The sequence below is a fragment of the Schistocerca cancellata genome, chromosome 9, assembly GCF_023864275.1.
Source record: "Schistocerca cancellata isolate TAMUIC-IGC-003103 chromosome 9, iqSchCanc2.1, whole genome shotgun sequence".
NCBI lineage: Eukaryota > Metazoa > Arthropoda > Insecta > Orthoptera > Acrididae > Schistocerca > Schistocerca cancellata.
Window position 1 is genome coordinate 255317395 of NC_064634.1, and position 69546 is coordinate 255386940.

General features: G+C 41.5%; 1 protein-coding gene across 1 annotated transcript; it reads left to right on the forward strand.

The window, feature by feature from the left end:
• Positions 1-19207: 19207 nt before the first annotated feature.
• Positions 19208-56027, forward strand: LOC126101056 (odorant receptor Or2-like). Its single transcript, XM_049911722.1, has 5 exons — positions 19208-20125; positions 23713-23812; positions 33354-33455; positions 48769-48924; positions 55847-56027. The coding sequence occupies exons 1-5, from the start codon at positions 19338-19340 to the stop codon at positions 55901-55903; spliced, it is 1203 nt and encodes a 400-aa protein (XP_049767679.1). The 5' UTR covers positions 19208-19337; the 3' UTR covers positions 55904-56027.
• The last annotated feature ends 13519 nt before the right edge of the window (positions 56028-69546 follow it).

A 69546-nucleotide genomic window follows, 5' to 3' on the forward strand; every position in this document is an offset into this window, starting at 1 on the left:
TTGTGGAAAGGGGCCAAAATGAGTGGCTGTCAGATGCACTCGAACATACTACTTTATTCATTTGACAAACATTACAAGAGTAAAGAAAATATTAAAAACAGAGCAAGCCAAACATTAAGTTTAGAACTTAATTTTTGACTAAATGTGCCATTCAATCTCAGGCCTCAAGGGCAAAACAACTTTAATTTAATACCAACTGAAGGTCAATCACTTAAGACCCAAAACAAGAATTTGAATTTTAAAAGGCACAAGGCCTCATCTTAAAACATTTCTCTAAATTTGGCTGAAGGCCCAAACAATCTCACCCCTCAACGGCAAACAACTTTAATTTAAAATTGGCTAGAATCCATACATAAACAAACAACAAGGACAAACAAGACAAGGCAGCACATCAAACGGCGCACAGAAGTTGCCAATGGTCGCCCTGGAATTCAAACATTAACACTCGCTTAGGTGAGACAGGCAGTAAGCCAACAACTCTCAATCTGACGGCAACCCAATGGACAGACAGTCAGTGGACCAAGCGACAGGATAAATTCCACTCCACCCGATTACCAAACAACAGGGAGTTCAATGGAACAACACAGAAGGTATCGACACCCAAAACGAATTACACATTCGGCTCTCAAACTACCCGCCATGATGGACAGTCACAACACGATGAGGAAAATGCACTGCCTGAATTAACATCAATGGCCAGGGCAGGTTCCCAGAAAGTTAACGGCCACAAGGCAGAAGATTCCTCTGCTGCACTTTTTCGCGTAAAACTCTCTCGCGAATTGTTAAATTGTTGCTCTTTGGTTTATTTATTCTCTTTGTAACAACACATTTACGAAAAGAGTTACGTGAAATACTTTTAGCAATGCTGTGCTTTGCTTTTCTTTATCATCATTACCTTTTAGCGGAATAAAATGTATATAGGGAAGTCTTATTGTTCTGTATCTGGCCTACAATTTAAGGAACGATTTTTCGTAACTGCAACTCATGCTAAGAATCAATATATCTTCCCTACTTCATAGTGATTAAAAGTTGAAATTACTTTGTTCTGAACACTGATGTTACAGTTAGCATGATCGTTCGAAAACACAAGTTCGCAGTGGATTTTATTTCTCGTTAAAATGCTATTTCATACCACGACTAGCCCAAGAACATGAGACTCTCATTAAAAAATACGTTGTCACTATAAAGTTTGCCAGATCAGAACGGAGCACAGCAAGATTCCTATCAGATTCTGAAGGTACACTAAATTATTTGCACTGTAAATTATATCCTATCAGCAGCCCGCGTCAATCTGCAACACATTATAAAATCTGCTGATCTTCACTGCCAGTCTGGGAGCTAAAAGAAATAATATTGTTTTACTATTATTTTACCGCTTCCTTGCGGTATGCTCGACTATATTGTAAGTCGTTTAAATACGCCGCGGCAGCGGCTCTTCGTTCTCCACGCAGCTCAGCACCACAGATAATATTTATATAACTGAAAAATGTCTCAACAGGATGGGATAATATGCAAGCAAGCTTAACAATAAATAATTTTTTAATACCTTTTAACTGTTCTTCGCATACTCACTCTAATCTACATGGCGTCTATTTGTTTTTACCTTATCACAACACACTTTTCATATTGTTACTAGGCGTATATAGCCCTTTTGTAAAATTTTTTAATTTTCTTATCAGTGTAGCTTGCCTGGTTATCACCCATCTATCAAACAGATTTTACCATGTGCATGACAGCTTGACTTGGGCATATTGCTCAATAAATACTTCATTTAGCACTAGCATTATTTTTAATGATTTTTCCTATATGACTACAGTGTAGGTTCCACATTGGTTGACTTAATTAGCGTATCGCGTAATGAATATTCAAGGGCGTGTACCAAGTACACAGGCTTCAATTGAAGCATTGTTATATACAAAGCGGAGTTTCCACGGAACCGGCTTGTTTTTTGATTAGCTTATGCTCCAGTGTCGTTCTCAAATCACTACTGGCAGCAAACATCACATAATTGTTGCATATTACAAAGTCCATGTTTGGCTAGTCAAGACTCTCTCTCTCAGGGTTCCTTATTCTAATACAATTACAGTTACCTTACTATATTAGATTGCGTCATTAATTGCACTTACACACTACACATAGAAAATGGTTCAAGAAATTAATCCTTTGTATAATGATTCAAGAAATTAATCCTCACTTTATCAACAAGAAGATTGTTCGTTGCTTATGAGCATATAATATTTTAAATGGCTCTAATTGTCTGTAAACAAAATCTTTCCTGTGTAAGCTATTGCCTACTTTCTGAATCCACTTCCTCCAAGTTTCATTACACACAAATTTCTTTCTTAATACTAACATACTTATATTCTAAAACCCAATTAAAATCTTCTTACAACTATTACTCTTTATATGTGATATGTCACTGAATAAATAACTTCACATCTTTACGTGGATACAATCCTTTGATCTTCCCCGTATGGGGATGTGCTAACAAATAGCTACATTCGTGTGGCACGTTTATTACTTCAAAGGGCCCTGAATATAGCAATTGCCACTTACTATTCTGTTTTAAGGTGGCTGAGGATTTAGGGTGGTTACGAATAAGTACTAGATCTCCTACATTATATTTCTGTTCGTTAGTTACACCTCGGTCGTACTTCCTTTTCCTCTTTGCCGCACAGCTGGTTAGTCTGTCCCATATCTTTTTCGTTTTTTCCTCCCTTGTTTCTGCCTTGACTGGTAGTCTCGGCAAAGGCGTGAGCCATTCATTCGGTGTCTCATTAAATCCATTCAATATCTCTACCGGTGGATAGCCTGTACTTGAATGGGGTGTTAAATTGTGTATTTCTACAAATTTCGGTACTAGCCCTGGCCATTTTGTATGTCGGTTCCCTATGTAGATTCTAAGGAACTTATTCAATTCTCTGAATATTCTTTCAACTAGGCTTGCTTCGGGATGGAACCTGGATACCAGAATATGCTGTATATTTTGTTCCCGTAGGTAATTTTTCCAAGTTCGACCCGTGAAATAAGAAGCATTATCAGTCGTTATGGCTTCGGGTTTTCCCACTTGAGGCAAGTATTCTTGATTGATCCGCCTGACCATGGTTTTGGCAGTAGCTGATTTTATGCAATAAATTGCCAAGTATTTGGAAAAAATATCGTACATGGCCAGTATATATTTCATACCTCCTCTGGCCATGGGATAGGGACCGGCTACATCCACAGATACTATTTGAAGCGGCCTGAGTGGAATTATGGGATGTAGTTCAAACTTAGTGGATCTATTATAATGTTTTGCTTTTTTACATATCACGCAAGTTCTAACTGTTGCCTGAATCTGGTGTTTCATACTGGGATAGTAGCAGTATCTCGCCATGATCTCTGCACACTTTCCAATCCCTGCATGGCCCCATGCCAAGTGCGTGTGCCATATCGTAACTTTTACCGACTGGTTAGGTATACATACTGCCCAGCAGTCTTCTTTCGTACTAAGTTTATGATACAAAATATGGTTCACTATTTTAAAACCTTGCTCATCTCTATTGTTAATACCCTCTTCAATATTATTAATGATTTTTTTCCACATCGGATCTGCCCTTTGTAATTCGAACATGTTTTCACATATATATAAAAAATCTTTCATGTAAGTATTGTCACGCACTAACAGCACTTTATACTCCGCGGATTGCTCTAACATTTCTGCTAAATCCGGTGATCCTACCGGCAGTCGCGACAGAGCATCCGCTATTACGTTATCTTGGCCTTTTATGTACATAATCTTTATCCGGTATTCTTGTAAGACAAGCATCCATCTCCTCAGTCTGGTATGGAATAGTTTGCATGACATCAAAAAACTTAACGCCTGGTGGTCACTATACACTCTAATCTCCTTCCCTTGTAGATAATAATTAAACTTTTTTACAGCCCAGACTACTGCAAGTGCTTCCAGTTCGGTTGCCGAGTAGGCTCTCTCGCAGCTAGTTAAAGTCCTACTGGCGAAGCCGATAATCTTTATTGTTGTCGGGTCGTTTCCTTCCCCCCACTGAAATAAGCACGCTCCCAGGCCATAAGAACATGAATCCGTCGCAAGACAAAAATCTTTTGACAGATCTGGGTGCTGCAAAATATTTGCATTCAGTAGGGCGGTTTTAATCGCTTCGAAAGCTTGTTGACATTTGTCAGTCCAAACCCACTGCACATTTTTTCGTAGTAGATTTAGTAGTGACGCGTCATTTAACAACTGATTGGGCACGAACCTTCTGAAAAAAGACGTGAGCCCAAGGAACGCTTTCAATTGTCTCTTAGTGCGGGGGCTTGGAAATTCTCGGATCGCCTCTAGTTTTTTGTTGTCTGGGCGGATACCAAGTGGTGTAATAAGATGGCCTAAAAATTTAATTTTGTTTTGTCCAAATTTTGACTTTTCGAGGTTTGCTGTCACCCCTGCTTGCCTAAATCTCTCTAGTACTCTACGCAACAATTCCATATGTTCGTCCCAAGCAGCAGTAGCGATTACCAGATCATCAACATATACAGTGATTTTTTCTAATAAGTCTGGACCCAATACCGTGTCTAATGCAGTAAAGCTTAACAATAAATAATACAAGTTTTCATTTAAACAACTCTATTAAAACCTTTAAATATCTCAGTGATTACAGACCTTTGTGAATTCACACGTAATGGCGTACATTGCTTAGTCTCGACAAAAGAGTGCTACATTCGCGTTCTCTACGACAACAACAGGAGATCTTACTCGCACAACTTCCAAATCAAGAAGACAAAGACATTAATCTACATCACGCATTATATACTAGTTCCTTTTTTAATCTCTGTTTAACATTTATCTTCTGTGTCGGTTTTATTACTCGCCGACGCAGACGTTTTCAAAAATAAATAATAAAAAAAATACATAATTTTATGCAATGACACAATATGATACATCTAATTCTCTAATTACTACATAATATATTGTTTTTGTTTCTCTAGACGTTACAACTTCAATTCCAAAATAATCAGGTTAAGTGAGTGGCAGGAATTTCGTCGACTTCAAAACACACGTTGTTGCTCGCGGGAATGTCCCAACAGCCCACAACGAAATTCAAACGATACATTATGAACAGTTTGAGCTGGTTGGTAGATTAAGTAGAGACTCAACTTTCGTGTCCGGGATCGGTGAGCCACAGACCTCGTAGCAGTGGGAACAGCCCCTCACACTCTGACCGCTCATGGACACCGCCAGTGGGCCCAGCCAGACACGCGCCACGAAGACTTCATCGCTGCTCTACGCTAACCAACCAACTCCCAGGCCCAGAAACGGTGAAAGGACCAAATATTCGTCGGCTAATGAGACGAACAATTGAACGACCAACCAACGGTAGTCCCACTCCAATCTCCCTCCGTGGGACAGTTCAGCGAGCAGTCGGCGAGCACTGGCTGTCCGCATCTGACCGGCGCTCCGTCCCTGACTTCACTGCTATTATGTCCCGGCTGCACTACTGGTACGTCTCCAATTGACTGTCAGACACATGACGATACGGAAATTCTACTGGTCGCTCCACGAAGGTGCAATTATCAATACGCGCTGCTGCTGCCGCTTACGGGCAAGTAAGGCAGGAAGTTAGTGAAGCCAGTAAATGGAATAAGAAAACGAGACTGCAGAAGATGACAAACAATAAATGGCATGAACACGAGCCGTGCACGGCTCAACAGCAGCCAATAACTTTCATGGTTACTAGTGCGGGCTCTAGAAGGTTAAACCTACATAGAAAGACAAATGTTGGGATTCATACCACAAATAATTAAGAAAAATGGAAGTGCTACTCCGAGCCGAGGAGGATGGTAGCATAACTACAGTATGGAATTGGAATCGACAGCTTGGGGAGCTCCCAAGAGTCTACAAACGACGTGGATGGATGATAGTCTGCACTGACTACCTCAGCCGCTATGCTCTCACTAGCGCTGCAGCGTGTGCCGAAATTCCGGCAGTTGCAGTGTTCGTTGTAGAACACGTCATTCTGAAGCACGACCCACCCCTGTGATGACCTCTGAGAGAATAAAATTTTTTCGGTCGAGAATAATGTAATACGTAATTCCAGGTTTCTGCGTCACTTACATGATGGCAACGTCCTATCGTAAGTACACTAAATGCATCACAGAAAGCTTAAATACGGCTTTGGCATATTTACTCTCAATTTACGTTAAGTCAGGCATACAGACTGAGATACATTACTGCCTGTCGTAACATTCGCATAGATCACAATGAAACAAGACACTGCAAGCTTCACACGGTTTTTTTCTGCTCCACGGTCACCATGATAAAATAACAATGATCCCATTTCAGCCTGATGATGTGCAGGATGACCAGGTGACACAGCACATCACCAGGATAGAAGAGGCAAGGCAGTTGGCTCGCATTTGGACCCTGGACGCCCAGGAGACAGACCAAGAACGCTAGCGAAGCACCAGCGGGTGAGATACAGACCGGGAGAGTATAGCCTTTATACCATTGTGGAAAGTGAAACTGTCGGAAAAGTTACTAAAGCGCAACTTTTGGTGATATAGTAGCTTTCGTCGTTTCTGGGACGTCTCTTACGAATTAGAGGATTATGATCCTTCATCAAGGACACAACAGCTCAGAGACATCGTCGACTTGCTACTAATGAAGCAGTATTACAGTCCAGAGGTGCAGGTCGGAGATGGGAGATTCGAGAAAGCTAAAGGCACATTCGACGATAGGGACACTTGGACAGGAGAGGCTACCTTCAACGCTCATCGTACTGAAGAGGATGTAACAGCACAACCAGGCGAGAGAATTACGCGCACATACAAGAGCACTGTTTGCGTGTCAAATTTTTTACCCTCCCTGAGTTCAGAGCTCGTATTTTAAAGCTGTGGCTACTTAAATGTATGTCTGTTGTGTTATTAAACAGGTCAACTGAAAATCTTAAAGTATATCTGAGCAGCAGCTAAAGTGGTGTTGTATACCCTTAAAAAGTATTAGCTGGTGTAGTACATAATGCTCACTATGCATTATTTTGCAAATAATTGAAACTATGAACGCTGTTACAAAACTGTTTCATCTTTAAAACGAAAGGGAGCAATTCCATTTGTAAATGGGGGTTGGTGGAGGAGGGTCTGCAATAGTGTAGTATAGCCCCCCTCCCAACACACACACACATGCACACACACACATAGAGAGAGAGAGAGAGAGAGAGAGAGAGAGAGAGAGAAAGGAGTTCTCAAAATCCTTATATCAGAACAGATTATTGTTAGAGTCGAAATGTGTCTCGGCTTTGCTCGCTCCTACTCGGATGTACCTGGAACAGAGCAACATTTCACTTTCCATAGCGGTGCGACGTTTTGCGGTCTACATCTACATCTACATTTATACTCCGCAAGCCACCCAACGGTATGTGGCGGAGGGCACTTTACGTGTCACTGTCATTACCTCCCTTTCCTGTTCCGGTCGCGTATGGTTCGCGGGAAGAACGACAGTCTGAAAGCCTCCGCGCGCGCTCTAATCTCTCTAATTTTACATTCGTGATCTCCTCGGGAGGTATATGTAGGGGGAAGCAATATATTCGATACCTCATCCAGAAACGCACCCTCTCGAAACCTGGCGAGCAAGCTACACCGCGATGCAGAGCGCCTCTCTTACAGAGTCTGCCACTTGAGTTTGTTAAACATCTCCGTAACGCTATCACGGTTACAAAATAACCCTGTGACGAAACGCGCCGCTCTTCTTTGGATCTTCTCTATCTCCTCTGTCAACCCGATCTGGTATGGATCCCACACTGATGAGCAATACTCAAGTATAGGTCGAACGAGTTTTTTGTAAGCCACCTCCTTTGTTGATGGATTACATTTTGTAAGGACTCTCCCAATAAATTTCAACCTAGTACCAACAATTAATTTTATATGATCATTCCACTTCAAATCGTTCCGCACGCATACTCCCAGATATTTTACAGAAGTGTAAGTAGGCTGTTTATGTTTTCTTTATGTAAGTAGGCTGTTTATGTTTTCTTATTGGCAAAGTTACGTAGCGCTCTATACGAAAATCACTGGCTGTGCTGTGTGCAGTCTGTGGCTAGTTTGCATTGTTGTCTGCCATTGTAGTGTTTGGCAGCGGCAGCTGGATGTGAACAGCGCGTAGCGTTGCGCAGTTAGAGGTAAGCCGCCAGCAGTGGTGGATGTGGGGAGAGAGATGGCGGAAGTTTTGAAATTGAACTGCTATATATATTATGATTATTAAGGTAAATACAGTGTTTGTTCTCTATTAAAATCTTTCATTTGCTAACTATCCCTATCAGTAGTTAGTGACTTTCGTAGTTTGAATCTTTTATTTAGCTGGCAGTAGTGGCGCTCGCTGTATTGCAGTAGTTCAAGTAATGAAGATTTTTGTGAGGTAAGTTATTTGTGAAAGGTATAGTTTAATGTTACTCAGGGCCATTCTTTTGCAGGGATCTTTGATAGTCAGATTGCGTTGCGCTAAAAATATTGTGTGTCAGTTTAAGCACAGTCGTGTATAAATGGTTCTAAGGGGACGTTTCAGAAGTAACTGCTACCAGTGTTTGTTCCGCTATCATATAATCATACAATAAAGGATCTTTCTTTCTATGTATTCGCAATACATTACATTTGTCTATGTTAAGGTTCAGTTGCCACTCCCTGCACCAAGTGCCTATCCGCTGCAGATCTTCCTGCATTTCGCTACAATTTTCTAATGCTGCAACTTCTCTGTATACTACAGCATCATCCGCGAAAAGCCGCATGGAACTTCCGACACTATCTACTAGGTCATTTATATATATTGTGAAAAGCAATGGTCCCATAACACTCCCCTGTGGCACGCCAGAGTTTACTTTAACGTCTGTAGACGTCTCTCCATTGATAACAACATGCTGTATTCTGTTTGCTAAAAACTCTTCAATCCAGCCACACAGCTGGTCTGATATTCCGTAGGCTCTTACTTTGTTTATCAGGCGACAGTGCGGAACTGTATCGAACGCCTTCCTGACGTCAAGAAAAATAGCATCTACCTGGGAGCCTGTATCCAATATTTTCTGGGTCTCATGAACAAATAAAGCGAGTTGGGTCTCACACTATCGCTGTTTCCGGAATCCATGTTGATTCCTACATAGTAGATTCTGGGTTTCCAAAAACGACATAAGACTTGAGCAAAAACATGTTCTAAAATTCCACAACAGATCGACGTCAGAGATATAGGTCTATAGTTTTGCGCATCTGCTCGACGACCCTTCTTGATGACTGGGACTACCTGTGCTCTTTTCCAATCATTTGGAAACTTCCGTTCCTCTAGAGACTTGCGGTACACGGCTGTTAGAAGGGGGGCAAGTTCTTTCGCGTAATCTGTGTATAATCGAATTGGTATCTTGTCAGGTCCAGTGGACTTTCTTCTGTTGAGTGATTCCAGTTGCTTTTCTATTCCTTGGACACTTATTTCGATATCAGCCATTTTTTCGTTTGTGCGAGGAGTTATAGAAGGAACTGCAGTGCGGTCTTCCTCTGTGAAACAGCTTTGAAAAAAGGTGTTTAGTATTTCAGCCTTATGCGTGTCATCCTCTGTTTCAATGCCTTCATCATCCCGGAGTGTCTGGATATGCTGTTTCGAGCCACTTACTGATTTAACGTAAGATCATAACTTCCTAGGATTTTCTGTCAAGTCGGTACATAGAACTTTACTTTCGAATTCACTGAACGCTTCACGCATAGCCTTCCTTACGCTAACTTTGACATCGTTTAGCTTCTGTTTGTCTGAGAGGTTTTGGCTGCGTTTAAACTTGGAGTGAAGCTCTCTTTACTTTCGCAGTAGTTTTCTAACTTTGTTGTTGTACCACGGTGGGTTTTTCCCATCCCTCACAGTTTTACTAGGCACGTACCTGTCTAAAACGCATTTTACGATTGCCTTGAACTTTTTCCATAAACACTCAACATTGTCAGTTTCGGAACAGAAATTTTTGTTTTGGTCTGTTAGGTGGTCTGAAATCTGCCTTCTATTACTCTTGCTAACAGATATACCTTCCTCCTTTTTTTTATATTCCTATTAACTTCCATATTCAGGGATGCTGCAACGACCTTATGATCACTGATTCCCTGTTCTGCACATACAGAGTCGAAAAGTTCGGGTGTGTTTGTTATCAGTAGGTCCAAGATGTTGTCTCCACGAGTCGGTTCTCTGTTTAATTGCTCGAGGTAATTTTTGGATAGCGCACTCAGTATAATGTCACTCGATGCTCTGTCCCTACCACCCGTCCTAAACATCTGAGTGTCCCAGTCTATATCTGGTAAATTGAAATCTCCACTTAAGACTATAACATGATGAGAAAATTTATGTGAAATGTATTCCAAATTTTCTCTCAGTTGTTCTGCCACTAATGCTGCTGAGTCGGGAGGTCGGTAAAAGGAGCCAATTATTAACCTAGCTCGGTTGTTGAGTGTAACCTCCACCCATAATAATTCACAGGAACTATCCACTTCTACTTCACTACAGGATAAACTACTACTAACAGCGATGAACACTCCACCACAGGTTGCATGCAATCTATCCTTCCTAAACACCGTCTGTACCTTTGTAAAAATTTCGGCAGAATTTATCTCTGGCTTCAGCCAGCTTTCTGTACCTATAACGATTTCAGCTTCGGTGCTTTCTATCAGTGCTTGAAGTTCGGTACTTTACCAACGCAGCTTCGACAGTTTACAATTACAATACCGATTGCTGCTTGGTCCCCGCATGCCCTGACTTTGCCCCGCACCCGTTGTGGCGGTTGCCCTTTCTGTACTTGCCCAAGGCCATCTAACCTAAAAAACCGCCCAGCCCACGCCACACAACCCCTGCTACCCGTGTAGCCGCTTGTTGCGTGTAGTGGACTCCTGACCTATCCAGCGGAACCCGAAACCCCACCACCCTATGGCGCAAGTCGAGGAATCTGCAGCCCACACGGTCGCAGAACCGTCTCAGCCTCTGATTCAGACCCTCCACTCGGCACTGTACCAAAGGTCCGCAGTCAGTCCTGTCGACGATGCTGCAGATGGTGAGCTCTACTTTCATCCCGCTAGCAAGACTGGCAGTCTTCACCAAATCAGATAGCCGCCGGAAGCCAGAGAGGATTTCCTCCGATCCATTGCGAAACACATCATTGGTGCCGACATGAGCGACCACCTGCAGATGGGTGCACCCTGTACCCTTCATGGCATCCAGAAGGACCCTTCCCACATCTGGAATGACTCCCCCCGGTATGCACACGGAGTGCACTTTGGTCTTCTTCCCCTCCCTTGCTGCCATATCCCTAAGGGTCCCCATTACGCGCCTGACGTTGGAGCTCCCAACTACCAGTAAGCCCACCCTCTGCGACCGCCCGGATCTTGCAGACTGAGGGGCAACCTCTGGAACAGGACAAGCAGCCATGTCAGGCAGAAGATCAGTATCATCCTGAGACAGAGCCTGAAACCGGTTCGGCAGACAAACTGGAGAGGCCTTCCGTTCAGCCCTCCAGAATGTCTTTCGCCTCCTGCCACACCTTGAGACGACCTCCCACTCTACCACAGGTGAGGGATCAGCCTCAATGCGGGCAGTATCCCGGGCAACCACAGTCGTAGTCCGATCGGGGGATGCGTGGGACGAGCTGGCCGTCCCAGACAAACCCCCATCCGGACCCAATGGCAACAGCCTCAAGCTGTGTGACCGAAGCCAACACTGCCTGAAGCTGGGAGCGAAGGGATGCCAACTCAGCCTGCATCCGAACACAGCAGTTGCAGTCCCTATCCATGCTAAAAACTGTTGTGCAAAGAACGTCTGGACTAATCTACAGAGAGCGCAAACAAATCGACACAAAATTTAAACGGTTATTAAAATACAAGATTGCCTAGTAAATGCAGTAATGCTGCTACTTGCGCACTGCTGACACACTGCTCGGCGGCGGAAGGAGACTACGTGATTTTACACTATTCAGGCACTAAAACGCGATGCTACAACTCTCAAATACTATAATACGCCCGAAATGTATGAATTAAACAATGCAAGTACCAAAAACACGCAAAGAAATTAAGAATTAAACTATGTAACAAATGAGTGAGCTAGGAGTATACGACTTGCTGCTGCAGCTGCTTATCCAACGGCGGCAGGGAGCACACTCGTCGCAACTCTCTGAGTTTGGCTGAATTGTGCTGTCAGGGGTCTTTACCCTTCGCTATTTCTTCGTGGTATTCAGAACATTCACAGGTCCAGTGGCTGTTTTGCACAAAAATAGGCCATCTATCGTCACATTCGTTTAAGACAAATGGGAATGAAAGGAGAGGGCGGATAAGAACTCTCAGTTCACATAAGCGACATTGCTGCGAAACGACATTTAGCACCACGCAGAAGGAATTTAAGATTTCAGATGACAATGAAAGAGCAAAAAATTACAACGATAGACAGACAGGATTCATTGTTATGAACATCACGAATCATGTTGTGATAAATTTGCAGGTATTGAGCACTTGAAGATATTGGTGGTACGAATAGCTAAATTTCTGGAGTCATACGCATTATTCCAGTGTGTAGTGCAACAGTTTCCAATGAACTGAACGAAGAGTATGGGTACTTCATATATTATTGCAAAGTTCGGTGGTTAAGTCAAGGATATATCATTGTTGAGGCTACAATTAATGCAACTCACAGATACAGTTATTGCATCTCTCGACCTGGACTTTATATTTTGAAACTCTTATGAAATAAGAGAATCCTGGCTTTAGTTCATTGGCACTGACTTTGGCTGACATTACATGTGGTCGAAACGGTCGCTCCCTGGTGCATTCTTAGCTATCAACTTAGCGTCAAACTTATTTTCAGAGGAGTTGTGGTTCGTGGCAGTGATCTGTTCAGTTTGCCTCTAGGAATGTCATTTACGTAACCTTGACGGAATTGTTCAAAACTACATCAAAGCCCAGGAACCCACAAAAGGTTCAAAACGTTATGAATACCAGCATTAATGTCTCGGATTATTAACCGACACACACATTCCAAGACACCTGAAAGGCAAATAAAGCTTTTGCAAATCCTTCATGATATTTTTATAAAGTAGCTCCGTATGCTAACGAATGATCTTATCCTATTACCACTACAGATAAATAGTAAAGGGGCTGGTGAAAAGCAAGCAAGCAGATATGACACTGGTGCTTTTATTATGGGAGTCCATCGGCCAATCCATCTCGAACAATTATGCAACGATCTACAGGATCTGTATTATGGAAATCCTGCATAATTATTATTCCTTCCAGAGAATAATCGTATAGAATATTCGACATTCAATTTTGTTGGTAAAATAAAATAAATGGTTTCAATCGAATGAATTAGGATTCTCGTAAGGAACTGCGAATGTGTATAACAATAAAACTTCAAATAAAACCATTACCTGCTTCATTCATTCTTTTTCTTTCATCCCACGACGCGTTTAGGGAGATTACACTCACATCTTCAGGTGGAACAACAATATTGCGTTACATTTTTGCTAGCTGGTAGCAGCTATTTGTTTGTCGTGCTTCCATTTTACTACGGAAGCATACAACAGGCCCTTTTTTGCGCAATACTGTAATTAGATTATAAAACAACGATAGTTATTTGCAATCTGTTCTAGTGCACAGAACCCTGAGGTTCGTCATAAATATACAGTTTTAACTTAATTAGTCTCACAGAACATGAACAAATAACAAGAGCAAAGCAAAGGTTGGAATCATGTAAAAACATGGTGCCTTGAGTCAGAGATCATTCCTATGTCGGTCAGGCTGAACGATGTTTCCGAACTAGATTCAAAGAGCACATTAATGTATTTAGATACAAGACCCCCAATAAATTTTCCATAGCCACCCAGTTCAGGAGACATGACATTCTTTTGATAACATAGAGGACAACCTAATAATAAGAAAGTAAACAGAGGCCTCAAACTGCATCGTTATGAAGAACTGAAAATTGTTGTCCACAGTGGAAGACATGGACACAACACACTAAATGAAAAAGCTGAGACAAGCACAGTGAGCTAGTTGAAGAGCTTCGCAGGTATACTAGATAATACATTTTAACTCTTTCCACTTTCTACGTCCTGGCTGATCTTAATAAAAGATAATTTACAAAGCGCTATACAGAATCAGAAAGAATTATATTATGTCGATAATAAGTCTGCATGTTTTATGTTTTTATATTTTTTTCTATATTTATATATATTTGTGTTTTTACCGTCCTATATTTGCGATAGTAATGCTTTTAACAAGTTGTTGTATTGAATGAAACAAATTTTATATTTGTTATATTTATCTATGGCCCATAATGTAAGTTAACAATGAATGATCTCTGAGGCAAAGCCCTACATTGCTATAATCTTCGGTTTGTTTATGTTGGTACTTCGTGATATGTGAGACAAATTAAGTTAAAAATATATATTTATGACGAACCGCATGGTTGTGTGCACTGTAACAAATTGTAAGTATCTGTACCACCGTTTAAAATATATGATCTTATTGCATAGTAGCAAACTGATACCATAAGAAACAACATGTTTCATCCAGCTAGCAAAGATGTTACGCAATATCTTTATTCCCCTTGAAGATGAGAGTGTAAACTCTGGAAATGGGTCGTCGGATGAAATACGAGGCTCGGAACTTAAATAGTGCCAACTGTTTATTCACAACAGATACAAAAGGGTTTCATGTTTGCCGCTGTTACTGTCCTCCAAAGTAGTCACCAGCGTTGTGTACAACCCGTTGCTAGCAATGTGGAAGGCATAGTATATCTTTAGTAGAGCTGGTTCTGTTGTTGGTGTGAATGGAGCGGTCTACTGCCTGTCGAATCTCTTGAGCAGTTCTGAAGCGAATGGCACGAAGTGGTTCTTTCATCTTAGAAATAAAATTAGTCACAAGGACTTAAGTCCGGGGAGTCCCATCGACCGAAAAGAGCAGCCACAGCTTGTGGTGTATGCGCCCGCGCATCGTCATGCAAAATGATGGGTGGGTTGCGCAGAAAGTGTCGCCGCTTCTTTCGCAAACCTGTTCGCAGGTGATGCCCCAAAAACAACAGTAATACTGTGTATTGACGGTCTGCTGTGGAGGAACGTAATGCGTTAGGATAAATCCATGACAATAGTACACGAGAATCACCGTAACTTTCACCATACTCACTTTCAGCTTTCGAGGCGACCCATAATGACGCCATTCGTTGGACTGGCGTTGCAGTTTTGGCTCGTACGTTGTGGCCCACGTCTCATCCAGTGTTACGATACGGCGGAAGAAAGTCTCTGCTTAGCGCTCATAGCGCTCCAGTGCATCTGAGCAGCGTCGTATCGCATCCATTTCTGCATTTGCCTCAAGTCATGCGGAACCGATCGTGATGCAATTTTTCGCATGTCGAGCTATACGAACCCTGGCACATTCAATCGTGATCCAACTCCGTTGTTCCTGTTTCGGAAACATAGTGACCTCGTTACTTTAGACCGCTCGCTCACAAGAGACTGTCTCCCTCGATTGTACGCACGCCAGTGACGTGGGACGGGCGAGTCCATTTGTTCGGAGGTAAGGTAGGTATGTCAACAACATGTGCTATCAGCGACAATATTAGATTCCATTGCATAGTGTCGCCGCCGCAGTATTGCGACTATTTAAGTTCCAACCTACGTAGACTGGGTGACGAAAATTATTTTAAGTCCGCAGAACTGTCTCCAAGCAATTATTGTGGGCACTGTGCAACACAATGTTAGTATCGTGTTTTAACTTGACATAATACCGCATGGAAAGAAAAAATCTGAAGGCAGTTTACATAAAATAAACTCCTGTCAAGATGGTGGTCTGTACGAAAGTAGTCATTCGTTTACTGCCGAGTAAAGCAGTATTTTTCAGAAACGAGACACCGATTAGGTTTTCATGTAGCGGTGACTGTGGTACCTAGACGGTACTGTACCTTTGGATACATGATTATTTCTGGTAGGTTTTTCAATGCAGTGACTGATTTTAGCATTACATCAAAGGATGCACTCTAGAAACTTAATTTTTTATTAATTTTGCTTTTGTGTAGCATGATGCTGAGTTTTGGACAGCATTTTCAATCTACTGGCGGACAAAATTTGCAACACAAAAAAAGTAGTTAATGTACAGTAATGAAATTACGGGAATACATTTGTCTAGGTAACATACTTAAGTGATTGATATTGCAAGATCACAGGCAATGTAAGCTCGAGATAAGGTATAACAAATGTTAATTGCTGGTACCTAATAACAGGTGTAACGGACAGAATGTTGAATGCAAATATGTAAACGTGCATGCATTCCGTTGACTAAGTGCCGGATATCTCTGAGTGGGATAGAGTTCCATTTCTCGTACACTTGCACGGATATTGGTGTTTGTGGATAACACTGAAGTTATCGTCCGATGATGCTCCGTATGTGCCAGACATGGTTCAAATGGCTCTGAGCACTATGGGGCTTAACATTTGAGGTCATCAGTTCCTTAGACTTAGAACTACTGAAACCTAACTAACCTAAGGACATCACTCACATCCATACCCGAGGCAGGATTCGAACCGGCGACCGTAGTGGTCGTGCAGTTTCTAGACTGAAGCGCCTAGAACCGCTCGGCCACACAGGCCGGCTGCTCCACTGAAGACAGCTCTGGAGATCGAGCAGGCAAAGGCTACATGTCGACACTGTGTAGAGAGTGATGGTTACAACAGCGGTATGTGGGCGTGCGTTATCCTGTTAGAAATCAGCCCCTGAAATGCTGTTCATGAATGACAGCACTACTGGTCGAATCACCAGCTTCACCTACAAATTTGCAATTAGGGTGCGTGGGATGGACAAGAGATGGCTCTTGCTGTCATACGAAATTGCATCCCACACAATAACTCCGCGTGTAGGTCCAGCGTGTGTAGCACTCAAACTGGTTGGTTACAGGCCTCCAACTCTCCTCCTTCAACCAATACACTGTCATCACTGGTACCGAGGCAGAACCAACTTCTATTAGAAAACACACTAGGTCTCCACCTTGCCCTTAAATGAGCCCTCACTTGGCGCCGCTGAAGTCACAAATGGCGGTGGGTTGGAGTCGGTACAGTGCCGTTTACGGAGCGTCTCATTCGGAGTCTCCTTGAAGTTACCGATCTGTAACAGTTTATTGTGTCTCTGTGGTGCCAACTGCTGCTGAAACTGCTGCTGCAGATGCAGTATGATACGCCAGAGCCATACACCGTCCTTAGCCCCGCCTTCTTGCGACCGTACAATCTCGTGGCCTTCGCTGTCAGCCGTAATGTACATTGGCTACATTCCTGTCAAGTCTTCCCGCAGCATCGTAGAGGGAGCATCCAACTTCTCGTAGTCCCATTGCGCGACCATGTTGAACCTCAGTGAGAAGCGTCTTTGTCGCCTTATTAAAGGCATTCTTGACCAACATCAACTTCCACGTTCAGGCTCATAGATAACTAACGTTCACGATGGTAAAAATGGAAATAGGCGTTAGGCGTCAATGGCCGGGAGGCCCCTTACGGGGCAGGTCCGGCCGCCTTGGTGCTGGTCTTATTACATTTGACGCCACATTGGGCGACCTGCGTGCAGGATGGGAATGAAATGATGATGAAGACAACACAACACCCAGTCCCTGAGCGGAGAAAATCCCCTACCCAGCCGGGAATCGGACCCGGCCCCGTAGAACGGCAATCCGTCGCACTGACCACTCAGCTACTGGGGCGGACATTCACGATGGTTACAGCGTGTATGTCAAAAAGACCTAATTTGTATCCTCAAAGTGGTGCTACTAGCGCCACTCTTATGTAAAAGGCACGAAAGCCGAACAGACATCGTCTTTCAAATGTAGAAACATGCCTACCGACTTTCGTTTATGTCGCACAACTCCTTACTGTCTTTGTGTTTTTTTTTCGTCAGTGTATTACGCGTTCAACATATTTAGTAGTTGTATGTTGTAATAAAGCCGTCTGGAGGGTGCAGTTACTTCTTCAGTTACAGAGTTTTATGGTGAGTAAAGTTCGATAAATTTTTAAAACCAGCTATGTACTGTGTGCACAGTAAAGCCAACATCCTCGGTAACGCTCCATCTTGTATCTTGAAACGGAAGAAGGTCTATTGCCATGGAAAACCTGATATTTGCAAATGGACTGAGTTTCTTTAGTATCTCACAGTTTTACCTGTGTCCAAAACTGAAATTTGTGTTAACTGCAATTTGCCTTTATTCCAAAACATTGTTAACTTGTAATTGGTTTTTGACAGTACTTCTTCTTAATGTGATCTGTCTCAGTGATTTGTGGTGTGTAGTAGAGTGATAATGATGAAATGTGTGTGAATTCCTAAGGGACCAAACTGTTGAGGTCATCGGTACCTAGATTTACACACTACTTAAATTAACTTAATGTAACTTATACTAACAACTTCAAATACACCCAAGGCCGAGGGGAGACTCGAATCTCCGGCAGGAAGACCCGCGCAATACATGACATGGCGCTTAAACCGCTCGGCCTCTCCGCGCGGCTACACATGGATATACTGTCGATAAAATTTTCTTAATTGCAACACCTTAGAACAGAGTAATTGTTCCTAGATACATGACCAAGTTTTATCTTGGAAAATATTTTTACATTTGGAGGAATCTTACTCTCCTGGGGTAAGTTTTGTAATTTCAGGAAAAGACTGCAGCACACATAAAGTGAATGCTGTCATTTCAAAATGGATAAGGAGAATTTATTAACCTCTCGTTACAGGGCTGACTAGAGTCAAAATTATGAAAAGTTTTCCGAGGCACAGAAATCTCCCTGGTTACACGTAGGCACACATTATCTCTTTCGCACCAATGTGTAAAATTTGTCGTTAAAGAATTTTTATTAATCTTAGGTCGCCGATATTTTTCTTCGTTAGGACAGTCGCTTCCTTCTTACAAACGGAAGTTACGCCAAACACTGGCTCATAATTTTTAAATATCTCGATCGACCTGCTTGTTTAACGCAGCTTTCATTATTTGTAGTCATCGACGTGTTGCGTTTGTTTACGTTATATAACTCGAATGGAACTAAAAGTGGAGAAACATGAATAAGTTACTTAGAAAATACTGCATTGTAACTAAATAAGTTATATTTGACCCGATATCCATAATGTAAGGTCACTGCGGTCACATATATAAAGGCTTCTTTCAGCGCAGGTATCTCAAAAGTGAGAGTGACTTGAAGTAATCACTTGTAAGGTTCATCAGCCTCCTCACTCTCGTGAGGATCGAAGTAACAGTCATTCAGCACTCCAGAAACAGTGCACCACACAGACATTGTCTTGGGTACACTGAAGTCGTTGCACGGTACCAAATGACGAGTGTGCGGCGAAACGATGTGGGAACGCCAATGTCCTGGGCGGAGAGTAGTCGATCGGTCCTGAAGCTAAACATCCGCCATCTCTGGCTATGTGGGGTGTGGCCGCTGCCTGGTTCTTGGGTATTCTATGCTTACGCCGCTTCTATATTCGGGTTGGGAGTCTGGAACGCGGTGGAAGGCCCCCTGGCTGTTTACTTCTGCTGGGGAGATCTGCAGCAGACGACGATGGTGTTCATGAACACCTTCACCAACGGCAGTGGCCTTGTCAAAATGGCATTTTTCCTTCGTAACACACGGCAGTTCAACTCCCTGGTCCGTCACTTAGACGCACTGATGTCGGAGCAGGTGGAAGCGTGTTCTACAGACGCTCCTCTGGGAGAAATCTTGCAGGCATCGCGCAGACGGGCTTTCCGCCTCTCCCTCGGTATGGTGCTCTTCATGGCGTCCCAAGGTCTCGTGTGGTTCCCCATGCCACTCATGGCTCACCCAGGCGAACGGCTGCTACCTTTCGTGCAGCATTTCTGGGACAACAATACAAACTACTACGAGCTTTCGTATGTAGTTCAGTGCGTAGCAGGGCTATGGATGGCGGAAATCAGCTTCGGCATGGACTGTCTCTTCGCGTCCATCATGATTCTGGCAGCAGCGCAGCTGGAGATCCTCTCAGGACGCGTTCTTAAACTGGGACAGCTGTCCTGTTTTGCAGATAAGAGCAACCCAGCCACGGACACTATATACAAAGAGTTGTGTCGCATCGTCGAAAGTCACCAAAAAATTCTTAGGTACGTTAAGTATTTTTAAGTAAGAAAGTAGGTCCAGTAGGATAAATTACTACTATCATCATCATCATGACCACTTCCACGGATTAGGCTTTCTGCCTGTTCCGTCCTCAAATTGTTGACAACATTTCGTTTTGACCCTACCATCTAGGTCTGTGTCGTCCGTCTTCCTTTTGGCATTCTGCTCACATTCTCTGTTCGACTGCTCCTTTATTTCTCTATTGTGTTACTTATACCCTCAACACTCAGTTTTTCACTAATTTGTTCATTCCCAAACTGTCATGTTCTTAGAAATCTCATTTCAGCGGCAGACATGACAGTCATATTTTATAAAACATTATTTTTGCTTACTTTCTAACTCCGTTCCTTACGAGTCTATTAATAGTGTCACATGTATGGTGGACTAGTTAAGCTATTTGTCCATGTATCTATCATGCTGGTAAGTTCTTTCATTTCCTAATATCTAAATTTCTTAACTTGTTCAGTTATGCCGAAATTGATAACAAATTTTTAATCTGAATGCCTCAGTCCCTGTAAATGCCATTACTTTCATTTTAGCAACTGGGATTTCCATATGGTATTCTTTGCACAGCAGGTGCAACTTACGTACAGAAGTTGATTAATTATATTCATGATCTAATAAAATGAACTGATCATCTGCAAAAAGGCAAGTGTTTACATTTCCGTGCTGCGAGATCTATAAGTCAGGATGTATTTCTTATTTCCCTTTCCTTGAGAAATCTTCGTTCTACATGTTGGATAACGTCGTTCACGAGCTGCACTCTTGCTGACACCCTAATTCACAGGTATCATTTCGAAAATTCCTGTACCTAATCTAATCATTAATTAAGTGTTCGTGTGTAGGATAACATTGTTTCTCATAATCTACAAGAACTATTTGTGTTCCTGTACCAAATTCACACCTTTTCTCTAGTAACTGTACAATGAATACAACTCGTTCATTGTCTACACTATCCGTGAACGACCTTCCCTTCCTGAAAAGATTCTGTTGTAAAGGGATTCTTGCACTAACAGCGTGTAGTCTTTTGCCAATCGTTCTAACATATATCTTATAGGTTGTATCTATCAAAATAGCTACAAACAAAATAAAATGTAATAAAATTTGTTAAAAATTAGAGTTTATGGTGAGCTTACTTGTGTGAGCTTACTTCGATATTTTGCGGATGAGACTGAGGACATTATTTTTTAATTTGACTAAGCCTATAATTAAAAAACAAATGATATGATAGTATAGTACCCAAATAATAAACCTACAGTTTGGCTAGGTGCTTCAAAACTTTGGCCTTAATTAGTAACATTACCTTTGCATAAGTTTTTCTAGTATTGAGATAAAGTGCTATAAAGCAAAATGTAAGATAATATCCTCAAACTTATGAATAATTTAATTAGCAGTCAGTAAAAGATTGTTTACACTTATATCTACAATTCACAAACATAAGGTAAAACAACTAAAAAAATGAATTTTTGAAAAATTATTATTAATGAGACAGAGAAAGAATTAAAAAACACTTCTGAGGTACGGCGGTGTTCCATGTATGGCAGACCAAGCGTATTTAAGTAGAAGAAGAACGGTACGCAGGCGTGTAGGTAAAGCTAGATGAAAGTTCCTCTAATGCTGAAACACTTCCCGAATAATTATCGACGGGAAACATAGTGGCATCCAGGTTCGACCCAAACCTTTGAAGATGTCAGTCTTTTTCTATGTTGGATTCACTGAAGAAGAGGCGTAGTTGCTTGAGGTTGAGACGCCTACGGCCGGAGTGGCCGAGGGGTTCTTGGCGCTACAGTCCGGAAACCCGCGACCGCTACGATCTAAGGTTCGAATCCTGCCTCGGGCATGGATGTGTGTGATGTCCTTAGGTTAGACAGGTTTAAGTAGTTCTAGGGGGACTGATGACCACAGCAGTTAAGTCCCATAGCGCTCAGAGCCATTTGAACCAATTGAGGCGTCTAGGGGGCTGTAACAGGAATTTCAGTCTCACTACACGTGTTCTAACATGACCGTGGTGACCTAGCGGGTGCCAGTACGATAGTTCAGTGTGTTCCGTCAGAATACTAGACTCTGGGTATAGAGTCCTGTGTTCATTCGCGTGTAGGGAGTAGGGGTCTCCTCTCGTTTCAGTCCCTCCAGGAATACTACATACCCACCAATATCCTTTCAAAATGCGTACCGGTGAGTTTTCGCGGGAATAAGGAAGTTGAGATTAGTGTATAACGTCCCGTCGACAGCGAGGTTATTCGAGACGAAGCACATGATCGGATTAGGGAAAGATGGAGAAGGAAATTGGTCGTGCCCTTTGAAAGGAACCTCCGTTTGCCTGAAGCGATTTAGGGAAGTCACAGAAAACTAAAATCTGGATGGCCAGAACGGGTTCGAACAGCAGTCCTCCCGAATTCGAGTCCAGTGTGCTGACCACTGCGTCACCTCGCTCGGTTTCGTAGGAATAATAGGCAAACAGAGTCATTGATCCACCACATCTTTCACTACAGATTCGTGGCTGATAGAAAGTCTGCACGGCACTTGCAGGCAAGCCGATAGACCTGTCTCGAGCTTCTGCCTTAGCCTTTGCCTTTGCCTTTTACACGTGTTACAACGTTGCCGCGAACACATGAGTACAATGAGATTTTCACTCTGCAGCGGAATTTGCGCTGATATGAAATTTCCTGGCAGATTAAAACTGTGTGCCCGACCGAGGCTCGAACTGCAGGAGAGCTTGTGTAAAGTTTGGAAGGTGGGAGACGAGATACTGGCAGAAGTAAAGCTGTGAGAACCGGGCGTGAGTCGTGCTTCGGTAGCTTAGTTGGTAGAGCACTTGCCCGCGAAAGGCAAATGTCCCGAGTTCTAGTCTCGGTCGGGCACACAGTTTTATAATGCCAGGAAGTTTCACATGAGTACAATAGTGGAACAGGTAGCTCAGTTTTATAGATGTATGTAATAATGTGTGAGATTCTCACATAGCATTGAGTTTCTTCCTGCATCACCGTGGACTCTTCAAGAGTAATCATGTTCGTGTTTCTGTTTACTATTACGAAAGATCGCCTTGCATTTTACTAAATACGCAACTTGAAATAAAAGTAAAAAAGAAAATTAATTCACCAGCATAAGAATTTGAAACTGACATCGAATATGTCAGTTTAAAATAATTATAACCGAAAAGTCTCAAGCTTTTGTGAAAAAACGTTCGAGTAGTTAACCATGGAAAACAATATACACGATGGACGCACTAACAATGGGTGTGTGTTGAATAAAGGGAGGGCGAGACATAATCGATTACAGAATTTAAGGAAAGCTTGCCTATGCCGTATCCTACGGAATATTAATCATCATCCGAAACCTCTAGTAAAGAGAAGGTCCTCAGAAAGTATGCTCTGACAATCCTGGTCTGCCCTTAGTTTCTTTCAAACTCAGGAACTCTACACTAAATTCTGCAAGGATGTCATCCTCGATATTACATTTCAAGATATTATGTTATAAATCTTCTCCTTCATACCCACTTGTAGTATTGCAGCAACTAATACCAAAGACTGTTTTCTGAGCCACTACTGAAAACGTCTTTATTTTGTTCTAGATTTGTAGCGCGCCTGCAAGACACTATGAGTCCCATCGCCATGACTCAATTCGTATGCAGCGTTCTTGTACTGTGCGTGACGTTGTTTCAGGCAACATACGTAAGTATCTTATTTATAGCTGTTTCTCAACGACGTAACTGTAACGAAACTTATGTTTGGGCTTTTACGTGGGTATTAAATGCGTTGTTCTGTCGGCCTTAGAGTTTTACGCTTTCATGGTATCGACACTGGTGAGATGGTGAACACACATTCGACGGTAACCATCTTGAACTCTTGTTTCATTTAAACAGCCGTATGAACTCATAATTTTAGGTGATTTGTATGTGGAAGATTATTATGAGTTTGATGGCATTCCTTTTACTTTTCCATAGCGTATGAATACATGGTTTTGGACATGAGCAATAACGATAAACGTCCATAAAATATCTTGTAAGGGCCTGCGAAGAATGTTGTCTCTTTGAGACTACAAAGAGTTTCCCAACTATGGGTTTGTTATAGTCACTTCAGTTTCGCCTTTATGCTTTCGGGCCAAGTTTTAAGGTGGTCGATGCATTTCAGGTATACTACGTACCACCGGTAGCAGAATCAAGAACAAAACATGCTGATATGTATCCCAAAACCGTGACATTTATAGGAATGTATATGTTTATAAAATTTAATGGTCTTCATCGTAATAAATGTAATACGCAATAAATGATTGCTATTACATAAAATTACTGTAAAGACTATTAAAACTTACAGTGATACAGACTGCCGTGTCTTCTTCATACAACGACGTCAGGTCTTACGAATACGTATCAGATCACTTATCCCATCTACTACACTCTAGCGGTATACGCGGCGTTGCCCTGGTATGTATGCAGTTAGAGTGCTGGACTTCAATCCCATCGAAAATTTGTGACCCAAAATGAAGGAATACATGAACTTACACTGTCCGACTCCGGCACTATGCGCACTTGGCCAAGTATTAAACCTGCTGGATACATTGGAGGCGACATTCGGGCGACATTTTTCCAGAGACTGACGCCGTATCTCTGATGCGAATCTGTTGTCCGCTCAAATTACTACACTTCATATCATGACAAGTGAACTAACCGTATTTTTTTAAAATTAAAAATCTACGTAAAATCATTGTACTATAAACTTTATTTACTTAAATCGTGCTACATAACACTTAACATATGTGAACTTGAGAAAACCACAAAAAAAGTCAGTTGGAATCGATGTAGTAATGATGTCCTGATGTAAGACTGTCAGAGAAAAAATTAATGTCGACCAAAATAACAACAGATAAACTGTAAAAAAATTATATTCTATTTCTGGCTGGCTCTTTAACATTTTCCTTGTTTATTGGGCAAAAGAAGTGAAGTTAGAGCATACATAAGTTATTTTTCTGGTTAACATTCTTTGGAAGTTCAAGGATGGCATACCACGCATTGTGTCCATTTCTCGCTGTTAGTCTTCAGAGAGACGATCGCTGCAGAGTATGCATTCAGTGTCTGCATCTTCATGTTGCACATCTGAAACATTGTCCTCAACTAAATTTATAACAGACTCCCATGGACAGTGTTTCTCTCTCCTTTTTCCGAAGAACATAACATATGCTTCTGCCTACTCTCACTCCACCACTGCTTTCTTCTCACTGAATTATTTCAAACTTTCTCTGTATGGAGACGAATTAGATGCTTAATGGATTCAGAACGAGCTGATCCAATTAAAGCTGCTGCCTCTTGATTTGGCTTGCTGACTTCGGGAGCTGTCCGTATTCCATTTGGACTGACATTTTTTCCTTTGTTTGCACGTTGTACGTCAGACTCCTCATGTAGGGCCAAGTCATTGTGTCTAAGCATTTGCCTGTTACATGGCTGGAGTCCCGTTTTACAGCGGCCCTTCAGTGTTTCTTCCGTCGCTACTAGTCTCAATTAGGCCGTTGCAAATAATCTTGTAATCTTCATCTGGGTTATTTGCCCAACAGATTTCTCTTTATTCGGAATAACACCTTTAAACGGTCCAATGAATTCCACATAAGAGGCTGCATTTCATGCTTGGAATGGTGACATGGTTTTTTATTGCTTTGTCCATCGCACAAATGTGATAAGATGCCTACCAAGCCTTAGCACAACAGGATCATCACCAGATAGCTTCATGAAGTTCACAAAATTATCAGACCACTTAGTAAAAGTATGAATCTGAATCCAGCTACTAGAATAGCAAGCTGAATTTATCCTTACATGAAACACCGTGTCCTAAAATACTAACATTGCTGAGTTTTAGCATACCCACGTAATCGCATATTACCAATAAGCCATCTTGAGCAGGAAACTTTGTCTCATAGTAACGCTGCTCAGTTTTAAGGACAATTCATTGTAGCTAATGAGGGAGCACTTGTGAAAGTTATAATCGTGTGGACAGTGTTGCAACAGCTACTAAACTTCAGAATTTAAAGCCCTACGAGACACATTCACTCATCTCTTCAGATATAAGTATATGCTGATCCAATTCGTTGGAAAAGAGGTACCACCATAAACTTTTATACGCCTGACCGCATTTTTGTTTTCATTTTCAACATGACTCTTAAATTTTGGTTTAAGCACATTTTATATAAGTGTAAATTCATTTTATCCATGATCGCCATTCAAATATACTGTTACTGCTAAAATCAGTTCATGTGTGCTCCACTTTCTATAACGCCTTTCTGTTGCCATAATGTAATACAAAATAATTATTTAATCAATAACTTTTGTTAAAGAACTCATTAGAACATTCACAAAATTGTTTCTAAACCGTATGTTTTACTGATAACGCTAAACCATTTTTTTAAGACTCACTAATAGAGCAAACTATAGTGGTACATCATCGGCAACGTCGCAATTTTATCTTCATCGGTTTCCTATAAGCCAACCATACAGAATGCATATCCATAACAGTCTGAAAACTAAGGCTAATTCATATAAATAAAACACTACGTGGTGACTTATAACAGTAATTCTCTTTGCCACATAGACTAAAACTCAAATTAAACTACAAGAAAACAACTGTCTTCACATGATCTGTTCCTCAACACACAGAACTGATAGGTGACAATAGGTCTCCAAGAAGCACGTCGAACACACTGACGTCACTAAATATCGGACGGTGCAAGAGGTACGAATCTTCTAGTAGTGGTACAAATTAGGAACCAGTAAAATATTGGCAACTTTCTCTTAAGGAGCAAAAAGACTGCAGTTGAGCTTGGCACTTACATTTGAGTGGGTAATTTGAAAAAAAAAGTATATCATTATTCGTTCCAAAGCAGTGAATAACTGTTATATTAACTATTCCCTCCTACAGTTGAAGTACAAGCTTTATAAAAGATGACATTTTGCTAAATTTGACTGATGAAAAACTACTCACTCCTCTGTATAATAATATTCACTCACACCTAATATATGAATGCCCTTAAAATTACTTGGATTAAATTTGTCTAAAATTGTGTGTTTTGTGATACAGATTTTGTTAGCTTGCACTAGAATGGTTCTCTGGAAGCCTAAGAATAATAAGCACCGTAGCTGTGCACGTCAAGACATGAGAAACTACCACACAAAGGCTGTTGGCACGTACTATGACAGGCACTTGAAAAATATTGGTCAGATGACCGAACAGAACTCTGATTCAGTCAGTGATGACCAGACACATTGACCATCAGCTACTTCCTCCATAAGGCCCTTCAATGTGCAAAAGAGGTTAGCACCTCTTTTGGACAGCATCTAGCACTGCCTATCCAATCACTACATATTTCACAATTGCTGTTGACACCCTATGCTTCTGCATATAATGTTTAATTGGAATTTACTGTTACAGGGTGTTTCAAAAATGACCGGTATATTTGAAACGGCAATAAAAACTAAACGAGCAGCGATAGAAATACACCGTTTGTTGCAATATTATTGGGACAACAGTACGTTTTCAGGCAGACAAACTTTCGAAATTACAGTAGTTACAATTTTCAACAACAGATGGCGCTGCGGTCTGGGAAACTCTATAGTACGATATTTTCCACATATCCACCATGCGTAGCAATAATATGGCGTAGTCTCTGAATGAAATTACCCGAAACCTTTGACAACGTGTCTGGCGGAATGGCTTCACATGCAGATGAGGTGTACTGCTTCAGCTGTTCAATTGTTTCTGGATTCTGGCGGTACACCTGGTCTTTCAAGTGTCCCCACAGAAAGAAGTCACAGGGGTTCATGTCTGGCGAATAGGGAGGCCAATCCACGCCGCCTCCTGTATGTTTCGGATAGCCCAAAGCAATCACACGATCATCGAAATATTCATTCAGGAAATTAAAGACGTCGGCCGTGCGATGTGGCCGGGCACCATCTTGCATAAACCATGAGGTGTTCGCAGTGTCGTCTAAGGCAGTTTGTACCGCCACAAATTCACGAAGAATGTCCAGATAGCGTGATGCAGTAATCGTTTCGGATCTGAAAAATGGGCCAATGATTCCTTTGGAAGAAATGGCGGCCCAGACCAGTACTTTTTGAGGATGCAGGTACGATGGGACTGCAACATGGGGCTTTTCGGTTCCCCATATGCGCCAGTTCTGTTTATTGACGAAGCCGTCCAGGTAAAAATAAGCTTCGTCAGTAAACCAAATGCTGCCCACATGCATATCGCCGTCATCAATCCTGTGCACTATATCGTTAGCGAATGTCTCTCGTACAGCAATGGTAGCGGCGCTGAGGGGTTGCCGCGTTTGAATTTTGTATGGATAGAGGTGTAAACTCTGGCGCATGAGACGATACGTGGACGTTGGCGTCATTTGGACCGCAGCTGCAACACGGCGAACGGAAACCCGAGGCCGCTGTTGGATCACCTGCTGCACTAGCTGCGCGTTGTCCTCTGTGGTTGCCGTACACGCTCGCCCTACCTTTCCAGCATGTTCATCCGTCACGTTCCCAGTCCGTTGAAATTTTTCAAACAGATCCTTTATTGTATCGCTTTTCGGTCCTTTGGTTACATTAAACCTCCGTTAAAAACTTCGTCTTGTTGCAACAACACTGTGTTCTAGGCGGTGGAATTCCAACACCAGAAAAATCCTCTGTTCTAAGGAATAAACCATGTTGTCTACAGCACACTTGCACGTTGTGAACAGCACACGCTTACAGCAGAAAGACGACGTACAGAATGGCGCACCCACAGACTGCGTTGTCTTCTATATCTTTCACATCACTTGCAACGCCATCTGTTGTTGAAAATTGTAACTACTGTAATTTCGAAAGGTTGTCCGCCTGAAAATGTACTGTTGTCCCAAGCATATTGCAACAAACGGTGTATTTCTATCGCTGCTCGTTTAGTTTTTATTGCCGTTTCAAATATACCGGTCATTTTTGATACACCCTGTAGATGGCGCTTTGATAGACACCTGTGGAGAGTAAAATTGGACATCAGAATGAGAGTAGATTTGTTTCTTCATTATTCCAGCCCAAGGCCACATCACATTAGAAGCAGTTTGGTGAAGGCCTTTTGTTGATCGATGAAAGTGGATGTACAAAAATGTTCAGGGTAGTTTAGGAATTCACAGATAAAGTACTTAATAATGAAATAATCAGGAAGTGCAGGGAAGCTAAGGCGATATAGCTGACTGGAAAAGTCAAGAAATCGAAAAAGAAATGATTTTCGGAAGGACTCTCAGCATACAGAAAAGGTTAAACAACTTTCGGTGAATTTAAAAGTAAAGATGGTAATTTTTGTGTTAGCAGAAGAGCCAACACCGTGTTACGAATGGAGGCCGAAATGCACGCGTTTTAGCTCGCGCAGGCTGGCGTGAGGAGGAAAGAACTATACTGACGTGAGGTCTGGAACACGACAAGGAATGAGAATTCAGAAAGCGGACGTAATTAGTTTGATACTTAACATTAATCCATTAATGATGAACGTCGCTCTTGACGGTACATGAGTCACAACATTATCTGTTCAGAATACATTCTTGATGATAGTACTTATAGTAACTGAATAGGGCGCCATGCTAGGTCGTAGCAAATGACGTAGCTGAAGGCTATGCTAAACTGTCGTCTCTGCAAATGAGAGCGTATGTCGACAGTGAACCATCGCTAGCAAAGTCGGCTGTACAACTGGGGCGAGTGCTAGGAAGACTCTAGACTTGCCGTGTGGCGGCGCTCGGTCTGCAATCACTGACAGTGGAGATACGCGGGTCCGACGTATACTAACGAACCGCGGTCGATTTAAAGGCTACCACCAAGCAAGTGTGGTGTCTGGAGGTGACACCACAGTAATACTAAGTGGGCAACGGGAATTTCAGTGTTAAGTGCAGAAGAGTCAGCTGATAGCGGGGAAGAATACACCGAAGGGCTCTATGAGGAAGAAGACTAGATAGATGTGATACAAGATGAGACAGGAGTCTATATGGAAGAGATACTGGATCTGGTACCAGGATATTAAATTAAAAGATCTTTGTAAGACTTAAGATCAAATAAAGTATAAGGGATTCATAGCATTCTATCACAATTTCAAAAATCAGTGGGGGAAGCAGCAGCAAAGTTACTATTCAGTTTGACGTGTAGAATGTATGAGTCTGGCGACATACAAATTGCGTTTCGAAAAAACATCATCAACACAATTCCGAAACCTGCAAGAGCTGACAAGTGCGAGAATTGTCGCACAGTCAGCTTAAGAGCTCATTCAGCCAACTTGATGTCGAGAATACGGTATAGAAGAATTTAAAAGAAAACTGAGGATGTGTTTGATAAGATCAGATTGGCTTTAGGGAAGGTAAAGGCACATGAGAGGTAGTTCTCACGTAGCGGTTGATAATGATAGTAAGATTAAAGGAAAATCAAGACATGTTGATAGGATTAGGCCACCTGGAAAAAACGTTCAGCTGTGTCAAATGCTGAAAGATGCTCTAAATTTTGAGAAAACTTTAGGGAAGCTCTAGGAAAAGACGAGCAATAATCAATATGTACAGGAGCCAAGACGGAACAATAAGAGTGGAAGACCAAGAACGAAGTACTCGGATTGAAAAGGGCAGAAGACAGGGATGTAGTCTTTCTCCCCTACTGTTCAATCTGTATATCGAAGAAGCAATGACCGAAATAAAGTGAAAGGAAGTTTCGAGAGTGGAATTAAAAGTCAAGCTGAAAAGATATGAATGATAATATTCGCAGATACAATACTAACCTCAGTGTAAGTGAAGAAGAGTGACAAGATTTGCTGAACAGCCTGTTGAATTCAGAATACGGATTGAGAGTAAATCGAAGGAAGACGAAAGTAATGAGGAGGAGCAAAAATGAGAAAAGAGAGAAACTTTAAATTGGGATTGGTGATCACCAAGCAAATGAAGTTAAAGTATTTTGCTATGTAGTGAGCTGTGCACGGCTCATGTTCGTGCCGTTTATTGCTTGGCACCTTGTCTTTGCGGTACTGCGTATCTTATTCGATTTACTGCTGTCACTAAAATGCTAGATTGCCTGCCTGTGAGTGGCAGCAGCAGGCGCCTTTCGATAAGAGCGCTGTCATACTATCTCTTGAGTGACCAATGTCGTCATGTGTCGGGAGTTCAGTCTGGACGGAGCAGCCATGACTTGCCCGACAGTTGCCGACACACATGACTTGAGTGGGGACGACCGAGATTCGTCGTTCGATCGGTCGTATCATTGGACGGCGTGTATTTGGTCGCCGACCACTTCCGGGTTCTCTCTGTGTGTCGACTTGTGATTCCTCCCAGTTCTTTCACAGTGACTGGTTTTGGTATAGTTCGAATTGTTTGTGAAAGTGTTTCGTGGAACCGTGTGAAGCTTGTGTTGTTTTGGCTCAGCAGTTATTTTAATGCTGTCTGTGTGCCGGATTGAGTCAGTTGGTTGGGACGGAGCTCTAAGGAAGTCTCCATGGCGAGAGGCCTGGCTGGGATAGCTGGTGGCGTGCACGCACTGTCAAATTGTGAGGCGCTAGCTGCAAGAGCAACAAACTTTGCGCCCACCGAACCTGAACACTGAAGTTGAGCGATCAGTTAACCTGTTATGAAACCTCAACTATTGTGACGTCTCTTCATTCATTGGTGGATTGTTGCTCTCTGGGCTGCTTGGACTAGCAGCAATGTGATGTGTTGGAGTCGGTGAAATCTTGCAACCGTCTTCCTACTTTGTGATTAATTAATAAATTGACTGTTACATTGCCAGTGAAGTGCACCAGCGGTATTTTGTGCCCTGTGGTCGTTAACGCCCCAGTTACCTGTCTTGGTCGTTAGCATATTTTTCCGGCAGTGTGACTTTCCTCGTTGTATTGATGCTGTCAAGCACAGTGTGTTGTTCGACAGCTTTATAGGTTGTTTGGTTCGTATTTTGCTTAGGGTGGTTGTTGTTCCTTTGGCTGTTTTTTGACATGCCAACTCCTGAAAACATAGTGCTGTTCGTATCCTCATCGTCGGCCGATAGTTTCCATCGTTGTGCCGTTGGTCGGACGGAAGGGTATCGGTTAAATTGTTGGTCGGTCTTTGGGCTGTCCCTAGTTTCGGTTGCCATCTGATTATTTAACTTCAACTCTTGGCTGCCTGTCTCACGTTGCGTTTGAGCTACCTTCTCAAGCTGATCTTTGGAACACTTCTGAGCACCATTTGTTCTAGTTGTTTTAGATTGCGATTTTCCTGTTGGTTTGAAGTATTGTGCGAGGCCTTCGGCCATCTATTATTTCAGTTCTTTTAAATTTTACATAAAGGCCTTCAGCCATGTTAAAGTAAAATTATGAAAATTCATTTTATTTTATAAGAAAAATTTCCTTCAATTGATTCTACCAGTATTGTTTATAAATCAGGCCCTAAGCCGTTAGTTGTTCAATGTTTTATGTGTGGCCTTCAGCTGAGGCTTTACGTGAACCCCTATTAATATGGCCTTCAGTCATGTGTTTTCTTTAAAGGACAAATTTTTTTATCAGAAGGAAGGGGTTTATTTTAAATTGTTTGTCTGACTTGTTGTTCAGGCCTTCAGCCGTTGTTTCAAATTTGTTTGTAGCCTTCAGCCGTGCAATAAGTTAATATTTCTTTGTTTAGCTTTCTGGCTGGTCTCTCGTAAGTTTAAAAAGGATGTTTCTTGGTTAGTAAAATTATTTATTAATGTTTTTTAATTATAATGGTCCTTCAGATGTGTAGTGTAGGCCTTCGGTCGCTAATTGTTTCAATTGCATGTTTTGTTTTTAAAAAAATTCTTAACCTTCTGTTTTTTATTGCTTTTGATTTCTAAGCAGCAGAATGTTAAAATTGAAGTTCATTGCTAAGGCATGCAATGAGGTTCTCCGCAGAATCAGCGAGGAAAGAAATATTTCAAAAACTCTGTGTCATGATGGTAAGACATCTGTTAAGACACCATGGAAAGCTTGTATGGTACTACAGGAGGGTGTAGAGGGTAAAAACGGTAGAGGAATACATCCAGTAGATAACTAACTACATAGGATACAGGTGTTCTAAAGCAGATGAATTCGTGGCTGGCCGCACAAAACCAGTCAGAAACCTGGTAAATTAAAAAAAAAAGGAAGAAAGAAACACAATTGTATTCATTCTGACTTGTTCTTTGTGTGTTGATGTTGCAGTTAGCAGAAAGAGGGTGTTTTCACTCGTTCAGATGCTATTTCACTTGTTTTCTTTCAGAATAAGGACATCATCACGTCTTTGAGTTCCATGACCTTCCTTTCCAACCCGTGTGGGCAAGTTTATCTGTACTGCTGGGCGGCGCACAACGTAGCTGAGAAGGTTAGTAGAAGAAGAGTGTAACTGCGTCATCTTCGTAAGATTATTTTTCGCTGCGGATTGCACAGTTCTTCAATGAATTTAATTGAATTGGAATGTGCCATACTCTTGTTATCTCGGGCTACGTATTTCCCACTTTACATTGTGTCCCAGAAATGTTGCGAGAAATTTCGAGGGGAGGGAGGGTGGGCTCTTGAGGAACAGATGGAGGGCAGGAATGCGTGACCGGAAACGGCATCCTATCACACGGCACAGTGTCGACATTACAGGCGCCGGTGCTTGCTTGCCACTGGGCCACCTCTCCGGCGGCAATGGTGACTTTGTACGCTGACGGACCGTAGGCGGAACATCTCGCAGTCTCATTTGTTATTGTGATCACGTCTGATTGTCCCGATCGCCGACGGAGAAGATGGAGCTAGCTGCTGCGTAGACATTCCTTGTCTCCCATGGAAGCGAATATCTGTTGCCCTTGTGGATGACGGACTCTGAGACAGGTATCCACTACCAGGTTATTTTTATCCTGTATACCGAAGACAAAATTACATAGCCCTATGGCACATCATTTACCGGAAACTTCGATCCGATATTTGAAACCCAATTACGCAATAAAAAGAATGGCACGTCTTACGCAACACAATCAGTATATCGTGGCAACTAGTGGCTAGCCATCCATCCTGGAGACACTGTAGCCGCTACTTTGTCTTTGTAAAATATCTCCTTATTCAGAAAGACGTATTGCTTTATTCGTAACTAGGGAGTTTTCAATTAAGTCGCTTACCTATTTCGATAGCACGTGTTTTTAGAACTACAGGAAAGTGCTAACTATATCTAAAAGCTACCAGAAGTTAACACACTTGGCGTCAAACAATTATAGATCTACGGATTTCCTTTATGAACCGACCAACCTCATATCACATTGTTTGTACTTATTATTTCTGCGAGTTTCAACAGAGTAGTTTCCAATAACCATAGAAGTTCAAAAATGGTTCAAATGGCTCTGAGCACAATGGGACTTAACTTCGGAGGTCATCAGTCCCCTAGAACTTAGAACTGCTTAAACCTAACTAACCTAAGGACATTACACACATCCATGCCCGAGGCAGGATTCGAACCTTCGACCGTAGCCGTCGCTCGGTGCCAGACTATAGCGCCTAGAACCACCAGGCCACTCCGGCCGGCTGCAGAGAAGTCATTGGACGTGCGCACTACAAATGTCTCATACTATCATCACTAACTGGCTCTACCCCTGTAAGCAACTTCTTCTATATATCATCCCTCCTTACAGAGGCATCCAGAAGCTTTAAACTGCTCTTGTGTGATACGTCTGACACCAAGACATCAATTATCCAACTTGTTGAGGAATTCCATACCTTCTGCATTACACCGTTCATACAATAAATCCCGACGACCGCACACGTTCAGAGACGTGGTGTACCATCGTACGAGGAACTCGCCACACTCCAGAAAGTTTACACCCAGCACCAGCGGGTACAGAGAGTACGCGAAAGAACTTGCCCCCCTTCTAACAGCCGTGTACCGCAAGTCTCTAGAGGAACAGAAGGTTCCAAATGATTGGAAAAGAGCACAGGTAGTCCCAGTCTTCAAGAAGGGTCGTCGAGCAGATGCGCAAAACTATAGACCTATCTCTCTGACGTCGATCTGTTGTAGAATTTTAGAACATGTCTTTTGCTCGAGTATCATGTCGTTTTTGGAAACTCAGAATCTACTATGTAGGAATCAACATGGATTCCGGAAACAGCGATCGTGTGAAACCCAACTCGCTTTATTTGTTCATGAGACCCAGAAAATATTAGATACAGGCTCCCAGGTAGATGCCATTTTCCTTGACTTCCGGAAGGCGTTCGATACAGTACCGCACTGTCGCCTGATAAACAAAGTAAGAGCCTACGGAATATCAGACCAGCTGTGTGGCTGGATTGAAGAGTTTTTAGCAAACAGAACACAGCATGTTGTTCTCAATGGAGAGACATCTACAGACGTTAAAGTAACCTCTGGCGTGCCACAGGGGAGTGTTATGGGACCATTGCTTTTCACAATATATATAAATGACCTAGTAGATAGTGTCAGAAGTTCCATGCGGCTTTTCGCGGATGATGCTGTAGTATACAGAGAAGTTGCAGCATTAGAAAATTGTAGCGAAATGCAGGAAGATCTGCAGCGGATAGGCACTTGGTGCAGGGAGTGGCAACTGACCCTTAACATAGACAAATGTAATGTATTGCGAATACATAGAAAGAAGGATCCTTTATTGTATGATTATATGATAGCGGAACAAACACTGGTAGCAGTTACTTCTGTAAAATATCTGGGAGTATGCGTGCGGAACGATTTGAAGTGGAATGATCATATAAAATTAATTGTTGGTAAGGCGGGTACCAGGTTGAGATTCATTGGGAGAGTCCTTAGAAAATGTAGTCCATCAACAAAGGAGGTGGCTTACAAAACACTCGTTCGACCTATACTTGAGTATTGCTCATCAGTGTGGGATCCGTACCAGATCGGGTTGATGGAGGAGATAGAGAAGATCCAAAGAAGAGCGGCGCGTTTCGTCACAGGGTTATTTGGTAACCGTGATAGCGTTACGGAGATGTTTAACAAACTCAAGTGGCAGACCCTGCAAGACAGGCGCTCTGCATCGCGGTGTAGCTTGCTCGCCAGGTTTCGAGAGCGTGCGTTTCTGGATGAGGTATCGAATATATTGCTTCCCCCTACTTATACCTCCCGAGGAGATCACGAATGTAAAATTAGAGAGATTAGCGCGCGCACAGAGGCTTTCAGACAGTCGTTCTTCCCGCGAACCATACGCGACTGGAACAGGAAAGGGAGATAATGACAGTGGCACGTAAAGTGCCCTCCGCCACACACCGTTGGGTGGCTTGCGGAGTATAAATGTAGATGTAGAAATGTAGATGTAGATTGGTGGGCACAATGGCCACCTTTGTATATCCGCCTCCAAATCCTAAGAGTATGTTGCAATGCACTATGGTGTGAACAACGCGCCAGCGGAAAAAAACCCTCATTGAAAATAGGTGCAGTACTGCAATAGTGTCCCCATAACACCAGTGACAAATTCCGCGAAAACAAACAAATGGTGCAACGTTGTAAGGCGTGCCCAGAACACTGTCGACATGCATCCAGTAACTCTTCCTCAACAATGACACAGTAATAGGTATGGTGTAACGAGAAAACACGCATGAAGTTCAAATCTGTTGTTACCGTTGACTCGGAAGAGTGGTGGCTCCCCGATGTAATGAAAAGTCCGGAAAAGTGAGTTAGACCGACACAACTCCTACCTTCGCTTTCAGAGTTAACCAAGATCGCGCAATATCATATGTCGCTCCGTAGCAGCTACAACGTACTCATGTACATGTTAAATAATATAAATAAAAACAAATTACCACGCTTAATGTCTAATAAGTACACAACAGAAAGATGTTTTCTAACCCAGACCATTTTACAAATTTTTCCCTTTTGTTTCACATATAAGACTTATTCCACAAACCGCTTGATGTGGGATATGTGGTGAATACCAATGGATTTCTTGCCCTTCAGTGTCTGCAGTTCGTACGTGTTCTGGTGGGCGATTCTTTTAACCCTGTACGACTCATTGTACACTGAAAAAAAACTTTTGGCATTTCTGTTTTTTTTATTTTTATTCGTAAGCCGAAAAGATTTCACAAACACTTTTTCGACTATACGAAAATTACGTTCTCGCGCTCCTTAGATTTGAACATATGAACACTGCTATGTCCTAGTATTTGTATGGACTTTCCGCGGGCCGAATCCGCACGGTCCTGGCGTCAATCTCACACGCCATTTCTATTTTGGTGATTGGAACTCGGGTTAGGACCACGTATTTCAATTGACTCATTCCGCTGTTCATCTGAATCTCTACGTCTCCAGTTCGTGTCGTTATGGCGGGTATCATATTTCCTCTGCCAGTTACTCTGCCGTCCAGAATTTTTTCTCCCATAGTCCTGCCGACCGGATGTTCCATCACGCTCTTTTCTCCTATCGCTGTTGTTATTGCGCGGTGCTCCACCAGAGTCGCCATGGTAATGGTTATATTGCCCTTTTCTTCGATCATGCGCTGCTTGTTTTTTCAGAAATTAACTCCAACTCGCGCAGAAGGCTTTTGAATGTTTCAGTATTCGATCTGTACTTTCCTACAAGCGCTTGCTGGTAGTAGCTTGGTAGTTTCGCGAAAAAGAACTTCATTATTTCACCGTCACTATGTGGCACATCAGTGAACTGATTCTTTTAAATTAACGCCTCAAAGAGCTTCTGGGGACTTTTGTATCCTGATGCCTCCAGGTCTGGACAGAAAATGATTTCCTGTTTATTCGGTATTGCATTTCGTGCGACCAATACGTTTCGAGAAACGCGTTTGTGAATTATTGGTACGTTCCTCATGTACCCGCAACACAGCGCATTTTCTCAGCTGCCGTGCCCTCGATTTGCCCGCAGATAAATTCTAATGCTGCTAGCATTGGCCAAGATATTGGCAGCGTGTTAGAGAATTGTGACAGCCAAATTTTTGGGTGAAGTGACCCTCCATTTTCCCGGAAATTTTGAAATTTGATCGATAAAAAGTGTTTGTAATCAAACTCTGGTCCCCCTTGCATGTATCAATAGGCTCTAGTATCAAACGCGCCCGTCTGTTTGACGCGAACTGACATCTCTTGGTGTGTGTTGTGACCACATAGTCCTGTCCCAAAATGATACTGGAACTGAGCGTTAAGCCGTCGGCACACAGACCGTGTTGTCGAACGTTAACATTGAGCGTGCCACGTTCAACGTACTGCTGAACGCCCAGGAACGATGCGACTTGTGCATACGGTACGTGGGCCCCAACGTGGATACGCGATCGCGACGCACTCCAGCGGCAGTTGAGGGGTGTTTCTAGTTCTTAAATCACACTGTTTACTCAACGGGCGCGCGTAAAATTCCCACACTAGCTCTATTAAAACGCGCGTTTCCTCCATCGTCCACGAAAGGGTAAGTACCATGTCCAATCAATAAGGACACAGGCTTACAGAAGTTCCATTACAAACAGTGCGTTACAATTGATTAAATTTCGGGCATGCAGCCGCGCAAATACAGGGTTATTACAAATGATTGAAGCGGTTTCACAGCTCTACAATAACTTTATTATTTGAAATATTTTCACAATGCTTTGCACACACATACAAAAACTCAAAAAGTTCTTTTAGGCATTCACAAATGTTCGATATGTGCCCCTTTAGTGATTCGGTAGACAACAAGCCGATAATCAAGTTCCTCCCATACTCGGCGCAGCATGTCCCCATGAATGAGTTCGAAAGCATCGTTGATGCGAGCTCGCAGTTCTAGCACGTTTCTTGGTAGAGGAGGTTTAAACACTGAATCTTTCACATAACCCCACAGAAAGAAATCGCATGGGGTTAAGTCGGGAGAGCGTGGAGGTCATGACATGAATTGCTGATCATGATCTCCACCACGACCGATCCATCGGTTTTCCAATCTCCGGTTTAAGAAATGCCGAACATCATGATGGAAGTGCGGTGGAGCACCATCCTGTTGAAAGATGAAGTCGGCGCTGTCGGTCTCCAGTTGTGGCATGAGCCAATTTTCCGCGGGCTACGCGTGAAACTTGCCCGCACGCGTTCAACCGTTTCTTCGCTCACTGCAGGCCGACCCGTTGATTTCTCCTTACAGAGGCATCCAGAAGCTTTAAACTGCGCATACCATCGCTGAATGGAGTTAGCAGTTGGTGGATCTTTGTTAAACTTCGTCCTGAAGTGTCGTTGCACTGTTATGACTGACTGATGTGAGTGCATTTCAAGCAACACAAACGCTTTCTCGGCTCCTGTCGCCATTTTGTCTCACTGCGCTCTCGAGAAACCTGAAGTGCGGCTTCAGCCGAACAAAACTTTATGAGTTTTTCTACGTATCTGTAGTGTGTCGCGACCATATGTCAATGAATGGAGCTACAGTGAATTTATGAAATCGCTTCAATCATTTGTAATAGCCCTGTATTTCAGCCGCGCATCGTCCGGCCATCCTCAGAGTGAGTCATAACCTCACTCTGGGGTTGGCCGGACGATACGCGGCCGAAATATCAGTGGAGGAAATTTTATTTGCGCGGATGCATGCCCGAAATTTAATCGATTATTCATTACGCCGCCAGAAGTTGAAAACGCACAGTGCGTTACAAACTTGGAATACTTCTGCGCATAAGATAAACATTATTTCATCATTCCCACATTTTAGTAAAACTCCAAGGTCAGTCTTACTTGATGATTGTTCCTACCCAGTAGCAGAATCTTTGCAACATGTGAATTACGATAGCGTAAAAGAAAAAGGAGCAAAATATATTTATACCAGTAGCGCAAGCTGTCCTTTAGATTAAGCCAATCGAACAAAGTCACCCCTCAAAAAAAGGTGAACTTACATTTACGTAACATCAGATGTTATAGTATATACTTATATTAAATTAATAATAAAGTATCAGAACCTAATAAAAACGCTAATGTTACGAAAAAAAATTTGGAAGTGTCAGGACACGAACCACTCTCTACAGGGTAGTGACGCTATTCATTACGCTAAACCAACAGCAGACCTTCAGCACGTAATCATATTATGTTACACGTTGCTGAGAACGTTAATCATAGATATGTTATTAATTGAAATTTAATAATAACAAATTGTACCAAGAACAATGCGTTTTGGCTGGATCTTCAGTGTGTCGCTGCCTTCAAATAGCCTACTCTCATAATACGGAAGTTACAATAATTCTTTTACCACGAATGTGATGTGATGTGTCTTATTATTTTACTGGAATGAATCACACTGTTAAAAACGGTTTTTCCAGTGATTCTCAATTTGCTAGTGCTCAGAAACGGCATATATACATATAGGCTTGAAATGAATGCCAATATGGCGCCTCACAACTCTGTACTGAAGGGAGACAGCGTGCTTGTGACGTAGGTGGCGTTGTGACATCTAATTGGTCAACGGTCAGACGCACGCTCAGAATATCTGACATGCCAGATATTGCTCTGCACGTTCGGAAAGACTCCCGAGCGTGCTATTCCACGCTATGACGCCAGAAACTCGGCACGCTCAACGCTCAACGTTCGGATGCACGATCCGTGTGCCGACGGCTTTAGGTGTTCCGATTGGGCTTTCATTTTGCGTCCGTGTGCTCCCTGGGCTACCGTGCGCTCTTGGTAGTCCACTACCTTTTGCCGAGCCGGTGCACGGTGGGGCGTCGTCCGGCGCTGCACTTCCATGTTCGCCGGTCGTCGCCTCTGGACGCGATGCACCAGTTTGTCCTTGGCGTTCCAGGCGTGCTACACGTTCTTCGATGCTTTCACATCTCTGGGTGATACCCGCAACGCGTTCTTCAACGCTTTGCATTCTTTGCGTCTTACCCGCAAGTACTTCCTTCTCCTGGGCTTTTATTATAACAATTTCTACCGAATTGATGTGTCCAGTTCGCCTAGCGATTCTTCCACGGTTAATTGTCATTTTGGACAATTGTTTGGTGTCAACTGCCTCTATCCTTACCAACTCTGCATCTCTCTTCGACGCCCCTTTTCTTTGCTTCCATACTCGTCTTACCAGCCAGCGCTATTTCATTCTTGACTACGTTCACAATCGCAAGTACGTTATTCTCTACCACATCCATTTTCTTTTCTAATTACTGCTTTGTGTGCTTTATCACCCCCAAAATCTCTGATAATAAATCCTTCGGCTGACTAGGACCGTCTTCACCAACTGGTCATGCTGCTTTATACATTTAAGAGCTGTTACACAGTCGTGGCCGAATTTTCCTCGGCTTGTTCGCATCTGTGGTCTTATTTATACAAACAATTGCTTCCACATGTCTGTTTACTTCTACCTCCCTTTCTTTCTCTCTGATTTCACCGGTCAGATCTTCCTGTTCCCGGTCTGCCTCCGATAAGCGTCTAACGTATGAGTTCCGTTCCTCCCGTCCCGTGGGAAAGATCAACCCTGTTACTACCCTGACCCTGCTTCATCGTGTGCAGTCGCATTTATTTGAGTTGCGTTCGACAACATTCGCGCTCTGCTACGAGTGAGTATTCATTCACGATAAATCAACAAAAAAGTATAACAGCGAAAACACTAACACACACGAAACCAAACAACAGGAAATTACTAAACAAATGAAAAAACTGAATGGCTATTACATGTGCGCCGCAAAACGTTTCTACCGCGAAATCTATTTACAGCGAAGAAAATTAATTATGATGTTTTTCTTTCATCAGAAAATGTTATCGATCAAATCCTGATACCGTCTCAACAGTCATAGGAAAGATCCGAGGCAAGGATCGCCATATAATGCCAGGTGCCGGGGTCGAGAACAGTCTGTACCTCTTTGATTCTGACGAGTCCGCAGCTCGTGGTCGTGCGGTAGCATTCTCGCTTCCCGCGCCCGGGTTCCCGGGTTCGATTTCCGGCGGGGTCAGGGATTTTCTCTGCCTCGTGATGACTGGGTGTTGTGTGATGTCCCTAGGTTAGTTAGGTTTAAGTACTTCTAAGTTCTAGGGGACTGATGACCATAGATGTTAAGTCCCATAGTGCTCAGAGCCATTTGAACCATTTGAATTCTGACGAATTTTTCCTTAGATATAGACATGCACTCGACCCCCTCCTTACTTACCACTTAATTAACTATACACACGACGGTAACGAAAGGAATTGATGGTGGACGCTCCTTGCTGGTAAACTAAGGAGTGCAGTCACAATAATTTAATAAAAATCATAATCTACTCAGTTAGAAAGGGTATTTAATCACAATAAAATGATTCAAATGGCTCTGAGCACTATGGGACTCAACTTCTGAGGTCATTAGTCGCCTAGAACTTAGAACTAGTTAAACCTAAGTAACCTAAGGACATCACACACATCCATGCCCGAGGCAGGATTCGAACCTGCGACTGTAGCAGTGTCGCGGTTCCAGACTGCAGCGCCTAGAACCGCACGGCCACTTCGGCCAGCTCATAATAAACGACAGGAAATTAGATTCTGCATTTATCGACGAAATGATTTGCTGATTAAATGTTTCAACGGGATTTATTATAAAAGAGAACACAAAGGTACTTGATTGTCGAGACAAGCAATAGGCTAAAGGATACGACATACTGAACTATTATGAGAATACGATTTGGCTGGAGAACAAGGGGGTTCAATTCTTTGTGATGCAATAGATTTACGACAGTGACTGGAGGTCTTAATGAATCAAATATTACTCCCCCGACTTTCATGCGATATCGCGACTAGTAGTTAGAGCTCAAATGGGAACATATGGAGAAACAAGCAAGGTGTAGCAAAGCGAGGACGTGTGCTGCTGGGGGCTTCAGTATCAAAATGATAGGTCCTATAATGCCGGAGCCGCAAAATACTCTACCAGACCTGAAACCTGCAGCACTCTGTCGGTAGGCAGCGTTCTGATGATGTTGGAGCCACCGACTCCTGCTGTGCAGCAACTCTGTTTCCACCTGTGGTCTCGAATGAAGTCCGAGAATTTCCAGTTCTCCTCACGTGGCCGCAGCAGGGATACTCCTGGTTGCACAAGGAAGTATCTCTAGTCGGTACAGCTGTGAAAACGCAGAATAAGAATCTGGAGTATGACCAATGTCATGCTTCACAACTATTCTGAGAAAGTGCGACTAAGTCACAGGACTGTCCGATTCCGACCAAGATCAGATCCCGAATGCCACGCGCTTGCGCAATGCAAGAGCGAAGCCAGCGCTACTCAACTCTCCACTACCCTCGAAAAGCCCGAAATCCAAATGCAGTCCTCATTCCAAAATTCCCGCACACTATGTCAGAACATCATTTGGTTGTCCTTCTGGAATGCTGATGCTCGGTTCAGCACTGGAAAATCTATTCCAAGTACCTGAAGCAGAAAGTATCGTCCAAAACTGCCTTCTTCGGAAACTGGCGGGATCGAACTGGGGTACACATCCACAAACATTAAGAACAACAGCCCTTGACTTATGCTACTCTGCAGGAGAGTATGCTAGCCCAGTGCGGTACAATTCAGTACATGCAAATCAGGTTGGTGTAGCCTTAGATGACAGCTGTAGCCGGCCGTTGTGGCCAAGCGATTCTAGGCGCTTTAGTTCGGAACCGCGCTGCTGGTACGGTCGCAGGTTCGAATCTTACCACAGGCATGGATGTGTGTGATGTCGTTAGGTTAGTTAGGTTTAAGTAGTCTAAGTGCAGGTGACTAATGACCTCAGATATTAAGTCCCATAGTGCTGAGAGCCATTTGAATCACAGCTGTACGATTGTTATAGGCTGCCTAAGGCCAGCCCCCATGGTCAAAGTTCAATGTCTCGCTGGGACTGCTCTATGTGACATCAGAAGAGAGGTCACTGCTAACATCGAGAAGCTTTAATCAAATACAGTGACACCACATCCAGTCTTTGGATATCAACCTGCCAAGTCTGAAGTCCAGGAAGAATTTCCTAACAACTTCACAGCCCTTAGCAGGATCAACTGCGGCTACCCGACTCACCAAGTGGAAAGAATGATACCAACACCTGTCAAAATGGATGACACCACAGCAATACCTGCCGCCTGGACACATGGAGAAGTGGGTCATCTGGAAGTCTTTGAACAGACTGCGGACTGAAATCGCAAGATCGGGGGACAATCTCCTTAAATGGAACTTCCGACTGCCAACTGCCAACACAACGCTGTGCGAATGCCGTGAATTCCAGAAAACCCGGCATCTCTTTAAATGTAGCTCATGCCCAACCAACTGTAGCATGAAGATTTAACGTCTGTAACACCCAATGCTATCAAAGTTGCCCAGTTCTGGGTGAATGCTGTATAGTGTTCTTTGTATGTATTGTATATGTGTTCATTTTAGTGTACATCTGACACGAATAAAGAAGACGAATCTCAGATCACCATCTGCACCAATAGCGATCGTTCCCTCCAATTTCGCGCAGGGCTTTATGACATCAACTCACCTCAGTTTAAGTTGACCCATCAAGCGCCTGGTATTTAGCTGGGGTCACTGAACTTGCCACTTGACCGGCTACGAAAACAGAATGCGAACATCACTAGCCATCCGGCACCAGACAGTCGCTCCCAGCAGGGCACAGCCCACAAGTATTCTCAGAATCATGAAGACAATAAAGTCAGTCAGCGCCAGCAGTCTAGATTCCAGACGCGCGGGAATGGTAAACACATAAACAGCGGCGACACTCAGACGGCTTGGAGGTCATTTCGCCATTCTTACAACAGGCGAAACTAGACTGAACTCAGTCGCCCCACCAGACGTTCAAGCCCATTGATGTACGACCCTCTCTGTATTCGTGGAAGTGCAGCCCCCCACGAAAACTCAGTGTGTAGTGCTCTCCAGTGCTCGCCTCGCAACAATTCACCCAGGGAAGTAACGGAGAAAACTAAAAGCAAGACCACATACAGTTCTCAACATGCATAGCAATCAAGTGAAAAGTAATTTGAGCTCTCAGTACAAATACTCTCATGAGAATAACCATTGCACGACGAGAAAGTCACATCTAAGGTTATCGGGCCTTTTGTTTTTCTAGGAAGTGCGTGATTCTGGTTTGGTAGCTGCTACCGTGACGGGTTACAGAATCGCATCATCCCCAGCCTGGCTGATAAACACCTGCTGGACGTACGATGTTTATGCAGGATGGCGCTCCATCCCATACTGCTACACGCGTGAAAGATCTCTTGCGCGCGTCGTTTGGTGATGATCGTGTGCTCAGCCGCCACTTTCGTCATGCTCGGCCTCCCAGGTCCCCAGACGTCAGTCGGTGCCATTATTGGCTTTGGGGTTACCTGAAGTCGCAAGTCTATCTTCATCGACCGACATCTCTAGCGATGCTGAAAGACAACTTCCGACGCCAATGCGTCACGATAATTCCGGACATGCTTTACAGTGCTGTTCACAACATTATTCCTCGACTGCAGCTATTGTTGAGGAATGATGGTTGACATATTGAGCATTTCCTATAAAGAACATCATCTTTCCTTTGTCTTACTTTGTTACGCTAATTATTGCTATTCTGATCAGATGAAGCGCCACCTGTTGGACATTTTTTGAACGTTTGTATTTTATTGGTGTGTGTCAATTTGTACCTCTCTATCTACATTATTCCGTGATTTATTCAGTTTTCAAATTTATACTAACTTTTTGATCACCAAGCACATATAATTGACGTATACGTAACATATATCTCACATATTTCGTTAGTACCTGTAAAATATTCCGACCTGCAGTTCCTTCTGAGTCCTGAAGAGTGATTTAATTCTGCTTGGGCAAAAAAAGGAAGTTGTAATTTTGCTTGGGTGGAAAATATGGCCGGCCGCAGTGGCCGGGCGGTTCTAGGCGCTACAGACTGGAACCGCGCGACCGCTACGGTCGCAGGTTCGAATCCTGCCTCGGGCATGGATGTGTGTGGTGTCCTTAGGTTAGTTAGGTTTAAGTAGTTCTACGTTTTAGGGGACTGATAACCTCAGAAGTTACGTCCCATAGTGCTCAGAGCCATTTGAACCATTTTTGAAATGTATGCAAAAGTAGCGGACGATATTTTCCCTTTTATATCCTCTCCGTTGATTTTAACAGACAAACTTCCGTCAATGAAACAAGATCCATAAAACAGAGTTTGCGCTTCGTACTTTAAAAGTATTTTAAGTCAACTAAATACACGGAAAATTATCAACAGGAAGCTTTTGAACATTTTTACATGTCCCCCAGACTCATCTCTACCATCACCCGTAGGGATAGTATGAGTTGAGTGTCTTGCTAGGACTCTTTTTTATAACAATAATGAAACATATATATATATATATATATATATATATATATATATATATATATATATATATATATATATATATATATATTGATTTAAATTGCTCTAGGCGTTTCTGAGTTATGTCGGAACACTCAGCCACAGTGAAGCTACGTGTACGTTAATATCACAATAATTTTTTCTGAAAGTGCCTAATAGGTGCACCATTGTGATGGAAGTTGCTTCAGGCGTTACAGTAATAGGAAGATATCTCACTGTCTTTGGCTGCCTCCAATGACCCATCACTCCTAGGGGTCTATCATAGCCACTGAGTCTAGCGACGTCGAAAACTATTTATTAGGTACTAACATCAATAGCTACCTTAACTCTAACGGTGGTAAATACGTATTACCCACAAAGAACTTACATACAGACTATTATACAATTACTGTGTTACGAATAGACAAAACAAAATTCGTATATCTGGAAAACAGATAGCATTCCAAAAAGCTTCTAGTCGTCTCGGAATGGGTGAATACTGGCTCTGTATGGTTATCAAGGTAAAGTTTTAATACTGTTATTGCTACACAATACTAGCAAGTTAAGGTAGCGGTGATGGAGGTAAATACCCATCACGCACCTTCTCTCCAAAATAGGACACAAAGTCTCAATAATATTGTCATCTGCTGACTGTGGCGGGCAGGGGAACGCGATAATTTATCCTCGTGGTTAGAAACCCAGTGCTGGACGAGGCGATCTGTCTAAACAGGTACCCTGTCACCTTAGAACACAGCAGCACCATTGGGGAATAAATATTCTACCATTCGTTGGACCTGTTCACCAAAAATTGCCACATAGTGCTCGGCAATAATACTACCTAACAGAGTAAGAATCGAGCCCATGGAATACGTGATATGGCCGTCCATATCATCAGCAAACCCCTCCATACATGAGTCTTGGCTGTAAGCTGTTTGCGTCGTAGATCTGGGGCCTTGTACGCCAGACATAAACTCGGCCAGTAATTGGAAACCGTATGAAACAAGACCCATAGGACTAAATGAATTGGTAGCACTTTTCCTTAGTCCAGGTTTTATGGATTCGGCACCACGTGGGATGTCCAACTGTGGAGTTACATTTGCTTCTATCTTTCATCACAGTCCTCTTCAATGACCGTCCAGCACCATCACTCAAGACGCACCTTCGTCGGCGTCGTGACTTAGAGGATCATGTTTTCCCGCTTTCCCCGTGTACGGTGTAAATCTTCGAGGCGGTGACTCTTGACACACCAGTGTGGCAACTTTTGCTGCGGAAGCACCCAACATACGCCCTCCAATTTGCTCACGTTCGCATTGACTTAGCTCTGGCATTATACACTCACAACTAGACAGAACATTTTTCTGACCACGACTGACATTTTCAAATTAAGGAGTGCACCACACAGGTGTGGTTCGTCGTGGATACAACAGCACGATCTGAATTTAAGCGAAGGCATGCATTGCTCAAGATGTTTCCCCATTTTTGTGCACATTCTAAACAGGCTGTCCCAGGAGGAATGGTGAGTATTCAGAGACATGGTCGCAACGATCATTCGAAGCAAAAATGTCTGGTGGACGTGGCCACTAAGATCCGTCAGTTAAGAGTTATGAGCACTTTATCATCTTCGTTACTGAAACGCATCTCCTCTAGCAAACAAATGTTGATAGCTCTTAAGGTATGCATTTCACATCTCATGTTCAGTAAACAATTTTTTCTTGTTTTGGTCAATACCAAATCCTCCCACAATATGGAAAGCAAACAGCTCGCAGTAGAGGAGTAGAAGAGATTTGCTTCGCTGTATCGAAGATGAATTGCTCATATTTCTTCGGGTCTGGGTTTTAGAACCAATGTTATCTAGACTCATTTGCTTCGAATGATCTGCCCTGTCATACCCCTGATTACTGACGATTCCATCTGGGACCCCATATATGTATAACGATTCTTTCTGTCCTAAATAATGCTTCCGCGTCACATACTTTTCACCCTCACACCCATGGGAGGTAGGTGGATCTTACTCCCTAAGGTGCTTCTTCCCACACTGTAAGTCATGTGGGTACCGATTATGGAAGAAACCAATGTAGTTGGTTAGGAAGAGATGTGGGACTTGCATACATACTTACACGCATACGATTTTTATAAATGAAAATAAAATTAATCCAGAGACAGAATTTAGTAAACGTAATATACTCAGTGCTTCGTGTAATGGCTGTCTGCTATGATAACTGCCTTTCTTGTGGTAATGGGTAAGAAGTTATTTTTAGTGAAGAATGAATTTACGAAGTTGCTGTTTTCTCATTCATAGATTTTTCAGCCTCTATTAATAATTTTGAAATACATTAAGAGATATATAGGAAGCACGTTTTAGTGAAGAGAAATTTAATTACTAAGTGATGTGAGACATACTGACGAGAATTTTGGCCTTTGGAGCAGTATGACAGTGCCACTAATTGCTGTGCTCTTTTTTTCAACAGGCAAATGCAGTGTCTACGGCTGCATACAGCTGTTCGTGGGTAGAGGGGAGTGCACGGTTCAAACGCGCCCTCAGGATCCTCATCAGTCGCGCCCAGAAGCCCCTGGTTCTCACTGCTGGAAGTCTCTACCCTATAGATAGAGCAGCATTCCTCTCGGTAACTAAGCAGCTGAACCGCAATCTATCTTTATACTCTGTTGTGCAATCAACAGTGCCAGCAGTACTCTTCAGATTATGGCAAACAGTAACAACAGGGTGGTACCTACGGGTCAAACCGACATTTGTGGGCAGTTGGCGCTACATCATAAGTGTGTGACAAGATGGAAATTTGAGTTGGACGCCAGTTGTGCCCGGGTTTCTGGGATGGTAAAGGTGACCATTAACGAGAAGCAGGACATCCAGGTTCAAGTTACGGGCTGGGAAAAGTTTTCACTTGTCGCCATTGAGATTATCTCAGCACCTAATTCCACCCGAGTCAGGGTGTCTTTAACGTCATCATGTACATACGGCTGCAGGATCATGAATGGTGTCTATTGATTTGGACATAACCGTAAGAACAGACACTAGACATACATGAAACCATGCCCCTTGTTCGTTGTTGAGAGACCTATTTGTTTTAACCACCTTTTCCCAGAGAGAACTGTTTTCTCATTAATCAGATTGCTTGCCGTCTGTGCTGGCGTAAGCTGTCGCCAGCACACCGATTGGCAAAAATGAAGCGCAAAGCTCGATGGCTAGGCGCTGGATCAAGTGCACCGATCATGGGAGCGGACAGAGAAACACCTGCAAGCAAAATGCCTCCAACGCCCTCTCGACAGCATCTATTTAGGCAGTCGCCGCTGACCTGAGGGCATCACTGATGCACCGATTTCAGTTTGACGTCAGTCAGTATACTTGCAGTCCGTTGTAGGTTATGACAGTATATAACGACCAAATTAGTGCCTATAGCGGGACTAGCAGTGAGACTAAGTTTTGTAATAGGAAGATTACAGACTATTACTGATGAGTTTGAACCACAACACATGGACCCTATTAAAGTTAATTAAAAGTTCGTCTAAATAAAGAACCGTTAAATACACTTGTGCAGTTGTGTTGTAGAAAGAGGGTACGGACCACCCATAAGAACATCCTCTCCCTTGCTGCCTTGCTGTACAAGACTCTACATTTGCTCTAAGTGTGAGGCACTTATTGACTTCTTACCAGGAAAGTTGTTGACTGTTATCATTACCGTGGGTTTGTAGATCCTAAATGTAATTTATTTTGACGCTCTGCTGGCGAACTACGAAAGTTATATATCAGCAGATATCGACATATACTGTCACTTCGCCTACATTGAATTTGCTTTACCTGGAAATAGATTAATAGAGTGTCGCGACAGCAATTATTACAACCTAATAACGGTAGAAGAACCTAACTTAAAATAGGTACATATTAACGGCTGAAAAGGCAGTTTCGACTTCTACATCTACACATACATTCTTAAAGCCCCTGCGCAGTACCTGGTGGGGTACATTTTACCAATATTACTGACTACCTGCCTGCATTACTAAAATGCTTCTACAGTATCATGGCCGTGAATTTGAATTTTAGGGATAATTTTGTGTTTTGTTTTCTATCAAATTTAATTATTGTGCATTAAGAGTATAATGCTATATTCACCGTAGCAGCAGTTTCCTCTCCAACAGGGCATGAAATGGTAGTTTCGTTTTCACCATCATATATCCTGCGGTGACGTAGTTTAGAGAAACTGTAGCCAGTAGGAATGGTAACAGTTCAGAAAAAGTGGTCACACAGATCCGTAGGATCCGTCCACGAACATCTTACAGGGTTTCACTAAAACTTCTCGGAACACTTACTTAACTTTGCTGTGTGTTCCTCTGCTTATTCTCGCCATGTAGGATTTTTTTTAACATTATAGACACTTCCGAAGAAATTTTGACATTCAGTCTACACACAAGACAGGAAGTCGACTTTTTTCTTTCTTATTCATTGTATTACTTGTTTATTCATTGTAAACCAAAGTATGGCCTATCTTTGTGTTCCACTTTCAAAAACCTTTCAAGAGAGCTAAAACATGATTGATTAGTCACAGACTCTTTGTAATTCACTTTGTATAGTTTGTACAAGAGTTTCTAACAGTAATTTGCGCTGTTCATTGTATTATGTTACCTGTGTATTTATAGTATTACAGATGCATGAATGCTGGAATTATTTAGTCTTTTGGAATATGTTTTATAAAGGGGTAGTGAAATGAACACGAGACAAGCAGGAAAAGTAAGCAAACTGCTCTTTATTTCAAAACTAGTTGCCATAACTGTCAATAAATATATCCCTCCAACACAAGTCTGCCAATGCGTTCATGGAAAAAGTTTGTGGTTGCCTATGGAAACACGATTTACCTGGGCATCCACCTCTTCATTCGAAGCACTTCGTCGGCCACATACATGTGGGCGGGCACACATATAGCCAAGCTGTTTAGACTACCCTGCAGAAGTTTCGCTGGTAAGTCGTTAGAGACGCTCCATACAGTCCTCATCTCTCCCCATGTGATTTCGACTTTTATGGAGCAGTAAAGTATGACATTCCTTATTGTCGATGTGCTTCGGACGAAGAAGTGCATGCCTGGGTAAAATCATGGTACCTTAGGCAACCACAAACGTTTTTCCATGAAGGCAGTGACCATTTTGTCTCACAGTGAGATAAATGTGGTAATTGTTAGGCCGGTAACTTTTGAAATAATAAACAGTTCAATTACCTTTTCCCATCTGTCTCGTTTTCATTTGACTGCCCATTACATTCATTCTCGTTTCTGGAATAATCTTGATATTTGGCCTTGTCACAATGTGGTATCTCCACTGGGCTCACCTTTTCACTATATCGAGATTGATGAAAGTATTGAGTTCGCTAAAACCCCTAACACGCGGACCATATCGTAAAAGTGTGAGACTAATTGAAACATAAGGGTATTTTTTGCAACTAAAATTTTTACTAGTCGGGAAGGAGATATCCATTTCTAACTCTGGAGCCTCGTATTCAATTTGTGCATTTCAAAACCAAACCTGCAACAAACAGCGATGTGCTCACAACAGCAATGTCGATCAATTAGATCTGCATTACGTAACGAAAATTCTGTGTATAACAAGAGATGTTATTTGCCATCTATCTGGGAAGTAAAACGGAATATATAACTGAAGTCATATAGGTATCATACTATGATTGGCCTTCCAGCGTATGGAACTCATATTATGTCATGTTTCATACTTTCCCTAAACGCTGTATCCAACAATTATACGGACATTCTGCCTTTCCCTGCCAAGTTATGTTCTGTCATGCATTTGAGTTAGTCACTTTAAACACAGATCAACATCTACCATGACATTTGGCAGCTACAGTAGAGCAGGATTATACACGAGAAGTAATTGGTATAGCTTTCTGTGCATTTCCCATTTAAGGTACTGAGACCAATTACAGTCAAGCGACAATTTCTTGAAGGAGATTACATTTTAATATTGATTCCAACAGGCAAGCAAAGTGGCGCAGAAATAATGAGAAATGTTTAATAATCGGTGAATGTTTATCTGGAGAGTGGTTTGCAAACAGAAACTGGGGCAGGTTGGCCAATGTGAAACGACGCAGTCTACTGTAAGTTTCATGCTCCAGAAAATTTCCCTGGGTTGGCACCCAATTTAATTAAAATCGGGAAAATTTAATATAAGAATTGAATTAATCTTTAAATTAATAAACTGATGTATTAATACTAATAAAAAAACTAAGTGAGTATAAGGAATGAGCATAAAGGAACAGTTTAAGTACAACTGTCAAATCAAATAATTCAGAGCAAACTGAAACTTAAGCCTCAAAAAAAGGAATAAGATAATTAAACAAAGGCTGAAAATATAAGGCCTGCCTTTTGTGCTTCAGAAACTCAAGAAGGGATGTACTAAAATAATTTTACAAAAGCGGACGGGTTTGTCTGAGGAATAGTCATCACAGTTTAATATAGTTTATTAAATTAAAATGACATATAAAAAAATCTCAAGATAATTCTAAACTGTAATCGGTTGTTGTCTGTTATGTAATTCACTACATCGCTTATTGTTGTAGCGTCACACAATATACACGATTCATGCACAACAATAGAGGTAAAAAGAATTTTGCCCCTCACATATGTTAGAGGTTCAGAGGTTCATCCCTATCGCAATTACTCTTAATGTCATTGCGAATATTATGTAACACTTTTCGACAAAGATATATATCTGCATCACCTTGAACATGAAACTAAGCTATGGTGGCGTGAAACACCCATAAAAACCATTGAATATTAATGAACGAAGCAAAATTACTAATATTCGTAAAAACTTCTAAAACACCAATGTAAACCGTATAGACACAAACAGCAACGAAATATCAAGCGGAATTGAGAATAAAGGTATCGAACATGGTCCTGAAATTAAACATAGTCAAATTACCACCAAGTGGCATGAACAGAGCTACACAATCTTAGAACTGAAAAGAAATTAAAAGTAGATGAAATGAAACACATACACTCGACAGAAGTTCACACGTTCATTCCAATTAAAAGAAAAGTCAGACAACTGAATTTTAAACCTGTGCTGGCGTAACGAACTTTCTATACCACGTGTTGTGCTTGCACAAAGCGAGGACCGCAAAAACTTCCTGCATACAGAAAAACCTACTCTGAAACATGTAAGAATTTGGCTACCAAACTTAAAATGGAAGTAGCAAATCAAATATGTACATCAGCCGTATTAGCTACACACCATCACATATCATTAATACACTTACCAATGGCACAGTCCTGAATGACGAGAGCACGCTCTCCCTACAACGAAAGTCCCTCCGGTAGACAGAATAGACCACAGGGATACTTTCCGACACCAACTTAACCACTGTCGACTGACTAACGAAAAAGTACAAATGTCTTTGCCTTGACTAAGAAAGCTACGTTCGCTACACTGTTGCTACCACAAAGACAGCTAGATGCTGTACTGCTACCATATATAAGACAAATTCAACATAGATACTCACTGAGTCATTCATACAGATCATAAAGAAAGAGAGGATATTTGGGAGCGCAAAATTTAGATAATGTACGTAGGATTAGATGCTTAGTGGAAAAATTGATACTTTAACCTAATTGTGTACCACATAATGGGAACAAACACGAAGTACAAAACTAAATTAGAAACAGTTGAACGTGACAGCACGAAATACAACTTAAATAGTATGAAACGAATTGAGACGAGAAGTTTAGATGTCTAGATGAAAGGGTTATTTGAAAACCACTCAATGGAAATAGACACTTTGTGCATGATTGTTACATTTATAAAATGACAAATGGGATTGTGTTTCAGGAGTGGAACGAGGAAATACTACTGCAAATGGTAAACTAGTTAGGAGGTTTTGTGATAAAATATCGAATCAACTCTATTAGATGTTGGTTGTGTGGGGTCAGAGGTAGCGCCTCATGTCAATTATTGAGTTCATAATGAGTAGGTGTTTGATAGGATTCAATCATATCCTGTAATAGCTGAAGGTCTGAAGATTAATATGAGAATGAAGTCCGGTGTGTAGAGAAAGCTTCAAAGTTATTTTGACAGCCTGATATTTGGGTAGTTACTTTTTCACAGCAAGCTGATTTTTACAGTTTCTTTTTATTTGTTGCTACTAAAAGTTTCGGTATGTAGTAATGAGTAAATAAGCTCCATCAAGATAAAAGAGCTGTGACAAACGCTTCTCATGTAGAGTCCATGAAGACTCAAAAGTGCCGGCCGGAATGGTTGATCGGTTCTAGGCGCCACAGTCTGGAACCACGCGGTCGCTACGGTCGCAGGTTCGAATCCTGCCTCGGGCATGGATGTGTGTGATGTCCTTAGGTTAGTTAGGTTTAAGTAGTTCTAAGTTCTAGGGGACTGATGACCTCAGAAGTTAAGTCCCATAGTGCTCAGAGCCATTTGAACCATTTTAGTCAAAAGTGTGGTCAAAACTATAATCATATAATGTAGTATGCTGTACATAAAACTTCAGCAAATAGACACGACAATAATATGGAGCAAAATATTGGCACAGTACCCCTTAGTGATACGCAAAATATCACCTTGTATGGTAAGTCTTCAAGTTTATATGATGCAGCATTTCTATACTAGCCTATTCCCACAGCTATATAATTTTTTCATAAATTAGTTTCAGCAATTAATTCATTACCAAAACATTTCATATTCAGTTTTATCAGGGTCCTATGTCACTGATATTATATACATTCCAATCTGTTGTTAACATGTTTGTGAACCATTAAACAAACAGTAACTAATTTTCAAAAGATTATGTAGCATACCCCTTAATTATATTAATTTTTTGTGATGTTCTTTTCCGCAATTTTAAAGTAGTTTATGCATCACACATGTGTAGCTCTGAATGTAAGCCTATAAACCCTTATTGTAGCAATCAAATGCCTTTGACATGAGGGAGGCCATTCAGTACACTTAAATATGAAGTTTTGCAAGGTTAAGCTACCAGAAGAGAAAGTTTATTGTTGTTCAAAGTAATGTAACAAAAAGAAAGATAACATATTGGTATCAATAGACATAGCTAAATGCTTTTTATATTGTAAAATCAAATGTGTAAATGTCTTCACCTATATAAGTAAGAAATAACGATTATGAAATTTTTCTTTTGTAAATTTCTACACTTCAGTCCTTCTAAAACTCAAACTTTTGCTTTAAAATTGTGGCGAAATTGTGCTCTGACTGTTAGTGGAAACAACAAAAATTTTCACATGTTACATGTTTGAGCAAGGAATGTAACATCAAAGGAATTTGTTAATTTGTATGAACAGAATCAAACAAGAGAAGGACAACTCCTTAAATAAGTAATTTATAACAAACTTTTGTCCTCAACTTTTTAGATATGTCACATATTAATGAAATTTAGGAAGATGAATGTGGCTTACAATTTGTATCTTAACCTGTCAGTGTTATAGGAAGTTAAGGTTTCTAGCTGGTACTGTAATGATGTATATAACCCTTCACTCTCTAATTATGTACTGACATGTTTTACAGCTGGTGAATACATCTTACTCATACTATGCCCTTTTGGGCCAAATAAACAATCGATAGACCAGAATGCTGTACAGGAGTTCGTGGAGGATGGATAGTAACACTGATATCAGTCGCTCTTCAGACACTTCACATCAGCAAAATGTGGTTCAAAAGTATAAAAATATATAATACATCAACTGCAAATGAAACTACAAAGCAAAAGAAATTGTAAATATTTATAGTATGTAATAATATTTTCATTTCAAAATTCCATTACAAAAGAACTAAATTTTTAATGTAATATTGACGTTTCTTTCCACTTGTTACACTGAAAAGTATTTTATCCGAGTTTATTAATTTTCTTTTATATTATATTTCAAATGAGACTGTTGTATCTGCGAAACCATTCGTTTGCTTTCATACTAAACGAGTTTTGTTCCATAAATTATGCCTATCTCTAAACATTAACGAATATAATCATACACTATGATATTTAGTCAGAGAAAACTGAAATGAAATTTAGTAACAATATATTTGCTCACTATGTTGTAAGTTTTATTAACACCTAGATAACTATAATTATGTTCTCTCAGTTTTTATTGAGTAAAATGTAGGATGTACTGTAGGGAAATAAGTGCTTTGGCTTCTCAATAAATTTACTGAAATATTGTTATGAAGGCTTAACAAAATTACAATAATTTATAACATGGCCAACAATCAGACATTGTGAGCTACATGTATTTTATCTAATACAAAAAATATATTTGAACACATCTTTCTAGAGAATGTTTTATAGAGGAACGAATTTTAAAAAGAATACACCTCATACTAGATGTGATATCAATCACTTCATATAAAAACAATTCCTAAATGCTGTGCTGTTAGATAATTCACTGTCAGTCTCTTGTTGTAACAGTGTATTGATTGTAATTTTCATGAATACTTTAAACAATAACAAGATATAAAGTTACATTCGTAAGGAGGAATGATTTGTCTATGATATGGGATCTCTGTTTTATGCTATAAGGACTTGTAAAATAGTAGTTCCCTAGTTTCTTGTCACATATACTGCTTATGCTTACCTAATATGTAAAAATTTTTATCTACATAATGCTGTCTATTAGTCTTTAAAAAAAAACACACAAAGGAAGAATGTCATTTCAGAATATATTTATTCTACTTTACCTTTTGTCACTGAAAGAATATCTCTATCAGATTTGATTTTTCAGAAAGTAATCTTATGAAATAGGATACAAAAAGTATATATTTATTGTAACTGGTAACGAAAAATCTTTCATAATGATCATCAAAATTTAGATAACAATGTCTCCATGGAAACAGTATGGATAAAAACTTAAAAGTCTCATATTTAGCAGTCTAGCTTATTATCTGTTGTTTTTTCTATTATTGTACACTTAATGTCCACAAATCTCCATAAAAGATTTATTTGTCCAATCTCATTTCAGATAGTGCTAATGCACAATTTTCGAAAATCACAACAACGCAAAATAAATATAATTCATAAATCCAATGAGCTTTATCAGATTCAGTTATTGTGCAAATACTACACTTTTGATAGTTCTATGTTGAATGTATACTAAATTCTATGAAAATGTGGATAAACAGTTCGTAAGGAATCTTCACCTTGACTCATAGGTGGCTTCTCAGTTTTGACAATCAAGTTTATGTGATAGTGAGCCCTCTGTTTGCACATGCCAGTCCATTTGCAAATTTTTTTGTACCCTACTTTGAATGGATAAAACCGACTAAAAATTGTTTTAAAATGGAGATGAATCTGTTGTACCACACATCAACTTCATTAAATTCTAAGGCTCCACATTTCTGTAGAGTACTTTCCCTAAGTCATATTGATTTTATACCCTTGCCAACTGACAATACATAGGTCACATTATAAGACTGTTACTCATGCTTCTACAGTAAATTTTCAGTGAGCTTTTTGCAACAAGATACATGACTATGTTAAAAAACGCGTGGCGACGATTGGTTTACGAAGCTGATATTATTTCATTAGATTAAAACTATGTGGCTCTTTAATAATCGAATGCTGCCCGGGCAACGTGTGGTCCCTGTCAGTTGTGCATACTGTTCCATTTTGCTGTAAGTTAATCGCTTCAGTGAAACATCATACAGTATTTGCTGTTGGAAGATAAATGAAAGAAGAATGCACCACACAGAGCTTCTATTTTGGAAAATATGACTTTGTAAGTACCTTAATCTGTGGTTCTTCTAAACAATACCATGTGTATGACTCTTCGGTATCTGATAATCGTAACTGATTGTTAGACAGTATTGCTCATTCAGAAAGTTGTGCATCTATAAGCTACAGTTTTGTATGCTTAAACCATTGAAATTACAACAGATATATGACGTAGACAGATAGAAGGACACGCATTCCTCTGTACCTTAAAATACTTTTTAGATATTTGATCTATGTACTTTCATAGTAAGTAAAAAAGGGGACAGGATGGTAGGAAAGGTATTAAGATATCACAAAATAATTTTCCATACTGTTAGAGGAAGCAGTAGAGAATAAAAGATGTAGATATGAACAGAGCTTGGAACAAACAAACAAATAATGGTTAGCATATCCCAGCAGTTTCAGTAAAATTTCAGCATAACAGGATGATCATTTTTGACTGAATTTCCTACAACTTCTCTTTATAATTTATCATAGTGTAGAAATTTTATCCATATTTATAACAGTGTATTGTATTTCTATATAAAACGTTACCTTCAGGTAAATATATTTAGTTGAGATGGATTTTGGGGAAACGGCGAACTGAGTGCGAAAATAAAGGGGAGGCTCACTTATTAACTTCACAACTGAAATTTTTCATCATGTTCGTTAACTATGTGACTATTTCGATTACTGATTCCTTTTGCCATCCATATTCTTCTTCTCCTTTCATTTCACCCAATTATGGGGTACCTTAGATGAGCCACTCTTTGGTACTCTGTGTCTTCCCTTTGCGCCAGTATTGTTTCTTTCTTTGTAATCCTTCTTTCCTTCTGCCTTCAAGGATTTGCATCGTCTGTCTGGTTTTGATGTTGACTTTCAACTTCTTTCTTATCTTTGGTTATTTTAAAACAGTTTCTGCTGTGAGCGTGATTTCTATGGTATTGATTCACCCCTTAAGACATTTTAGGTTTACATAAACAATTTTCTTGTGAAAGTGGTCAAAATTTTCTTTGGTTAGCTTATTTGTGTTCATTTGGAAGATGTGATTAAACAAATCAATTCTTTTTCTCATCATTGTGTCTCAGAGATTTTTGGTTATTTGTTAACAGGTTTCATTTGTGATGTGGATCACTTTGTTGTTATGGAATTTGGGGCAGAGATCTTTTCTTAATATCTTCCAGTTTTGATATCCAGACTCTTAACTGAGCCAGTGATTTGGCCATGTACAATGCTTCTTGTTTGAGTACCATGTTACAGTGTCTTATGTTTGCGATCTGTGCAAGGGAATTTTGTTACTTGTGTTTTTTGGTGAGCTGATCGACCAGTTCACCGTTACTTCCTCTAGATTGCAGCTGACTCATTCTCCAAGATATCTATAACATTTGACAATTTATATAATTGTTCACCCAATTTAAAATGTTTCAGTAGACCTTTTATGTGTGTCATTATTTTGATTTCATCTAAGAAGATTTTTAGACCTACAAATGCAGTTATTTTTGTAGTTCTAAGGCCTTTTCTTAGGTTATTTCCAGATCTTTGTTCAAAGGGTCATATCATCTTCCAAAGCTACGGTACTAACGTTTATACCTCTCTAACTGTGCACAGTTAAATTGCAGTTGGATGAGTCTCCTTGCCATACACTGGGTTTTATGTGAACATTGTCTGAAATTTCTCCAGTCAGTCTAGCTTTGGAGTGTATATAGGTAACGTTTAATCTGATTAGTTATGGTGTTTTGTTGTCAATGTTTAACTGTTTTAATAAATGAGGGATCTCCAGCCTACTGAATCTTATGTGCTTTGGAAGTAAATGAAAGTGACAATATATAATATTGCTCTTGATTTTTGGAATGCTATGTGGTTCTGAGGTGTAGGATTTATTCTGCGTACTACGCCACATTCCTGAAACCGTCTGGCATTCTACAAGTTGATTGTCTAGTTGGTATCTGCTCCATTTAGCAGGAATTTAGAAAATGTCTTCTTCGGTACACCTAACATCCCATTGCAGTTTTGATGGTCTGTTGAGAACCCCTTCTTAAGTAATGGACAGAAGAGCACTGTCTCTTCTTCATCTGTGAGCTTTTCACTTATTCAGACTTCTCTGTGGTTTGTTTTGGCATTTTTGTTGACATTTCTTGAGGGTTCACCTGCGGTTTGGTTTTCTTATGAGCCCTTTTAGTTATTGAGATATCATTATTGTAGTACTTGATTATGAGTCATTCCGTTTTAGGGTTCGTTGTCGTTATAGTAGAAAAGTCAATTTTTCCTGTGGATTCTGTACTGAAATATGCTGGTATTATTTACAATTCCTCCTGTTGTGGACAATATTTTCTTTTTGTCTAAGAGTTGAAGATTCGGTTGACTGCATTTTGCTATTTTTTGTTTAAAAATATTATAAAAGTTTCTTTTGTTGTTCTTGATGAGGTGTTCATTGATCCAGAAGAGGAGTTGGTCTTCTTGAGTTTTTGGATTCTTTTAAGACTTCTACTCTTAAATTTTTTAAGCTTAAGATATTTATCTGTTATGTCTGTTTTTCTGTCATTGCCACTGTTGCTGTATTTTTCTTCTTTCATCGAGAAGTCTGAGACATCCGTATGTCAATCAGGCTCTTTTTTGCCTTTGATTATGGAACATAGTGGCTCTACTTTAGCTATTCAACTTTCCAATATTCGATCTCAGTTCAGAATGTACACGTTTTCTGTTGCGAAGGGAAATCCTTTTGAGCGTAGGAGCTTTCCTGCAACATATTTTATGCTTTTGGGTTTGTTGGTATAGCTTTTCTTTTTACAAATGATTTTGAATTGAAATTCAGTTACGTAGGGTTTGATGAGACCCATGTTTTCTGATTTTTGATCCTCTGTATTATGGTGATATTTTGAGACACAGGTTTCATTTGAAAGCTACCATGACAGGAATTACTCTGCGAAATCTCACAAAGCAATTGCTGTACTGTCAGACGAACCTTTAGAGATGTTCCCCCAACAGAACCTTACCTTCCTTAACAACACCTGGGTACCTTGCCAAGAGCATTCACAAACCCAAACGATAGCAGCCAAAGAGAGACAGATCACTGCAGAGAAACAACTGTGGCGTCTGGTGTAGAACTGAGATGGTGAATGTCAAGAAACCACGACACTGAGTGTCTTAGCGCCATGGTAACTCTGATTTTACTTTGCCTAGTTCTCACGTATTTCAAGTGATGAACCATGCAGAAGGCCGATCTAGGTGTAATTCCAGTTCCTGTTGACCAGGTACCCAGAGACCGAGATGAGAGGTAGATTTATGGAGTCAGGGTTTAATACAGTGATTTAGAGGAGGCAAATTAGTATTATGAACTTATTTTCAGATTAAGGGTAGAAGTAATTACAATGCAGTTCTGGGACAGGATAAGACCAGAGAGACTGGGTCTTCTTGGTAGTGGAGGGCAGTGTACAGTCGTGATCCAGTCTGTGGTCAAGAAATTATTATTCTATTAAAAAGGTAAGAGTATATTACATAGAAGTGGGAAAGAGCGTTACTTTAGCAATCGCTGGTCAATAGCCGCCAGTGTGGCTACATGTACATCACAATAACAGACACCCATTGTTCTACAGGGATAGCCAAGCCCAGTGGTAAACAATGCCACGCAGCAGTAACCATATAGCGAACGGGGAGGTGTCACCACTCCAGGACGAGTCCAGGTCATCAGCCCGAGCCTGAGTCAATGTTCAGAGGTGTGCCTAACCCACTACAATATGTATCGATGCAACTAAAACTTCTTTGTAACTGTAAACAGTATGTTCCCTGGGACCCACAGCCTGTCACCACCACTCGCCACCCAACTGCTTTAGTGTGCATAAGTGGGTGCAACATCATATAGGCATGTATTGCCAAGTTACTTGCCAAACTGGCTAGTTTTTGTAATCACTGAAATAACATGTTCTACATGTACCCACGAAATTTCATTTGATTTCCTCCTCCCACCCCTTCAGGTGTGTGTGTGTGTGGTGTGTGTGTGTGTGCTTGTGTGTGTGTGTGTGTATGTGTGTGTGTGCTTGTGTGTGTGTGTGTGTGTGTGTGTGTGTGTGTGTGTGTGTGTGTTTGTGTGTGTGTAGGTGTGTTTGTTTGTACGTTTGTATTAAACTTAGTCAGAACACGCCTTTGAAAGCCCAATGGTACTGACCGGCCGCCGTTTCATCCTCAGTCCACAGGCATCACTGGATGCGGATATGGACAGGCATGTGGTCAGTGCATCCCTCTCCCAGCAGTATATTACAGGACCAGAGCTGCTACTTCTCAGTCAAGTGGCTGCTCAGTTTGCCTCACAAGAGTTGAGTGCACTCCGCTTGCCAACAGCGCTCGGCAGATCAAATGATCACCCATCCAAGCGGTAGCCCAGCCTGACAGAGCTTAACTTCGGTGATATGACGGGAACTGGTGTTACCACTGTGGCAAGGCTGTAGGCTATATATGTAGTAGTTCGATAATACCCAGGATTTGGGCACTGGAACAGAATTTCTGATTAAACTGGTCCAACATAAATTCTATTGGGGAACAGATCTGAGGAATTTGCTGGCCATGGAATTATATCAGAATTATGCTGACAGTTGACTGAAACATATGCCATGTGTGGACAAGCATTGTTCTATTGAAAAAAGACACCATGATACTAAATGAGAGATAACACTTGTGGCCACAGGATGTCCATGACCTACCATTGTGCTTTCACAGTCACTACCAACCCTGACCTGAAGTCTTACCCGACGGTTTCCCGCACCATTACATCAGGAGAACATTGCTGTGCCTCTCCCAAAACACTGGGAGAAAGGATTGTCTCTCATGGATGGTTGTATCAGAGCAATTGGCTGCTGGATATAGTATGACACCATTCTTCAGCACTCAATGCTTCCTGGGCACAGCATCACTCCTAACAAAGCAGTTTTTGTTGTGGTGTTAGTGACAGCCGATTTATGGTGAAGTAATATCATTTTCATGCTGCTACTCTCTAACCAATAGCACAGGACTACACAGATTGTTGAAGGGAGTCCAGTATTTGTTATTACATGACGAATGGATATGTGAAAGGGTTACAATGTGTTTTGTGCACAATAAGTTGATCCTTCCCTGTGGTGCCCACACAACATCGACCAGAACCTAGAAGACAGTACTACCCACACAATCCATTGCAGTCCTACAGACCCGAACTTTTCGACTCTGTAAGTGCAGAACAGGGAATCAGTGATCATAAGGCCGTTGCAGCATCCCTGAATATGGAAGTTAATAGGAATATAAAAAAAGGAAGGAAGGTATATCTGTTTAGCAAGAGAAATAGAAGGCAGATTTCAGACCACCTAACAGATCAAAACGAAAATTTCTGTTCCGACACTGACAATGTTGAGTGTTTATGGATAAAGTTCAAGGCAATCGTAAAATGCGTTTTAGACAGGTACGTGCGGAGTAAAACTGTGAGGGACGGGAAAAACCCACCGTGGTACAACAACAAAGTTAGGAAACTACTGCGAAAGCAAAGAGAGCTTCACTCCAAGTTTGGACGCAGCCAAAACCTCTCAGACAAACAGAAGCTAAACGATGTCAAAGTTAGCGTAAGGAGGGCTATGCGTGAAGCGTTAAGTGAATTCGAAAGTAAAATTCTATGTACCGACTTGACAGAAAACCCTAGGAAGTTCTGGTCTTACGTTAAATCAGTAAGTGGATCGAAACAGCATATCCAGACACTCTGGGACGATGATGGCACTGAAACAGAGGACGACACGCGTAAAGCTGAAGTACTAAACACCTTTTTCCAAAGCTGTTTCACAGAGGAAGACCGCACTGCAGTTCCTTCTCTAAATGCTCGCACAAACGAAAAAATGGCTGACATCGAAATAAGTGTCCAAGGAATAGAAAAGCAACTGGAATCACTAAACAGAGGGGAGTCCACTGGACCTGACAGGATACCAATTCGATTCTACACAGAGTACGCGAAAGAACCTGCCCCCTTCTAACAGCCGTGTACCGCAAGTCTCTAGAGGAATGGAAGGTTCCAAATGATTGGAAAAGAGCACAGGTAGTCCCAGTCTTCAAGAAGGGTCGTCGAGCAGATGCGCAAAACTATAGACCTACATCTCTGACGTCGATCTGTTGTAGAATTTTAGAACATGTCTTTTGCTCGAGTATCATGTCGTTTTTGGAAAGTCAGAATCTACTATGTAGGAATCAACATGGATTCCGGAAACAGCAATCGTGTGATACCCAACTCGCTTTATTTGTTCATGAGACCCAGAACATATTAGATACAGGCTCCCAGGTAGATGCTATTTTTCTTGACTTCCGGAAGGCGTTCGATACAGTACCGCACTGTCGCCTGATAAACAAAGTAAGAGCCTACGGAATATCAGACCAGCTGTGTGGCTGGATTGAAGAGTTTATAGCAAACAGAACACAGCATGTTGTTATCAACGGAGGGACGTCTACAGACGTTAAAGTAACCTCTGGCGTGCCACAGGGGAGTGTTATGGGACCATTGCTTTTCACAATATATATAAATGACCTAGTAGATAGTGTCGGAAGTTCCATGTGGCTTTTCGCGGATGATGCTGTAGTATACAGAGAAGTTGCAGCATTAGAAAATTGTAGCGAAATGCAGGAAGATCTGCAGCGGATAGGCACTTGGTGCAGGGAGTGGCAACTGACCCTTAACATAGACAAATGTAATGTATTGCGAATACATAGAAAGAAGGATCCTTTATTGTATGATTATATGATAGCGGAACAAACACTGGTAGCAGTTACTTCTGTAAAATATCTGGGAGTATGCGTGCGGAACGATTTGAAGTGGAATGATCATATAAAATTAATTGTTGGTAAGGCGGGTACCAGGTTGAGATTCATTGGGAGAGTCCTTAGAAAATGTAGTCCATCAACAAAGGAGGTGGCTTACAAAACACTCGTTCGACCTATACTTGAGTATTGCTCATCAGTGTGGGATCCGTACCAGGTCGGGTTGACGGAGGAGATAGAGAAGATCCAAAGGAGAGCGGCGCGTTTCGTCACAGGGTTATTTGGTCACCGTGATAGCGTTACGGAGATGTTTAACAAACTCTAGTGGCAGACTCTGCAAGAGAGGCGCTCTGCATCGCGGTGGTCGCCAGGTTTCGAGAGGGTGCGTTTCTGGATGAGGTATCGAATATATTGCTTCCCCCTACTTATACCTCCCGAGGAGATCACGAATGTAAAATTAGAGAGATTAGAGCGCGCACGGAGGCTTTCAGACAGTCGTTCTTCCCGCGAACCATACGCGACTGGAACAGGAAAGGGAGGTAATGACAGTGGCACGTAAAGTGCCCTCCGCCACACACCGTTGGGTGGCTTGCGGAGTATAAATGTAGATGTACTGTAGTCCGCTGTCACATTCAAATGCGCCATAAATCAGGATTTCGCTTAATTCGACCTACTGGCCAAACTGAGGCCTTCAGCTGCTGATAATGCTCAAATGTGTATGTGACGTCTCCATGTTCATTGCAGCGATCTCTCAACACCTGATGCTATTCATACCCTGGCTGGCCCGATAACAACAGTAAACGTGAACAACACCACTGCAGTCTGGTGGCTGTTCTGTCTGCTAACTCTAGTGATTCACATACCTGTCGATACTGTATATATGTACAATGCTACATTGAATTCTGAGGTGCTTCACTTTCTGTCATCAGACTGAATAGTAAATACACTAATATTTTCTTTTTTTATAATGGGTGGGATGTGGAGTCACACCCTTCCTTTAATGTGAGACTGTTTCTTTCTGTAGTGTTTGTGTGTGTGTGTGTGTGTGTGTGTGTGTGTGTGTGTGTGTGTGTGTGTGTGTGTGTGTTCGTGTGTGTTTGTGTGTGTGTTTGTAAATGTTCCTATTCTGTGATTAACTTTTGAATTTGAAAGTAGTGTTAGATGTACATTATTAATGAATTTTACCATTTTCGTGCCTGTTTTTGCTGAGATGGCCTAGCGGTTTTCTTCACACATGTGTTTTGAGGACATTCAGTTGCTGGCGCTGTATTTCCATGTTCTTTTACTCTTTTCGTAGTTTGTTTCAAAAGTCCTTCTGGTCTGTCCGATCTGTACAGTATGATGGTCTGTACATCAGTCATTATGCTGAAGTTGGTGAAGGCCATATTTAATTCCACATGTGAATATGTGCCACCCACCATTTGAACTTCAGGACTGTGCCCTTCTTGTGTGGTATTAGTGTCATGAATGTATGATTAATTTTGAGGGGCAATGGACTTGTGTTGTGTTTCCCTTTGCTTCTTTCTTATCTATGTCTTTTTCTATTCTATTATCAGTTTTTATGCCGAGAGGTCCTTGGTACGGCCTGTTTTTGCTATTTGAGTCATTATGTCTAATTCCTTAACGTAGTTCTGTTTTTGTAGCTGTACAGTATTAAATCTGTGGAGCATAAGCTGAGAGGTGGTTGTATTTAAGTGTGCAGGTGATCATTGGTACTTTGTTATTTCTATTGTGTTTGTTTATCTAGAAATACCAAAAAAATGTGGTCTTCCTTTATCTTCACGTTAGATGCATCTAGGTAGTCTATATTTCGTGTTTGTTCTTTATTTCAAGTTAGCTTCTTGGTTTGTATTGTTTGTGTGTCTCTGTGTCATATTCTGTCTTCATTTCTGGTTCATCCACCAAGCAGAAGATGTCATTCGTGTACCTACATCAGTACATTTTATTGTATTTTCCTGGTACTGTTCTCTGAAGTATTCTTTCTCCTAATTTGTTCATGAAGATAGTTGCTAACACCCTTTAAATGGGAGATCTCATTGACAATGTTTCATTTTGTTTGTAAAACTATATATTAAATTCAAGTTAATTTTGGTTTTAATAAGGTCTAGAGGTAGTATCTTTTATTAGTAATAAAAAGCGTCCTCGGTCCCGTGTTCGAAACCCAACACCGCATAAACTTTTATTAATAATCAGCATTGGCGGCAGAAAACTTCCGGCGTAAGACGTCATCCTCATCCTGCCAACGGCCTTCTCAAAAAGGGCGGAGAAGCGGACAGAGGTTCAGGGCTCTCTCTTGTCCTTGTGGTGGGAACTTGCCCATAAAGGTGCTAGAATCAGCAATGATCAACGGCTTGAGGATGCAGAAGACAATGGAAAACACTCCATTAAAGACACATACCGTGTATCTACAGGACAAATGGTCTGTAATTGAAAAAGTATCATCATGATCTCTCCATTGGAAAAAGATTCCGGAACAGTCCACCATTCGGATCTCTGGCAAAGGAGTGGAATTGGGTAGGTGATTATTTGGAGAAGCATGAATAATCAACGAAAGGATAACGTTCTGCGATTCGGGACGTGGAATATCGGAAGCTTGAACGTGGTAGGGAAACTAGAAAATATGAAATGCGAAATGAAAAGGCTCAATGTGGATGTAGTAGGGGTCAGTGAAGTGAAATTAAAAAAGACAAGGATTTCTGATCAGATGAGTATGATCAACAGCAGCAGAAAATGGTATAACGGGAGTAAGTTTCGTTCAAATAGGAAGATAGGGCAGAGAGTGTGGTACTGTGAACAGTTCAGTGATAGAAATGTTCTTATCAGAATCAATAGCAAACCAATACCGTAAGCTGAAATGGAAAGACAGAGAAAATACGAGTATATGAGGATACTGTAAGGGTAATACAGTACGTAAATGCAGATGAAAATCTAATAGTGATGGGGGACTGGAATGCAGCTGTAGGGGAAGGAGTAGATGAAAAGGTTAGAGGGGAATATGGGCGTGGGAAAGAACATGAGAGAGGAGGAAGACTAATTGAATTCTGTAATATATATCAGCTAGTAATAGCGTGATTTCAGTTACACTACATCGCGGTTAGACAGAGATTCTGAAATCAGATACTGGATTGTAAGGCTTAAGCAGGAGCAGATATATTCAGATCACAATGTATCAGTGATGAAGAGTAGGCTGGGGTCCCAGATATCAGACAGGAAGAATCAATGTGCAAAAAAATGGATACCGAAGTACTAATGAATGACGAGATACGCTTGAAGTTCCCTAAGGTTGCAGATACAACAACAAACAAATAACCCAGTAGGCAGTACTGTTGAAGAGGAATCGACACCTCTAAGCAAGGCAGTCACAGAATTTGGGAAGAAAAGATAGGTCCAAAGAAATAAAATATGAAAATCCATGGGTAACAGAAGAAATACTTCAGTTGATCGACGAAAGAAGAACGTACAAAAATGTTCAGGGAATTCAGGAATAAAGAAATACCAGTCACTGAAGAATGAAATGAATAGAAAGCGCTGTGAAGGTAAGATGAATTTTCTGCATAAAAAGTGTGAAGAAATCGGAAAAAAATGACTGTCGGAAGCACTCAGCGTATAGGAAAGTCAAAAGAATCTTCGGAGAAATTAAAGCCAAGGGTGGTCATATTAAGAGATCAACGGTAGTTCCACTGTTAAATGCAGAGGAGAGAGCGGATATGCGAAAGAGAACATGGAAGACCTCTGTGGCAGGAAAGGTTTGTCTGATGTGACAGAAGAAGAAATAGGAGTCGATATAGGAGGTACAGGGAATCCAGTATTAGAATCAGAATTTAAGAGAGCTTTGGTGGACTTAATATCAAATAAGGCGGAAGCAAGATAACATTCCATCAGAATTTCCTAAATCATTAGGCGTAAGTTCCTATGAAATCAAACTGCGGAGGTCATCGATTCCTAGGCTTATAAACTAGGTAATGTAACTTAAACTAACTTATGCTAAAGACAACACACACACCCATGACCGAGGGAGGACTCGAAAATCCGATGGGTGCCTAGACCGCGCGGCTACCACGCGCAGCCTTCACGTTGATGAGTACAATGTGTAAGTCTGGTGACATACCTTTTACTTTCAGAAAAATATCATCCACAAAATTCCGAAGACTACAAGACCTCACAAGTTTCAGAGTTATTGCACAATCAACTTAACAGCTCATGTTCCAAAGTTGCTTACAAGAAGAATACACACAAGTACGGAAAAGAAAATTCAGAATGTGTTAGAAAAGATAAGTCTGTTTTTAGGAAAGGTAAAGGCACAAGAGAGTAAAGCGAGACTGACTGTCACGAAGTAGATGCCGTCAAGTAATTCTTCTACCTAGGCAGCAAAATAACCAGTGACAGACAGAGCAAGAACGGCCTTAAAAGCAGAGAAGAACTGGTGAAAATGGCATTCCTGGTCAAGAGAAGTCTACTAGTATCACACATAGGCCTCAATTTGAGGAAGAAATTTCTGAAAATGTGCATTTTGAGCATAGCATTTACTGGAGGAGGAACGTGGACTGTGGGAAAGAGGATCGAAGCATCTGCGATCTGTTGCTACAGACGAATGTTGACAATAATTGGACTGATAAGGTGAGACATGAGGAGGTTCTACGCACAGTCAGAGAGTAAAGGATTATGTGGAAACACTGACAAGCTGAAGGGACAGGATGATAGGACATCTGGTAAGACATCAGGTAATGACTTCCATGCTACTAGAGGGAGCTGTATAAGGCAAAGC

What these genes read in the sequence shown, in the direction of transcription:
- LOC126101056 (XM_049911722.1), top strand. Translation starts at nt 19,338, where the DNA reads ATGACGAGTGTGCGGCGAAACGATGTGGGAACGCCAATGTCCTGGGCG. An exon ending in CGCACAACGTAGCTGAGAAG is followed by an intron (nt 33,456 to 48,768) that starts GTTAGTAGAAGA and finishes TTTTTTCAACAG; the next exon opens with GCAAATGCAGTGTCTACGGC. An exon ending in ATAGAGCAGCATTCCTCTCG is followed by an intron (nt 48,925 to 55,846) that starts GTAACTAAGCAG and finishes CATGTTTTACAG; the next exon opens with CTGGTGAATACATCTTACTC.